This window comes from Scyliorhinus canicula, chromosome 7, assembly GCF_902713615.1.
Source record: "Scyliorhinus canicula chromosome 7, sScyCan1.1, whole genome shotgun sequence".
Lineage (NCBI taxonomy): Eukaryota > Metazoa > Chordata > Chondrichthyes > Carcharhiniformes > Scyliorhinidae > Scyliorhinus > Scyliorhinus canicula.
This window is the reverse complement of record NC_052152.1, coordinates 106,081,827-106,153,915: the sequence shown is the minus strand read 5'-3', so window position 1 is coordinate 106,153,915 and position 72,089 is coordinate 106,081,827. Positions and strand designations below refer to the sequence as shown.

At 46.8% G+C, this 72,089-nt stretch overlaps 2 protein-coding genes across 8 annotated transcripts in view; both read left to right on the top strand.

Moving 5' to 3' along the window:
- The first annotated feature begins 21,165 nt into the window (after window positions 1-21,165).
- Window positions 21,166-53,248, top strand: trim13 (tripartite motif containing 13). Of its 7 annotated transcripts, XM_038802599.1 has the most exons (6): window positions 21,166-21,603; window positions 25,259-25,459; window positions 25,551-25,741; window positions 39,961-40,284; window positions 43,851-43,941; window positions 51,460-53,248. In XM_038802599.1, exon 6 carries the CDS (start codon window positions 51,462-51,464, stop codon window positions 52,641-52,643), a length of 1,182 nt encoding a protein of 393 aa, XP_038658527.1. In that variant the 5' UTR covers window positions 21,166-21,603; window positions 25,259-25,459; window positions 25,551-25,741; window positions 39,961-40,284; window positions 43,851-43,941; window positions 51,460-51,461; the 3' UTR covers window positions 52,644-53,248. The 7 variants fall into 7 exon arrangements, with proteins under 7 accessions (XP_038658527.1, XP_038658524.1, XP_038658525.1 ...); XM_038802596.1 differs by lacking the exon at window positions 43,851-43,941; XM_038802597.1 differs by lacking the exon at window positions 43,851-43,941 and having other exon boundaries at window positions 25,246-25,459.
- Window positions 53,249-65,649: 12,401 nt separating this feature from the next.
- LOC119969113 (putative potassium channel regulatory protein) overlaps window positions 65,650-72,089 on the top strand; it is a 10,003-nt gene continuing 3,563 nt past the window's right edge. Inside the window, exon 1 of the mRNA XM_038802327.1 lies at window positions 65,650-66,221. Coding sequence (XP_038658255.1) covers window positions 65,650-66,221 — 572 coding nt within the window. The remainder of the gene's footprint in view (window positions 66,222-72,089) is intronic.

Sequence of the window (72,089 nt, the reverse complement as noted above, 5' to 3'; positions counted from 1 at the left end):
CCAATCCACCTACTCTGCACATTTTTTGGGTTGCGGGGGCGAAACCAACGCAGACACGGGGAGAATGTACAAACTCCACACGGACATTGACCCAGAGCCGGGATCGAACCTGGGACCTCAGTTCCGTGAGGCAGTTGTGCTAACCACTAGGCCACCGTGCTGCCCCAGAGAAGGAAATAAGATAGTAATTTTAAAATTTCAGCGGTGATAAATCAATTTTTGGAGGCTCACCACACTGCAGAGGCAGTTGTTAGCCCTTTATTCCTTTAACATGGTGTACCCTTTCTGTCTAGAGAAAATGGTCCTTCTCCCCATCCCCCCACACGCATGCGGATGATGTACGTGGTGCAACCATCAAAAGCAACAAGCAGACGTGGCTGTTCGTTCCTGCGTTTCCTCGAGTCATAACTCGTCTTTTCTTCAGCTTTTTGTGCATCTAGATTAGTTCTTTTACCTACTCAGGTCAGTGAATAGCTCTAGAACAGGTGCAACTACGGTTTTTATAGGTTTTTTGGCGCTATTTAATGAAATATTTACGTGGGATGTAGTAAGAGTGAAGCCTGGATGATCAGAGGACTGCTATGGCATTTAATCTCGGAATAGGAGACATTTATTCCTTAACATGCTAATATTCGAATAAAGATACCACTAATTTGCAAGTCTATGATATAAATTGCACAAAATTATCAGTGGAGAATCAGTGTGAAATAATTTGATACGAAGGAACAAGGAAATGAAATATGGTTTATCCGTCTGCAACTGATCGATTGTTTACCATTTTCTTCCCATTTTCTCATGCGTCTTACGGTTTTTGAGATAGAAAATGAAATGTTACGAGTATTTCGTGTACAACCGAGTGGAGCACAGAACAGGAAAAAAAAGAGGGCCAGAGTCGAAGAAGAGTCCCATCAAAGAGGGGCATTAGATGCATGGATAAAACGAAGTAAAGAAGAAGTAGGAGAACCTGGAGAAGTAAAAGATGATATGGGTGCAGAGAAGGATTTTTCTGATACGGATTCAGCTCGGTCAGAACATAATACTCTCTCTCCTCAGTCTCGTTGTCAGGATGATGACCCATGTGAAGAAAATAAAGAAGATATTTGCATATTTTTGCAAAGAAGCGATTTTGGCTGTTTGAAGAAACCGATTCCAGATCATTTGAAGATGACAATATTACAACATGGCCCTGAAAGATATCAGAATAAAAGTGGTCCATTTGCTGAGAAGGATGGGAGATCATTTTCGAAACAGTGGTTTGATAAAGTTTCCACAAACGGAGAAATTGTGGAGAGAAAATGGTTGTTATACTCTCCGTATCGGAAAGCATGCTACTGTTTTGTTTGCTTTTTGTTTTCAAAGGAGCATTTGTCGTCTGTGTCAAACTTTGGAAAGGAAGACGGTTTCTCCACTTGGAGAAAATTAAATCCAACAATACCTGACCATGAGAAAAGCCCTTCTCATAGAGCTCACATGAGGGAATACCTGAACCTTGTAGTTCGACTCCATCATTCAACTACGATAGATGCTGAACTTCAACAGCAAATGTCTGCTGAAAAGAAAAGATGGAAAGCTATAACTGAACGGATTGTCGAGGTTATATCCTTTCTGGCAAAACAGAATCTGGCCTATCGTGGACATCGGGGAGAAGGAATATCTGGGTTATCAGAGCCAGGGGAGACAGTCAGTGAAAATACAGGAAACTTTCTAGCAACAATCAGACTTTTGGCCAAATATGATGACATCTTAGCAAAACACTTGCAGAGAGGGAAAGAGAAACCAAAAAGTGTCACCTACTTGTCCAACAGAATTCAAAACGAAATAATCAATCTTCTTGGTGAAACTGTCAAGAAAAATATAATTTCCGAAATTAAGGACGCAAAATATTTTAGCATAATGCTGGATTCAACTCCAGATATTGCCCATGAAGATCAGGTTTCTGAAATTCTGCGTTATGTTCATATTGATGAAAACAGAAAAGTAGAAATAAAGGAGACATTTCTGGGATTTTTTCAAGTCAACAAGAAAGATGCAGTCAGCCTGGTAAATAAAATTCAGGAAAAATTGGAAGAAGACAAAATTTCCATGAATGACTGTCGTGGTCAAGCATATGATAACGCAGCAGTTATGGCTGGAGTGAGAGGAGGTGTTCAACAAGAAATTCTTGAAGTTAACCCAAAAGCTGTGTTTGTGAACTGCGAGAACCACAGCCTCAATTTGTCCTGTGTCCATGCAAGTGAGGTGCAACCTGTTGTTGTTACATTTTTTGGCATTCTAGAAAAACTCTTTACTTTTTTTTCTTCATCTACTTCTCGTTGGGAAGTGTTAAAATCATTTGTCACTCGGACTGTGAAAAGACAGTGTGACACAAGATGGAGTTCCAGCCATGATGCTTGATGCTGTGCAAGTAATCCACAAAGAGTGTGACAACGTTATTGCAAGCCTTCAACACCTACTGGAAGGAGAATTTTCAAGGGAAACTAAATCTGATGCAGGATCGCTACTGAACTCTATTCAACAGTTCCCGTTTATCCCTGGGCTGGATAGATCGAGTTCCAGGACGAATAGGAGGCCGGCAGCGGCAGAGGTGTTAAGGGGGTTCATGGAGCAGATGGGAGGGGTAGACCCATGGAGATTTGGTAGGCCTAGGGCGAGGGAGTATTCTTTTTTCTCCCACGTCCACAGAGTGTACTCTAGGATCGATTTTTTCGTATTGAACAGGGGGCTGATACCGAGAGTGCAGGACACGGAGTACTCGGCCATTGCGATATCGGACCATGCACCACATTGGGTGGACGTGGACATGGGGGAGGCGCGGGACCAACGCCCGTTGTGGCGCCTGGATGTAGGGCTGTTGGCGGACGAAGAGGTGTGCAGAAGGGTGAGAACGGGCATTGAGAACTATCTGGGTACGAATGACACAGGTGAGGTGCAGGTGGGGACGGTCTGGGAGGCCTTGAAAGCAGTGATTAGAGGAGAGCTGATCTCCATAAGGGCACACAGAGAGAGGAAGGAGAGGCAGGAAAGGGAGAGGCTGGTGGGGGAGCTCCTAGAAGTAGATAGGAAATATGCGGCGGCACCAGAGGAGGGGCTATTAAGGGAGCGGCGTAGCTTGCAGGCCAGGTTCGACCTACTGACCACTAGGAAGGCGGAAATGCAGTGGAGAAGGGCGCAGGGTGCGGCGTATGAGTACGGGGAAAAGGCGAGCAGGATGCTGGCACACCAGCTTCGTAAGCGGGATGCAGCCAGAGAGATTGGGGGAGTGAGAGAGAGGGGTGGGGATGTAGTGCAGAAGGGGCAAGAGGTGAATAGGGTCTTTAGGGACTTCTATAGGGAATTGTATAGGTCTGAACCGCCGAAGAGGAGAGGGGGAATGAAGAACTTTCTCGACAAATTGGGGTTCCCAAAGGTACAGGAGGAGCTGGTGGAAGGGTTGGGGGCGCCGATAGAGCTGCAGGAGCTAATTAAAGGGATAGGCCAGATGCAGGCGGGGAAGGCACCGGGGCCGGATGGGTTCCCGGTGGAGTTTTACAGGAAATTTGTGGACTTGGTGGGTCCAGTGCTGGTGCGAGCCTTCAATGAGGCGCGCGAGGGGGGGGTTCTGCCCCCAACAATGTCGCAGGCCCTGATCTCCTTGATTTTGAAGCGGGACAAGGACCCGGTCCAGTGCGGGTCCTACAGGCCCATCTCCCTCCTGAATGTTGACGCCAAGCTGTTAGCAAAGGTCCTGGCAACCAGGATAGAGGACTGTGTGCCAGGGGTAGTCCATGAAGACCAGACGGGGTTCGTGAAGGGACGCCAACTTAACACAAATGTCCGGAGATTGTTAAATGTGATTATGATGCCAGCAGTGGAAGGGGAGGCGGAGATAGTGGTAGCGCTGGACGCGGAGAAGGCATTTGACAGGGTGGAGTGGGAATACTTGTGGGAGACGTTGGAAAGGTTTGGGTTTGGGGAGGGATTTATCAAGTGGGTAAAACTGCTCTATTCAGCTCCGATGGCAAGTGTGGTAACAAACGGGAGGAGGTCAGAATATTTTGGGCTCCATCGAGGTACTAGGCAGGGATGTCCCCTATCTCCCTTACTCTTTGCATTAGCGATTGAGCCGTTGGCGATGGCACTGAGGGGTTCAGGGGGGTGGAGAGGACTGACAAGGGGAGGGGAGGAACATCGGGTCTCGCTCTATGCGGATGATTTGTTGTTGTATGTGGCAGACCCGGAGGGGGGAATGCCGGAGGTAATGGGGATACTAGCGGAGTTCGGGGACTTTTCGGGATATAAATTAAATCTGGGGAAAAGTGAGGTCTTTGTAATACACCCGGGAGACCAAGGGGAGGGAATTGGGAGGCTCCCCTTCAAAAGAGCAGTTAAAAGTTTTAGGTATTTGGGGGTGCAGGTGGCAAAGAACTGGGGGACCCTCCACAAGTTGAACTTTTCCAGACTGGTGGAACAGATGGAGGAGGAGTTTAAGAGGTGGGACATGGTGCCGCTGTCGCTGGCAGGGAGGGTGCAGTCAGTTAAAATGACGGTCCTCCCGAGGTTCTTGTTTTTGTTCCAGTGTCTGCCCATCTTCCTCCCCAGGGCCTTTTTCAAGAAGGTAACGAGTAGTATCATGGGGTATGTGTGGGCACATGGCACCCCGAGAGTTAGAAGGGTCTTTTTGGAGCGGAGTAGGGATAGTGGAGGGCTGGCGTTACCCAACCTTTCAGGATATTACTGGGCGGCAAATACATCGATGGTACGAAAGTGGATGATGGAAGGGGAGGGGGCAGCCTGGAAGCGCATGGAGAGGGCGTCCTGCGGCAACATAAGCTTAGGGGCACTGGTAACGGCACCATGGCCGCCCCCTCCCACGAGGTATACCACGAGCCCGGTGGTGGCGGCCACCCTCAAGATCTGGGGGCAGTGGAGGCGACACAGGGGGGAAGTGGGAGGTCTGATAGGGGCACCACTAAAAGGGAACCACAGATTTGCGCCGGGAAACACAGGAGGGGGATTCCAGAGCTGGCAGAGGGCGGGTATTAGACAACTGAGGGACTTGTTTATAGAGGGGAGGTTTGCGAGCCTGGGAGAGCTGGAGGAGAAATTTGGGCTCCCCCCGGGAACACGTTCAGGTACCTCCAAGTGAAGGCATTTGCCAGACGACAGGTAGCGGGGTTCCCCGCGCTCCCCGACAGGGGGGTGAGTGATAGGGTGCTATCAGGGGTCTGGGTCGGGGAGGGGAAGATCTCGGACATCTATAAGATTATGCAGGAGGTGGAGGAGGTACCAGTAGAGGAGCTGAAAGATAAGTGGGAGTTAGAGCTGGGGGAACAGATAGAGGACGGGACATGGGCAGACGCCCTGGAGAGGGTCAACTCGTCGTCGTCATGTGCGAGACTAAGTCTCATTCAATTTAAGGTACTGCATAGAGCCCACATGACGGGGACAAGGATGAGTCGGTTTTTCGGGGGTGAAGACAGGTGTATTAGATGTTCGGGAAGCCCTGCGAATCATGCACATATGTTTTGGGCATGTCCGGCACTGGAGGAGTTCTGGAAGGGGGTGGCAGGGACGGTGTCGAGAGTGGTGGGGTCCAGGGTCAAGCCAGGATGGGGACTTGCGATCTTCGGGGTTGGGGTGGAACCGGGGGTACAGGAGGTGAGGGAGGCTGGAATATTAGCCTTTGCGTCCTTGGTGGCTCGGAGGAGGATCCCGATTCAGTGGAGGGACGAAAGGCCTCCGAGTGTTAACACCTGGTTAAACGACATGGCAAACTTCATCCAATTGGAAAGGATCAAATTCGCCCTGAGAGGGTCGGTGCAGGGGTTTTCCAGGCGATGGCAACCCTTCCTAGACCTCTTGGATCAGAGATAGAAACTGAGGCCGTGACAGCAGCAACCCGGGAGGGGAGGGGAGGGCGGGAGGGAGGGGGGAGGAGGGGGGGGGGGGGAGGGGGGACAAAGACGAAGGAAGTACGGTAGCGGTGGTGGCACGGGCAAGGCCTGCCCGAGGACGCTGCTAGAAATGATAAGTTGGTCTGACTGTCGGTTCGCCGGCGGGGGGGACGCGCGGGTAGGGGTGGGGGGGGACTTTTTTCTTTTTCTTGTTAAGTAGGGGGGTTTGACTTTGTTTTGTTATAATTTAAATGTAAATGTAGGGGGGGTTAAAATGTTTGTATTTTGAAAAATTCAATAAAAATTATTTAAAAAAAAAACAGTTCCCGTTTATAGCTTTATTAAATTTTTGGTACTCAGTTTTATCATCAGTGTATAAAGTCTCAAAACGTTTGTAGGATCCGAAAATGGGGTTCCATGAAGCTTCTTGTGATCTGAGAGGACTTATTCATATCTTGAATTTGAAGAATGACGAAATTATCCACAATGCAATAGATTTAGCCAATGAATATTGTCAAAATTGGGGAATACCAATTGCACGAACAAGGAGAAGAAGAATAATGCCTGGAGAGTCAGCAAGAGATAGTGGACTGACGGCACAAGAAGAAATGAATAGAGTAATGGTAGAGATTGTGAACAGATTAAAAACTGAAATTGAAGACCGCAGTGTCCGTCTTCAAAGACTCAGTGACCGATTTTCTTTTCTTCTGAACTTGAATTCAGGAGTGATTGAAGATGAACAAGAAAGAGAGAAATTAAAAAAGGAATGTTCAGACTTTGCAAATTATTATGACAATGATGTGGTTGCAATTCAGTTATATGACAAAATTATTGATTTTGTGATGCTCCTTCGAGCTGGAGGGAATAGAGTTCCCCCTGATCCTAAAGATGCTCTGGAGTCTTTACTGCAGTATGGGAGGGATGTCTTTCCGACGCTGTGTGTTTCATACAGATTACTGCTTACAATCGCATTTTCAGTCGCAAGCTGTGAAAGGTCATTTTCAAAACTGAAATTAATAAAAACATATCTGAGGTCTTCTATGTCACAGGAGCGACTGACCAACCTGGCTTTAATAAGCATTGAAAAAGAATTTCTCACAGCTGATGTAAAAAGTGAAGTAGTTCAGGTGTTTTGTGACAGGAGGTATCATTTGGGGAAAAGAACTTAATAAATTTGATTGATTTATATTAAAATCGAATAAAGTGTTTATTTCATGTTTCATCTGTGTTTATATATTCAAAATGTTTTCCTTTCTCATATTATTTCTCAGTATATTAGGCCTTATACTTGAGTCTTTGGGGCATACAATCAAGATTTGCCCCGGGCATCACCAGACCTCTGCACGCCACTGTTCTGATGCTTGGCATATGGAGCATTGTTGGGCTATATTCTCAATGTCTGCACTGAGGCCCGGCCACCATACGTAACTGCCTGCCAGCATTTTCACTGGGATGACCGTGTGGCGATCTTTTAAGATCATCTCCTCTCCTGGATCAGTGACATGGCGGGATTTATAAAATTGGAAAAGGTCAAATTTGCCCTGAGAGGATCAATACAAGGGTTCTATAAACGATGGCAGCCTTTTTTGGACTTCCTGGCTCAGAGATAGGTAACTGGGTCAATAGCAGCAGCAACCCCGGGGGGGGGGGGGGGGGGGACAGATCATCTCCTCTCCTTCGGAAGGAGCACTAACTGGCGCTCAAAAACTACTGGGGTGACAGTAGTACCTGTGATTCTAACCGTTCTCCCATGTGGGTGGCCAACCTGGCCTGGGTGTCCGTCAAATCCAAGGTCTGAATCCCCAGGTTAACGACTTTTGTCCAACTACAGAGACCGCCACGCCAGTGTCCAATTCCATATCAAGCAGAGGTCCATTCACCCGCACTGTAATTTTAATGGGGGCCACTCGGCGGCGGGGGGGGGGGGGGCGGGGGGGGTTGCCACACGATTCAACTGCATGCAATTGTCTTCCTTGTCTGCTCTCATCTAAATGGAAAGTACGGGACCTGGGATGGCATCTGCCTCTACCCTGCATGCCTGGACCCCTGGTTCACTCGCAGCCTACTTTCATGCCGGGGTTGGCGACCGCAAGCCCCACATTGGCCCAGCTCCCCATCTGCTGATTCCGGGGAAGTCTCCCATCAGGAAGGCTCTTCCCTCGGCCATCAGGTCGGGCTGTTATGGTGTTTGGTCCAGGGTTGGGCGGCTATTCGGGGAGAGGCCCCTTGATTGGAAGGGTGTGCCCTAGTATCCCCTGTATCTCCTGCACCCCTCACTCTACACTGTAACTTGGATGGCCTGTTGCAAGGTCAGGGTTGGCTCGGTTAGCAGTCTTTTCTTGCAGGCTGCATTGTTCATACCGTAAACTAAGCGGTCATGGAGCATTTCAGATAGGGCGGCACCATATTCACAGAATTCTGCAATTTTACATAATGATGACAGGAGTGCGGTGATGGACTCACCTGAGGTCCGTTCGGTGGTATTAAACCAGTACTGTTGTACTATAACAGATGGGGTTGGGTTAAGATCTTGCCCCACTAAAGCCACAAGTTAATTGGAAGTTCTAGTATCTGAGGCCTATGGGAATGTAAGGCTCCATATCACTCTGAATGAATACACAACGCAGGCAATAGGAAGATGACTACCTGGTCGTTCTCGCTGATATTGATGGCCCAGAAAAAAATAACACATCCTCTGTGCGTACTGATTCCAATCTTCCAGTCTGGCATCAATCACGTCTGAAAATCCGGGAAAAGAGATGTAATGAAAACATATTTCCAACGTGTATCCATGAGGGAGGTGGCTGTGCAGTGTCGATAGCTATCAAGTTTTTACCCTCATTGCCAGTTTTGTAAGAGCTACAAAGAATCCACACTGAGTTTGGTCAACACAAAAATTTACTTTATTTTACAATAACTGTTATGTACAGCTCCAGTAGGTCCCTATTGGGTCTTCTCTCTTCGGAGCCATTACTGGCTGACTCTATTTATACAAAGCCAAGTATTGTTAAGGGTCTCCGCCCCCTTATCAGGGGAGCTCGTACTCTGCAAGATCTACGGGGTAGTTAATCATCCCTTCCCTGTAAGGCCCATGTAGGTTATAACACTGGTGAATCAATAGCTCTTTCTAAATTAACATAGCAGCCATTTTTGTGTTTCTTGAACTGCATAAAGTAGTCTGGAAAAAGCCATCTTGTGAGGCAGGGTGTAGAGCCCCCAGGATGAACACTGAGGAATGACAGTGGAGAGGGCTCTTAGCCAAGGGGTGACAAAGAGAAAGGTATTAAGAAATCAACTGCTGTTCTGCTGCAAGAGTCCAGAAAATATGCAAGTAATTAGTGTAGAATAGGAAACCTCTCCCTCCCAAAAAACTGCTGTCCTTCTGAGTCCATCTGGAAAGGCATACTTCTGAACATTGTTATGGATGCCTGGTCAGCTCTCAACAGTTGCTAAGAGACTGAACCAGAGCCATAACTTTTTTAAGTTTTATGACGGTGCAGAAAGATCAATCCGTTCCAGGATTGATAATATAAGAAATAGAGCTTGGTTATTTTATAAACAAACTTTATTAAAACAAAAGAAAACAATATTTAAACTTTTAAACTTCAAGCTTAACAATAACAGATTACATGTAGCTTCTTAACCATAACACATGTGTTCCCATTAAACAGCACTTTGGAACATGCAGCTCTCATGCCACTTTCACTGACAGACAAAGGCAATATTTGCATTTATGAAGCAATTTTTCTTCTGTTAGAGACATTTGTTCTGAACCCTTTTCCAAAGACTGCCTCAGTGACAAATTTCATGACTTTCTCAGTCGATTTCCCAAGCCTTCTCCTCTGTAACTTTCATTACCTCTCTCGGTTGATTTCCAAAGTCTTTTTTGTAACTTTCATGCCCTCTTCCAGTCAATTTCAAAAACCTTCTCCTCTGTAACTTTCATGGTGTCTCTTGGTCAATTTCCAAAGCCTGTGCCTCTGCAACTTTCAGAACAGCATTCTTTCCTCTCTCTAAGCTTCGCCCTGCCCCTAAAACAAAAAATTTCTGCTGGGGTTCCAGGCTTGAACCATCAATGTTATCTTGACTGTTTGGTTTCCCACTCTCATTCATAAAAAAGAACAGAGCCATGCTATTGATATGCAACTAACCTCCCATTGATGGACAAAGAGACCATCAGACTGTGTAAGAGGCTAATAGCTGGTCAGACAGGAGTGTCCCAAAGAATAATGGATCTGGGGCATCCTGTGTATTCCCATTAATGAGTTGAGGTCTGAAGGGCAATGTAATTCGGCTAGGTATGGACATATTCCTCTGACTCATGCGAGCAGGTTTTTTCTCCCCTCAATCGGTTTAACCTTTAAATTGGGGTCTCATTTCTGGACCCAATTTCCTCATATCTCCGCCGCGTAACAACATTCAATTGCAGAAGCTATCATAGCTGCTAAACAGAGCCTTAAGTTTCAACCTCTTCACTTCAGAAAGAAGGAATTCAAGCAACAGGTCCAGAATGATAGCTCACAGAGACTGATTTGAAATCTCGGGCTGGATTCTCCGACTTGGAGACTATGTCCTGACGCCAGGATGGGAACAGTGGCGTTTTCTGACCAAAGAAATGGCGCAAAATGGCCACCGATCCCCCGTCTGGTGGGGGGGCTAGCAGGCATGCAGCATAGAGCACCCGGCTTTAGCTGCTGATACAGCCAGAGAATTGCCGGGTCCGTGGCTGCGCATGCTCATGGCAGCAGCCTGCAGCGGCCACGCCATGCAGCATGGCGCCGGTCGGGCGCGGACCTGGCCTGCCAAATAGTGCCCCCCTTTGGCCAGGCTCGCCACCCCCGGACCACCACCCCACCAGTGCCCCCTGCCAAAGTCCCCCTGCCCGCGGATCGGCTCTCCCCTGACTGTGGCAGCACTGGACTCTGTCCATAGCCGCCACGCCGAGTTCCCCTCAAAAAAAGCATGAGTGACCCACGCTGTTGGGAACTCAGTCCGTCGGGGGGGGGGGGGGGGGGGGGGGCATCAGGGGGAGTGCCTCAGGTAATGTCCTGAGGCCAATCATACGGCGTGCAGTGTACTCCTAGAGCACGCCATTTTGGAATGGGCTGAGCATTGCAAAACTAGCACCGCCTCCGATTTCAGCGCTAACATGGATTCTCCGGCTGATTTTGGCATCGGAGACCGGAGAATCCCACCCCTCATTTTTCAGTATCTTTTTTCCTTTATCTACGTTTGAAGCTTTGTATCTGTATTTTAGTTAATAGCAATATCACTTTTACTTAAGTAACTATCAGCAATTGCTTTGTAATAAAGTAACTGTCATCCTGTTTAAGACCTTGATTCTCCGCTCCCCACGCCGGGTGGGAGAATCGCGGGAGGGCCAGGCGACTCGTTTCATGCCCCCCTTGCGCCCCCCCCCCCCCCCCCCGCGATTCTCCCACCCCCCGCTCGGAAGAATCGGCGCTCGCCATTTTTCACGGCAACCGGCGATTATCCCGCCGAGCAGCCTGCCGTTCATGACCATTTCATGACGGCGGCAACCACACCTGGTCGCTGCTGTCGTGAACATGGGCGCCAAAGGCCCGTTTGAAGCTTGTGGGGGGCGGAGAGGGGAGTGAGCACCACGGCCGTGCTCGGGAGGGGACTGGCCCGCGATCGGTGCTCACTGATCATCGGACCGGCATCTCAAAGCAACGCACTCTTTCCCCTCCGCCACCCCGCAAGATCAAGCCGCCACGTCTTGCGGGGAAGATGGCAACCGCGCATGCGCGGGTTTGAGCCGTCAGCTGGCGTAACGTCAGCCGCGCATGCGCGGGTTGGAGCCGGCCAACCTGCGCATCCGCGGCTGACGTCACTTAGGCACGCTGGCCGCATCATTCTCGGCGCGCCGCTGAGAATAACGGAGCCTCCGAGGCCATTGTGAAAATCAGCCGAGTTCACGACGGCCTTCCCGATTTTTCATGGGAGCGGAGAATTCCGCCCCAAAGCTTTGCTGCTGGTTAATTTTAAATCAAACCATTTGCAAAGTAAAATGGAGCTGCATATGCACACAGGATATTCTTAGTTCACAGACCACTTTGAGGAAACACCTTTAATGTGGTTGATGGAACCATTAATTCAGCGAACACGTGTAGTTGGATCTGAACAGAGGCTTTAATACACTTACAATAGAGCCAGCCTATTTGTCGTTGAACTTCAGGTGAAATGGCAGACTGGCTCTAAGGCACTGATCTTTATACATCGGTCCCAGTGGGAGGAGTCCTGGGCAGAGCCAAGGGAGGAGCCCAGTACAAACTCTCGCGTACTCCCAGAGCGACTCCACCTGGTGGTCGGATAGTGCAACTGCACTTACAATGGGTAGATAACGAACATATATACATGGAGTGATATTGGCAACTATATTTAGTGTGAATCACATTCACCACATTCACCCCCAGTTAAAAAAAATAAAGTCTGGCGGGGGTGATGGCTCAAAGAGTCAGTCTGTTCGGTGGACGAATTGTCCGTTTTGATCTGCGGAGCACCGGGGTTGCAGCCTCTTGCGGTGGCTGGGTGGGCGTCGAGGTCTGGGGTACGGTTGCCGGCTCCGGGGCGAGTCTTGTCCGAGCCTCATACACCTCCTGGTCGAATGGAGACTGGGGGCACGGGGGTCGGGCTGGTGCTGGCGCTCGGGACTGGTGGGGTGAGCTTGCAGAATCAGGGGCGCAAGTGGGCAGCCGCATAGGGAACGGGGAAAGGAGTTCCTCGGTGGGGGTAGATGGAGGGCTGGATCCAGCGGGTGCCAGGTCCTGGAGGAATACTGTGTCCTGGCGACCGTCCGGGAACTCAACAAATGCGTACTGTGGGTTGGAATGAAGCAGGCGCACCTTTTCAACAATGGGGTCGGTCTTGTGCGCCCTGACGTGCTTCCTTAGGAGAACCGGGCCTGGCGTCCTCAGCCACGCCGGAAGTGAGACCCCTGTGGTAGTGCCCCTGGAAAAAATGAAGAGCCACTCGTGAGGGGTTTGGTTGGTAGCTGTACACAGGAGGGATCTAATTGTGTGGAGCGCGTCAGGGAGGACTTCCTGCCATTGGAAAACTTGGAGCTTCCTGGACCTGAGGGTCAGTAGGACGGTCTACCAGACCGTCGCGTTCTCCCTCTCCACCTGTCCGTTCCCCCTGGGGTTGTAACTGGTTGTCCTGCTCGAGGCGATGCCCTTGTCGAGCAGGTACTGACGCAGCTCGTCACTCATAAAGGACGCACTCCGGTCGCTGTGCACGTAGCTGGGGAAACCGAACAAGGTGAAGACACTATGCAGGGCCCTAATGACTGTGTGGGAGGTCATATCGGGGCATGGGATGGCGAAGGGGAATCGGGAGAACTCGTCAATAATGTTAAGGAAGTAAATGTTTTTGTTAGTGGAGGAGTGTGGCCCTTTGAAATCGATCGCAAGGCGTTCAAAGGGCCTAGAAGCCTTGACCAGGTGGGCCCTGTCTGGTCTATAGAAGTGCGGTTTGCACTCCGCACAGATCGGGCAGTCCCTGGTGACTGCTTTTACCTCCATGTTGGAGAAAGGCAGGTTTCGGGCTCTGATGTAGAGGCCGAGCCGGGTGACCCCTGGGTGGCAGAGGTCATCGTGGATGGCTTTTAGGCGGCTGATTTGCGCGCTGGCGCATGTCCCGCGGGATAGGGCATCCGAGAGCTCGTTGAGCTTCCCCGATCGATATTTGATATCGTAATTGTAGGTGGACAGTTCAATCCTCCACCGAAGAATTTTGTCATTTTAAATTTTGCCCCTTTGCGAGTTGTCGAACATGAAGGCGACCGACCGTTGGTCGGTAATGAGGGTGAACCTCCTACCTGCCAGGTAGTGCCTCCAGTGTCGGACAGCCTCCACGATGGCTTGTGCTTCCTTCTCGACTGAGGAGTGTCGGAGTTCTGAAGCGGATAGGGTACGGGAGAAAAATGCAATGGGCCGCCCTGCTTGGTTTAAAGTGGCTGCTAGCGCTACCTCGAGGCGTCGCTCTCAACCTGAAAGGGAGTGGATTCATCCACCGCCCGCATGGCTGCTTTGCCGATGTCGTCCCTGATGCAGCTAAAGGCTTGGCGCGCCTCAGCAGACAGGGGAAATAGTGTGGCCTTGAAGAGTGGGCGGGCTTTGTCCGCATATTGGGGGACCCACTGGGTGTAGTACGAAAAGAGCCCCAAGCACCGTTTGAGGGCCTTGGGGTCATGGGGGAGGGGGAGTTCTAAGCATGCGGTCCGGGTCTGTGCCCAGGACTCCGTTCTCCACGACGTAGCCGAGGATGGCTAGTCTGTTTGTGCGGAACATGCATTTCTCCTTGTTATATGTAAGGTTTAATTTTTGGGCCGTCTGGAGAAAACGGTGGAGGTTGGCGTCGTGGTCCTGCTGGTCATGGCCGCAGGTGGTAACATTATCCAGATACGGAAACGTGGCCCGCAGCCCGTACTGGTCTACCATTCGGTCCATTGCTCGTTGGTACACCGAAACCCCGTTAGTGACGCCGAAGGGAACCCGGAGGAAATGGAAGAGGCGGCCATCGGCCTCGAACGCCGTATAGTGGCGGTCCTCCGGGCGGATTGGGAGCTGGTGGTATGCAGATTTCAGATCCACCGTGGAAAATACCCGATATTGGGTGATCTGGTTTACCATGTCTGCGATTCTGGGGAGGGGATACGCGTCTAGGAGCGTAAAGCGATTGATGGTCTGGCTATAATTGACGACCATGCGGAATTTTTCCCCAGTCTTGACGATCACTACCTGAGCTCTCCAGGGACTGTTACTGGCCTCTATGATCCCCTCACTGAGCAGCCTTCGGACCTCCGTTCTGATAAATACCCTATCCTGCAGGCTGTACCGCCTGCTGCGGGTGGCTACCGGTTTGCAATCCGGGGTGAGGTTGGCGAAGAGAGGAGGGGGGGGCGATGCGCAGCGTGGCGAGGCTGCAGAAAGTGAGTGGGGGCAGGGGCCCGCCGAAGCTGAGGGTGAGACTCTTGAGATTACATTGGAAATCCAAGCCTAAGAGGAGTGGCGCGCAGAGGTCGGGCAAGACATACAGTTTAAATTTGGAATAGCTAGCGCCTCGAATCGTTAGCGTTGCTGTAGTGCGGCCTTGGATTTGGATGGAATGGGAGCCCGAAGCGAGGGCGATAGTTTGGTTGACGGGATAAATAGGGAGGGAACAGTGTCTTACCAGCTCTGGGTGTATGAAGCTCTCTGTGCTCCCGGAGTCGAAGAGGCACGCCACGTTGTACCCGTTGATCTGGACCTCCGTCATCGAATTTCTCAGATGCTTGGGGCGAGATTGGTCAAGGGTGACCGTGTTGAGTTGCGGGCCGCGTGGTGGGTGCCCGGGGGAGTCGAATTCTTCCGATCGGGCGTCCTGTCAAGTAGATGCCACTGCGTTCTGGCGAGCTTGATGCAGGAACACTGCGCTGAGTTGCGGGCCATGTGGTGACTGCCCGGGGAGGTCGTACTCCTCCGATGAGCTGTTTGAGTCTGGGGATGCAGCTAGGGCCCGTGGATCGCACGTGGAGGGTGGTGATGAAGATGGAGTCCAAGATGGCGGCCCCCATGAATCGAACATGGCCGGCCGCATGGTGGACGTTTGCCAAGATGGCGGCCCCCATGGATCGCACGTGGCGGGAGGGGGCGGAGCCTGAGCATAGGCCGCAGCGTTTCGGGCCCCGCGGGCCTGCTGGTGCTGGGGGCGATGTTTTTGGACTGTTGGGGTGTTGAGGGCTGGGGCCCTTCTGCCGAGGCACACTTTAGCATAGTGGCCTTTCTTCCCGCAGCTGCTGCAGGTCGCGGATCGGGCTGAGCAGTGCTGCCGCGGGTGCTGGCTTTGTCCACAGAAGTGGCAGGCTGGAGCAGTTGAATAACTGGTTTGGGGAGCTGAATAGTGGCAGGCTGGAGCAGTTGAATAACTGGTTTGGGGAGCTGAATAGTGGCAGGCTGGAGCAGTTGAATAACTGGTTTGGCGAGCTGAATAGCTGGCTGGAGGAGCTGAGTAATTAGCTGGAGCAGCTGGATAGTTTGAGTAGTTGACTGGGACAGTAGGACCGGCTGTGGCAGCGCGATAGCTGGGGGACCTTGCGGCACAGGCTTGGGGGGGTTCTCAGGTCGGGGGTCCATGCGGGGTTAGCGGGGTCCGCGGGAAACGAGTTGAGGCTGCGGAAGGAAACTTCCATCATGATAGCAGCCTCTACGGTAGTCTCTAAGCCCTGGGCCCCATTTTCTAATAGTCTCTGGCGTACATAGCTAGATTGAAGGCCCGCTACAAAAACATCCCGCACAGCAAGCTCCCTATGTTCGGCCGCGGTTACAGCCTGGTAATTGCAGTCATTTGAGAGATTGTTCAACTCGCGTGCAAATTCAGCTAAAATTTCAGTAGCCCGTTGTCGGCAAGTTGTGAGCACATGGCGGGCAAAGACCTCGTTCATGGGCCTAATATACATTTTGTCCAAAATCGCCAGCGCAGCGGTGTAGGAACCGTCTGGATTTAGTTGTGTAGAAATTCTGTGGCTTACCCCCGCGTGCAGTAGGCTTAGCTTTTGTTCCTCTGTAGTTTCAGCGGTGCTGATTTCGGCCAGGTAGGCCTTAAAACATTTCAGCCAGTGGCAGAAGGTTTCTTTCGCCTCTGCATCCTGCGGATCGAGTTCTAGACGTCCTGGTTTTAGAGCTGATTCCATGCTTTACTTCGGCAGCTTCTTAAGTGTATTAAATTGATGGAACCATCAATTCAGCGAACACGTGTAGTTGGATCTGAACAGAGGCTTTAATACACTTACAATAGAGCCAGCCTATTCGTCGTTGAACGTCAGGTGAAATGGCAGGCTGGCTCTAAGGCACTGATCTTTATACATCGGTCCCAGGGGGAGGAGTCCTGGGCGGAGCCAAGGGAGGAACCCAGTTCAAACTCTCGCGTACTCCCAGAGCGACACCCCCCTGGTGGTCGGATAGTGCAACTGCACTTACAATGGGTACATGGAGTGATATTGGCAACTATATATAGTGTGAATCACATTCACCACAGTGGTCATGATAGGGATGGACAAAAGACTAGAGAAACACAGGTTTGTAAGGCTGGAAGATGCTGCAGTGCTAGGGAGGGGTGAGGCCAAGGAGGATTAGAACACATCCTAGATTAGTAATGCATTTAAGATAAATTTATGAAGGAGAAACAAATGGAAGAATAGCTTTGGAGGGTGAAGTGAAGTAAATTATGTGGAAATTGACTCCTAGACTAGTTAGGCCGAATAGCCTGTTTTTGTATAATGAACTCCATAACTTTTTTTAATTGCCTCATTTAATATTTACTGCTATACACTGGGCAGCATTCAGATGCGTCTTTTGAATTGCATTGCATTTGTAAGACTTTTTAAACTCACATGAAGGTCATTTCACTCCATCCATATTAAGTAGCAGAAAAAATTCCCACATGGGAATTATTTTGAATTCTCTCTATTTTCCCAGGCATTGATCCAAATGGCTTTTTGTTCTGAAAATGTTCTCCCATTTCTTTTGCAATTTAACACAATTCTGACTATAGGGTTGCAACTTTTGGATGCAGTTGATATTTGGGAGTTTGGTGAGTGGGCATGGATTAGTGTTGGCCATTCTCCACATAAGATCCTTAGTTTATTTATGCCAATAGGAGACACTGTAAACAGGCTAAATATTTCCTTTGAGGGTGGGATGAAAAATTTGCAGCATGCAGTTCTTGCACATTTCCTAGCAGCTAGGTATGAAACAGATCTGAAAATGACTTGGTTTGGGAACCTGTTACCTTAAGGTAGTGTTGTTCAAATACTGACAAGCCACAGTTGTGGATACAGTGGTACTGTTTTATCTACATCCGCTAACTAGAAATGCCTTACACACAATACTCCACATGTGTATATTTATGAATAAACATCTACTACTGTTCAGTAACCAAGGCCATGAAGCACTCATGACAATCAAAAAGCACTCAAATATTCTGCTTCTCGTCTTATTTTACACGTTATAAAATTCCGAATGAAGAACTTTAATTGTTTTCGTGTACTGTGATTAGAATGAAATCCTTTCAAAAAATGGGATCTGGGTTTCAATGTAGCTCAGATGTTGGGACGAACGTTTATTTTTTCTGATGGGTGTCAGAATTCTAATTGTAATGAGCTGGAGCAGTTCAATCCAGTTATTGTTGGTTGTAGTTCCAACAGTTCAAAACTGTCCATAAATTGCCATTGAACTGGCAATTTTACTTCTGGGGCAATCTCTACATGGCATCAGGATAGGTTTGAGAACAGCATAGATACCAACAGATAGGGGTGGGGGTAACAGGCCCTCATTGTAAGTTTTGTAGAGCACGAAGGAGTTCACACCGAGTAGTTAGATGAAGCAAAGTTTTATTACAATGAACTATTATTTACACAACACGGATTTTTCCATCCAGGTCACTTCCCGTCGGTACCAAAACTAGCTGACTTTATAAAAGAGATCATAATGGTGGGTTCGCATCATAGACTGGGCTGTGTTCACGACTCTCTGTAGTTCCTTACGGTCTTGGGCCGAGCAGTTGCCATACCAGACTGCAGGCTACAGGGCAGGGGGATGTCACTCAGTGAGCACCCTTTTCCTCACATTGAGTCCATTAATGCAGGTTTTGTCATGATATGCAAACATGGCAGCACGGTGGCGCAGTGGGTTAGCCCTGTTGCTTCACGGCGCCGATGTCCCCGGTTCGATTCTGGGTCACTGTCCGTGTGGAGTTTGCACATTCTCCCCGTGTTTGCGTGGGTTTCACCCCCACAACCCAAAGATGTGTAGGGTAGGTGGATTGGCCATGCTAAATTGCCCCTTAATTGGAAAAAAATTAATTGGATACACTAAATTTATTTAAAAAAAAAAAAAAAAATGATATGCAAACATGCAGCTAATGAACACATAGAATAGGACACGACCAATGAGCAGTCAGGACACTCAGGGGTGGTGTCTCACTATAAAAGGGATGCGGCACTCACACCCTGCCTCTTTCCACAGACCAACATCTACAGAGTGAGACAGGGTGTATCCTCAGTGGCAGCACGGTAGCATTGTGGATAGCACAATCGCTTCACAGCTCCACCCTATTCCCTGGTTCCCAGGTTCGATTCCGGCTTGGGTCATTGTCTGTGCGGAGTCTGCACATCCTCCCCGTGTGTGCGTGGGTTTCCTCTCGGTGCTCTGGTTTCCTCCCACAGTCCAAAGATGTGCAAGTTAAGTGGATTGGACATGGTAAATTGCCCTGAGTGTCCAAAATTGCCCTTAGTGTTGGGTGGGGTTACTGGGTTATGGGGATAGGGTGGAGGTGTTAACCTTGGGTAGTGTGCTCTTTCTAGGAGCCGGTGCAGACTCGATGGGCTGAATGGCCTCCTTCTGCACTGTAAATTCTATGAAATTCACCCCAGCACGTGGCTTAGAGAAAGGCTGGTTCAGTTAGACTGAGTTACTACATTTAGATTAGCAGAGAGTCGAACTCATTGAGAACTGTGCTAATAGTTCAATAAAACACATTGAACTCACTTCAAAGTCTGGAGCATCTTTTACTCAAAACTGCATCAAGTGGCAGCTTGTGTTATTCCAAATTACATAACACAACATGATACCGGGGCGAAATTCTCCCCTACCCGGCGGGGCGGGGGTTCCCGGCGTAGCAGAGTGGCACCAACCACTCCAGCGTCGGGCCTCCCCAAAGGTGCAGAATTCTCCGCACCTTTAGGGGCTAGGCCCGTGCCGGAGTAGCTCCTGCTCCGCCGACTGGCGCCGACGGCCTTTGGTGCCAGGCCGATCTGCGTCAGGACTGGCCGAAAGGCCTTTGCCGGTTGGCATGAGTCCGTGCATGCGCCGGAGAGTCAGCGGCCGCTGACGTCACCACCAGCGCATGCGCGGTGGAGGGGGGGTCTCTTCTGCCGCCATGGTAGAGGCCGTGGCGGCGGCGGAAGAAAAAGGGTGCCCCCACAGTGGCCTGGCCCGCGATCGGGGCCCGCCGAGATGAAGAAGCCCCCCAGCTGCCTGCAAGCTCCTGGATTACAACAGAAGCACGGTAGCACAAGTGGTTAGCACTGTAGCTTCACAGCACCAGGGTCCCAGGTTCAATTCCTCGCTGGGTCACTGTCAAGCACACGCCTGCAAGCAGCGGAACCTCATTCAAAGGGTTTACTCCACGACATCTTCTCATGTGGATCTTCAGGCTGGTATCGACGACATCCTCGCCCAGTATCCAGATGTTTTCGACGGGATGGGCACGCTGCCCTATCGACACAAGATTCTGCTACGGCCTGATGCCAAGCCAGTGGTCCACGCACCACGATGAGTCCCTGAGAGATCTCCTGAAGGCACTGCTCAAGGATCTTCAGCAAAAAGGCATCATATCCAAGGTCACCGAACCGACTGACTGGGTCAGCTCGATGGTGTGCATAAAGAAGCCTTCGGGGGACCTGTGCACCTGCTTTGATCCCAAGGATCTCAAAAAGAATATCATGCGGGAACACTACCCCATCCCGAAGTGGGAGGAACTCCAGAATGAGATGGCACACACGCGCTTCTTCGCCAAATTGGATGTATCACAGGGATTTTGGCAAATCCAGCTGGAAGAGTCCAGCAGAAGGCTCAACACCTTCAATAATAGACAAAGCGAGTTATAGAACTAAATTGTGGCTTTAATGCACTGAGATGTGTGCCTGCGGGCTGCTGATCCCTCACTGGGGGCAGGGCCACAGATCAGCCAACTATATACAAAGCCCGAGCAGCGGAGCCAACAGAAGCAACAACAACAGTAACAATGGAACAAACAATAACAGTGAATATATATATATATATATATACACACACAGCAGTAACAGTGGAATGTGGTTCACCACACAGGGTTTGAGCAAGGGCAACTGACTGGATTGTTGTGGAAAACTGGCATGGACTCGATGGGTCAAAGAGCTTCCCTCTGTGCTATAAAATGGCAGTATGACCTGCTGAATACCCACCATTTCTGTGTTTGTTACTTATTTGACACGTTTGCCATTTCCTTCTTGTCCCTTGTAGTCTTGCCTCTACCTGTCTCTAATGGGCACACATTGTGTTTATAATTCTCTGATATTTATTAAAAACCATTTGCTAGTGCTGCAGCTATCACTTATCACTTCTTTTTTTTCTCTCTCTCTGCTGGTTCCATACTGGCCAGCTCAATTTATGCAGGGCCCTGCTAATGATTCCCCTCATTGGGGAAGCTCATATTCCCATAGGATTGTGGGATTGTCATTAGTCCCCAGCCAATGGTAAGAAGGCAGGTTATAACATAATCTTTGCCTGTTGTTTTTAGTCTCCCAGTTTATTGGAATTTGACTCCCAGCGTGCCGTGCACAGCGGACAAATTAGCATGTCAAGAGTGCTCAGTACAGCCCTCGTACTAAACGGCATACTCCGCCTCACTGTGAGCAACCCCAGAGAGACCGGGTACGATTAAACGGGGAAGAAAATATTCAACAAGAGAGCAGGAAATGCTTCTTTGTGCTGTTTCGTTGGTAGTGTTAGCCTAACGGGTCTCGCCTGCAGATAACAATATCTAAATGTGTGTGTCACATGTTAGTCTTCTCAGGGGAGTGTGCCGGTGAGGGGAGTGTGCCCGCCTCTTCTGTCATCCACATGGGGCCTGCACGGGAACTAGGAAGTTGCTGTTGAGGGGAGCGCCATTGTGACTGGGCGGCTGTTGCCAGGTGAGTGGGTCGGATTCGCTCTGTGAGAAGCGCCCAGCCAGGAATGAAGCGACCACAGCCGCCGAACAGGAAAGGCGTTTGGTCGCTGGTCAGGGCTACTGACTGGATTGCCGTGGAGAACTGGCAAGGGGTGGATAAATAAATATATATCAAAGAAATCTAAACCGTGACCGTTCGTAAAATGGATCGAAATCCTTGAAGGTCGATCCTGGTCCACTGGACTTGACTGGGTGGGGTGGGATTGTGGATGCGGCAATTCTACTCGGCTTTTTGATTTAGTGTGTTAATTATATGTGCTTGCTAAATGTTATAAGGCCAAAAGTATTCTCTAGGTCGGAGACAAACGTGCATTTTTTCGGTTAGAGGAACTATGCCTTGTTCTAAATCATTCAGCTGATCTGATAACTGAAAAATACATTTACCACATCCCTGCAATTTTACCGTACAAGCCATTGCATCATTCCATCCCTCTTTTAAACACAAAATAGACTGAATTATCAGTAGGTAGTATTATCCAAAGTACGAAATGGAAACACACTCTACCTTTTTGTGTTTGCATCCAGAGATAAATGTGTAATTTTAAATTTGGGAAGCGTTGTGGCTTGCATTGTCCTCTTTCAGTGTATTGTTGCCATTTGAGATGGGAAGTTAAACAAACATATTTTTCTCCAAGATTGGCCCAAATTAGGTTCATATTTTGAGATAATCTTGCAGTTTATAAATTGGAATCTTAAAAAATGGATGTGGGGCTGTGTAATAATTTAATCCTCTTCTAGTTGGTTGTTAAGGATAGACTATGTTCTTTTATGGGATGTGGGCTTTGCTTGCTAGGTGAGCATTTGTTGCCCAACCCATTTAAAAAAAAAAAGTTTAGAGTACCCAATTATTTACCACATTTTTTTTCCAATTAAGGGGTAATTTGGTGTGGCCAACCCACCTAACCTGCACATCTTTGGGTTGTGGGGGGTGAAACCCACGCAGACATAGGGAGAATGTGCAAACTCCACACGGTCAGTGACCCAGAGCTGGGGTTCAAACCCAGTCCTCGGTGCTGCAGTTCCGCTGCCATCTTTTTTTTTCTATAAATTTAGAGTACCCAATTATTTTTTCCAATTAAGGGGCAATTTGGTGTGGCCAATCCACCTATTTAGAATTTAGAACAGTACAGCACAGAACAGGCCCTTCGGCCCTCGAAGTTGTGCCGAGCAATGATCACCCCACTCAAACTCACGTATCCACCCTATACCCATAACCCAACAACCCCCCCTCCCCTTAACCGTACTTATTAGAACACTACGGGCAATTTAGCATAGCCAATCCACCTAACCCGCACATCTTTGGACTGTGGGAGGAAACCGGAGCACCCGGAGGAAACCCATGCACACACGGGGAGGACGTGCAGACTCCGCACAGACAGTGACCCAGCCGGGAACCGAACCTGGGACCCTGGAGCTGTGAAGCATTGATGCTAACCACTATGCAGACACTGGGTCCCACTGCCATCTTGAACAGCTGCAGACCATGTGGTGTAGGTACACCCACTGTTATGAGGGAGGCAGTTACAGGATTTTGACACCGCAACATTGAAGGACCGGTGAGATATTTCCAACTCGGGGTGGTGATTGACTTGGAGAGGAGCTTCCAGGTGCTGGTGTTCCTATGTATCTGCTGCTCTTGTCCTTTTAGATCGTAGTGGTCTTGGGTTTGAAAGGTGCTGCCGAAGGAGCCTTAGTGAGTTCCTGCAGTGCATGTTGTAGATGGTACACACAAGTATACAACGGTGGTTGAGGGAGTGAATGTTTGTGGAAGGGGTGCCAATCAAGCAGGCTGCTATGTCCTGGATGGTGTTCAGCTTCTTTGTTGGAGCTGCACTCATTCAGGCAAGTGGAGAGTATTTCATCGTACTCTCGACTTGTGCCATGTAGGTGGTTGACAGGATTTGGGGAGTCAGGAGGTGAGCTACTCACCACAGGATTCCTAACCTCTGGTCTGCTCTTGTAGCTACAGTATTTATATGGCTAGTCCAGTTCAGTTTGTGGTCAATGGTAGAGGAGATTCAGTGATTGTAATGCCATTGAATGTCAAGGGGCAATGTTTTCATTCTCTCTTATTGGAGATGGTCATTGCCTGGCATTTGTGTGGTGCAAATGTTACTTGTGTTCTGAACTACGCCCATAATGTGCTCTCAACATTTAATCTTCATGGTGGCAGGGAATTTCATCTTGTCTCGTTTAAGATCTGTGTAATTCTAATGGGACTTGCGACTAGGTAGCTGTGGCAATCCTTTTTTTAAAAAAAAAATGTTTTTACTGAATTTTCAGATTTTATATCCAACAATTCATAAATTACAAATTACAAAACTGCACCAGATAACCAACATGTACATTTGCAAGCCAGTGTCTTCACTGCAACTGTGGCTGTGACGACCCCCTGGCTAGTCAGTGTCAACATACATATTTTACAATCCCCAATATGGCCAAAGCACATATTTACAAGTGTCTGTTTACAGTTTGGTTTGGGCCTTAGCTTGCCCTCGGACCAGTCTCCAGTGACTGTCCATGTCCCCCCCACCTCCCTTTCCTTTTCCTCTGTCCTATGGTTTGTCCGTCTCCACTCCTCACTCTACCCTCACTCCCTGAACCCTGGACATGTTTCAAAGATGATTGTCCAGTAACCAACAAGTCTGGGGCCTGCCCGGAACATGTGGCTGTGGTTGGCCAGCCTCCCTGCCACAGTTTGCATTTGCCCTCCACCTCCGGCCGCAGCCACAATCGCTCTCCCGTTCCCCCCTGGCCAAATACTCGAAGAGACCAGTGGTCGTAGCCACGCTTCGAACGTGGTACCAAATCAGGCAACACTTCGGCCTAATCGAAATGTCCACCATAGCCCCCATCTGCAACAACCACAGGTTCATGCCCACAATAATGGACACCACCTTTTAAAAAGTGGAGACAGGACGAGGGGTATTTGACGGTTAGGGACATGTACATGGACGATACAGTAGTGACTCTGGGGGAACCACAGGGAGGTTCAAGTCACCAAGAGGAAACAAACTGAGATACATTCAGATCAAAAACCTCCTCTGCAAGGAACAACAAAATACCCCCAGATACCAAGACATTTGTTAGTAGACCTGCTGGACACAGGTGACCTAGGCAAGGGAAACTGTGCCGATCTGTGCAGGTGATTGTTGGAGGAGGTACGACCCCCCCCCCCCCCCCCCCCCCCCCCCCCCCCCCCCCCTGGACGAGATGAGGAAAAAATGGGCTGGAACTAGGCATAGAGATTGGGGTGGGGGGCTCTGGATTGAAGCATTGCACAGGACACCCACATCGAGATGGGGATGGGCACCACCTCTGCAGGACTTTTTTTACTTCCTCCACCAGACCGGTCAGGTTCCATTTGTGGATCCGTGTCCAGTCGTGGGTATTTGGGTCCCCAGGTAGTGGAATTTGGTCTGGGCTGGCTTAAACGGCAGTCCCCCCAGGTCTGTCCCTCCCACACCTGTGGAACTTTGTAACTTGAGAAGGCTCCCAACTCCTTTAGGTGTTTTGTTATCCCTTCTATGCTGTCAGGGAGTTTGAGATATAGAGGAGCAGGTTATCTCTGTAGAGTGAAACTTTATGCTCAAAAAAAGATTAGATGTACTTTTCAGCACCAGGGACATGGAGTGATGATCACTATGGTGTCAATCGAGGAATATTTTCAAACGAGCAGTGGAGGAGACTGGCAAAATTAAACCAAGGTTGTTCCTGACCAAATACTGGACAGAAGATTCGCCTCAATCTTGGTGGAGAGTTGAAACAATGACTCATACGGTCACTCAAAGGATGAAAAACAGTCAAGTGATGTCACCGTAAGTATGCTGCAAAGTCATATTGGGTATTTAAATTTATCTTTTAATGAGGGTTTACAAATTAAAGCTTGCTTTTCATATTTTTTTAAAGGACTGAATAGCTCAACATGGCTTCAGGGAGGGGTGAGCATCCACAGCCTACACTCTATACGAGTCAAGAGGAAGACCCTCAACACTTGTCAAGAGGGAGGTGTTTAACATCTCTTTATTGTTTCCCTTGGGCATGATTCAAGAATATCTGTTCCAAGTGATTGGAAAAGTGGAGAACATTGACCTCATAAGGTAGGTGTATTTGGTTTTTAAAAAAAATATATTTTTTATTCTCCTTTTTCACATTTTCTCCCAAATTTACACCAACAATAAACAATAATCAGTAACTAATGTAATGTCAATCCCCATATCAATAACAATGATCCCATCCTCTCTCCAAATCCCTGACATCAGCCTGCATGTTAACATAAACAAAAGGAATCGGGAATCACCCATAGTCACCATTAACACATACAGTCCCTCTCCCCCAACCCCCCCCTAATGTTCGATGTAATCCAATTCTCGAAAGCGCATAATGTATAACGCTCATGAATTGTAGAACCCCTCCATCCTTCCCCTCAGTTCTAATTTGACCTTTTCAAGCGTCAAGGTTTCCAGCAGGTCCCCCCGCCATGCTAGGGCACGGGGTGCAGAGGTTGATCTCCACCCTAACAGGATCTGCCTTCGGGCGATCAACGAGGCCAACCCCGGCTGGTCCGACACCCCGAATATGGCCTCCTGAGGGCCTGGGTCCAGTTTCACGTGCATCACTTTAGAGATTGCCCTAAATACCTCCTTCCAGTTTAGAACAGGACCAAAACATATGAACGTGGTTTGCGGTGTCCCGTCTCTCTTTTCCCCCCCCCTCCCCCCACACCACCTTCAGCTGCCTTGCACATGAGGTGGAGGCGTTCACCCTCTGGAGCACCTCACACGGTGGCGGGGGGACCTGCTGGAAACCTTGACGCTTGAAAAGGTCAAATTAGAACTGAGGGGAAGGATGGAGGGGTTCTACAATTCATGAGCGTTATACATTATGCGCTTTCGAGAATTGGATTACATCGAACATTAGGGGGGGGTTGGGGGAGAGGGACTGTATGTGTTAATGGTGACTATGGGTGATTCCCGATCCCTCCTCCATGCCCTCTCCCAACTCTTCCTCCCACTTTGCCTTGATTCCTTCTAGCGGTGCCTTCTCCTCCAAAATAGCCCCGCCAACTGCCATACTACCCCCCTTCTCCAGTCCCTGTGTCGTCACCAGCTCCCCCAGCCATGTGGAAACCGGCTCTACTGGGAAGAGGTGTATTTGGTTTAACATAATGTTCCACTTGTGAATTCAAAATAACAATTAATTAATTCCTGAATAAATACAAGCCATATTAAGTGCCAAAGGGTTGCAATCGAGGGGGTATTAATGCCAGGCTAATGATTTTGACTAGACATATATGGGCATAATCTTAATATTTCCTTTTGGCTATAGTTCTATTTTAGTGAACGTGCTACATGTTTTTTCGGCCTTTGTGATGAGCTGTTCCCATATCACCTCTATTTTTAGATTAGCCAATGGGAAGCTTGGTGATTGTGACACAGGGATTATTCTTGCTCTGAGTTTTCTTTCCTTTGTCTTCGGGAAGTGTCTGGATTTTGCTAGGCACTTCCTGCAGCAGCAATCTAATTGACTTGGAGAACTTTGGTGTGGAGTGCCATTGTTCAAATCTGTTTTGTTGTAACTTAATCATTGCATGCAACAATGATCTTCTGTGATTCTGGATTAACATTATTTAATTTCCCTTAAAAAGTCTTAACTTCTTTGTTAATATTGTAAGCTTAAAGGGTTAGATTATGAAAACTAGCTTAAATTTGGCATTTATTACTGTGTATCAGAGAATTACTGATTAGCCATGATTTGATTGAATGGCAGCAGGCTTAAGGGGTTGAATGGCCTCCTCCTGTTCCTAATAGTCCAATGATACATTCTGTTGATCTTTGGATGTAACAACTATGCTATAGTCTTGGAGAAAACAATTCAGTTCACGTTCTACTTATTAATGTGCTTGGGCAATGATGAGCATAGTGATGGATGTGACTCTGATCTATAGTGGGACCAGTCTTACTTTAAAAAAAAATTAGAATATATTTGCCTGAGATGCTTGTCGTGCATCATGCCTATGAGGATGGCTTCCAAGTGCTAGAGCACTGTCTTAGTGTACTGCCTCTGTATTATAGTGTAACAGGGATGGATATTTGTGGTATGTGTGACGGGACAGTGTTATTGGTAAGCAGATTCTTCTTGCTGTGCCCTCATGTACACTTCACAAATTATGTTTTTATATTCATCATCAATACCTTATATCTGTGCTGCAACTATGATGTCGAAGAATCTCAAATGGCATTTCACAGAGAAAAAAAAACAAGAATGGGAGGTTTAAGACAGACTATGGAAGCTTGGTCAAAGAGATAGGTAGATGCACCAAAGGGCAGTGCCAGATGACCAGAACAGATGAACGACTGTCTGAGTTTGCAGACATTTTAAAATGAGTTTGCAGACGTTTTAAAATGAGGACATGTGTATTTGTTTTGTTTCGGGCATAGAAGCGATTTGTAAAATTTAGGATAGGTGACTGGGACTTAGTGCAGAGCAGCATATGAGTAGTACTATTTTAGATTGTTTCTGTCAGAAGGCCAATAATTAAAAAAAAAAAAAAAAAAATGGAGTCTAAGCAACAATGGGGACAAGCGCAGGATGGAAGTTGATGTAATCCGTTTTTTGGTGATGTATAGAATAAGGACTTTGTCAACTCTTAGTTAGCCTGAGCGAGCACCAAAGGAGTGGACAGGAAGGTTTTTTCTTTTGCAAGAGCCAAATCTAATACATGCGGCCTTTCCAATATTAAACTTCCTGTCATAAAGAGGCCCTCCTATCTGTCCATTTCATAAGACATTTAGGAGAACGTGGGAATTTTGTTGAGCTGGTAAACAGAATTTTTTAAAATTTGCTCTCTGCAAATAAATAATAATGAACAAAAGCAAAGCCAGGTTATCCGTGAGCATGATTGGGGGTGCTGTTATTTTCAGATGTGCGCAATATTTCATGCAGTCCTAACAAGACTTCAAAGAGTAATGTGTTGATGTTCAACATGTCAATAGTTATGTTTAGCTGGTACAGCTACCATATGGCAACAGTTTCAAAGGTAACAGTTTTTGCCAGTTCTAACTAAAATAACAATTTGTACCATATTGCTTTTATCTTTATATTTACGTATTTTTACTATCTAAATTACAGCCTGCTGGAAACATTGTCTTCTGATCCTTCTTTCCAGAAATCTAACTCATTCAAGATCACGACCACCATCTGTGACTAGTTAAAGATGGTATCAAATGGGAAGGAAAAAGCGTACAATTCTGCAAAGATGAGGGACAGGTTAGAAGATTGGACGAAATATAACTGACAGCACAGAACGGTTTAAAGATTAATAAGGGGGGAGAAATTAGAGAATGAGAGAAAGCGAGCCACAAATAGTAAGAGTTTATACATATATTGAAAAAGGAAGAGTTAAGTAGAGTGAGCATGGGAATTAATAATCGGAATGACAGACGAACCAATATTTTGCGTCTGACTTCTGTCAAGGATACAAATGCATAGTGGTTAGCACAATTGCTTTACAGCTCCAGGGTCCCAGGTTCGATTCCCGGCTTGGGTCACTGTCTGTGTGGAGTCTGCACGTTCTCCCCGTGTCTGCGTGGGTTTCCGCACGTTCTCCCCGTGTCTGCGTGGGTTTCCTCCTGGTGCTCCAGTTTCCCCTCTCAGTCCAAAGATGTGCAGGTTAGGTGGATTGGCCATGATAAATTGCCCTTGGTGTTGGGTGGGGCTACTGGGTTATGGGGATAGGGTGGAGGTGTGGGCTTGGGTAGGGTGCTCTTTCCAAGAGCCGGTGCAGACTCGATGGACTGAATGGCCTCCTTCTGCACTGTAAATTCTACGAACATCCCAGAAATATTTTTGAACCAGGAGATGAAAGGGAAGGAGGTACTAAAAACCATTGCAATTATCAGGGAAAAGGTAAAGAAAATTATTGCAACTGACCGCAGGTCCTGATTAACTTAATCCTGGCATCTTAAACTGTGTACTGAGGTAGTATATGTATTAGTTTTTAATTTTCAAAAATGTGACTCTATTTGAGAAAGGAAGGTGACTGGAACCTAAATGCCAGTTAGCTCAACATCTGTCATAAGAAAAATGCTGGAATCGAAGAGGTTACAGCAGGACACTTGGAAAATCTTAATGCAATCAGGCAGAGTCAAATGGTTTTTGAAAGGGAAATCATATTTGTCTTAACTTTATCAGAATTCTTTGAGGAATTAATGTGGATAAAGGGGAGCCTGTCAATGTACTGTACTTGGACTTCCAGAAAGCATTTGACAAGGTGCCACACCAAGGGTTATTATTGCATGTGTTCATGGTGTAGGGGGTAACATATTCGTACTCATAAACAACCCCTCTCTCTTCTCTTCTCCTTTCCCCCCCCCCCCCCCCCGCCCTTCTCGACTGACGCACCGCTTTCCCCGTGCACAATAGGCCAAATCTCGCCTGCAACTTCTTCTTTGCCAGGAGACCCGGTTCCAGGTCCCCCGCGTACCTCCGTCCACCTCCAAAATGTCTTCTATCAGTCATTAACGTTCTTCCCTTTCCTCCCTATCCACCTTAGCCTTAAACAAGATCCCCTCCCCCCTTATCACTGCCTTCAGTGTTTACCTGATCGTGAGACCTCCCCGTGCAATTAAACCCCGCAAATTCCTCAATCACTTTGCCTATCTTGTCACTGAAGCTCCGATCCGCCCGTAATGCCACATCCATTCTCCACTATGGCCTCGGGCTACCACCTCCAAAACCACATCCATCCAATGTGGAATCATGAATGAAACAGCTGACTCACCCAACCCTTCATGAGACTCACCTGATCCTTCACCCTCAAATGGGTCTCCTGCAGTGTCACCACATTGGCTTTTAAACTCTTCAAGTGCGTGGAAACTCACTTGCTTCACCGCCGTGCCCCCCCCCCCCCATCTCTCTCCTGTTCCACATCACCATTCTGACCGGAGAGTTTTCCCCCCCCCCCACTACGCTCGCAATCACTAGCCAACCTACGGTTGCTAGTGCGGTGACCACTGCCAAGCACCCCCTCCTCAGTAACCCGGCCCCAACTGCCAAACCCACCTGCCTTAAACAAAGAAACAATACAGAGCTGCACCCAAAAGGAAAAAAGAAAACCACAACCCGGAACACCTAAACAAACACCCCCCCCCCCCCCCCCCCCCCCCCCCAATTCAAGAGTCAAGAGGCAAAAATCTAAACTCCAATTAAATAGAAAATCCTCCATAAGAAAAACACAATCCCTGCCCCCACCAACCAAGTACAAATCCCAACTTTCATCTCCATCCCAGACTTTCAGCCGTAACGGACGGCTCCACCATCTCAAAATAAAAATTACTCTATTTGTGAGTCACTCTCAGCTTCGCAGGGTAGACCACTCCAAATATCACTCGGCTGCCATTCAATGCCACCTTCACCCGTCCAAAAGCTGTCAAATCTTGGTATATTCGTATACCAATGCCTTCCTACTTTACATCTCTCCTTTGCTTCGCCCAGCACAAAACCTTCTCCTTCATGTAGTAGCTGTAGAAGCAGACTATGACCGCCCTTGATGGCTCATTCGCTTTAGGCTTCGGCCTGAGTGACCAATTTGCTCTGTCCAACTTGTAGTAGGAAGGATATTTCCCCCCCTACATCATCAAATCCGCAAACATTTTTGCAAAGTACTTGGTCGGCCTTGGGTCCTCCACCCACCTCGGGCAGGCTCACGATTCTCAAATTTTGCCGCCTCGACCTGTTCTCCAGGTTCTCCACCTTGGCTCTGAGCGACAGTGCCTTCTCCACCCCCTTCAACTTCTCTCCTTGCACCCGTACCTCGACTGACGTCATCATCACTGCTGCCTTTACCAGGCAATTGCCTCCTCCACCATTGAAGCCATCATCTCCCTCCGAAGCACCTCCATATGCATGCCAAACAGCCTTTCAAAATCCCCTGAAGCCATCATCTCCCTCCGAAGCACCTCCATATGCATGCCAAACAGCCTTTCAAAATCCACCGACATCACCTCGGTCAGAGTTTCCACCGTGAGAGGAGTGGCCCCACCCGATGGGCCCTGTCATCTTTAGAACATAGAACACTACAGCGCAGTACGGGCCCTTCGGCCCTTGATGTTGCGCCGACCTGTGAAACCATCTGAAGCCTATCTGACCTACACTATTCCATTTTCATCCATATGTCTATCCAGTGACCACTTAAATGCCCTTAAAGTTGGCGAGTCTACTACTGTTGCAGGCAGGGCGTTCCACACCCCTACTACTCTCTGAGTAAAGAAACTGCCTCTGACATCTGTCCTATATCTATCACCCCTCAATTTAAAGCTATGTCCCCTCATGTTGGTCATCACCATCCGAGGAAAGAGACTCTCACTGTCCACCCTATCTAACCCTCTGATTATCTTGTATGTCTCTATTAAGTCACCTCTCAGCCTTCTCCTCTAACGAAAACAACCTCAATTCCCTGAGCCTTTCCTCGTAAGACCTTACCTCCATACCAGGCAACATCCTAGTAAATCTCCTCTGAACCCTTTCCAAAGCTTCCACATCCTTCCTATAATGTGGTGACCAGAACTGCACGCAGTACTCCAGGTGCGGCCGCACCAGAGTTATGTACAGCTGCAGCATGACCTTGTGGTTCCGAAACTCAATCCCCCTGCTTATAAAGGCTAGCACACCATATGCCTTCTTAACAGCCCTATTAACCTGGGTGGCAACTTTCAGGGATTTATGTACCTGGATGCCGAGATCTCTCTGTTCATCTACACTACCAAGAATCTTGCCATTAGCCCAGTACTCTGCATTCCTGTTACTCCTTCCAAAGTGAACCACCTCACATTTTTCCGCATTAAACTCCATCTGCCACCTCTCAGCCCAGCTCTGCAGCTTATCTATGTCCCTCTGTATCCTATAACATCCTTCAGCACTATCCACAACTCCACTGACCTTTGTGTCATCTGCAAATTTACTAACCTATCCTTCTACACCCTCTTCCAGGTCATTTATATCTTCCTGCAGGACTCGCAGCCTCCGTGCCAGTGGACTTTTGTTTGCCCCTTCTTTCCACCACATGGGGCTTCAACATTTCCTGTCTTCTTCCTTATGACTTCCCACACCAACCAGGGCAAAAGTCCAAAATCCAGAGACTCTAGCAGGAGCACCTAACATGTGACCTCCATCTACATGCTGTCACGGGAAGCCTGGTTTATTTTTAAGGATGTAAATACATTAGAAGCAGTTGAGAGAAGGGACACTCGACTGATAACCTGGGTTTGGGGGGGACTAGAGGGCATTATCTCGTGATAACTGGGACTGCATCCATTGGAGTTTAGATTTTTAAATGATTATTTGATTGGAACACATACAATCCTGAGGGGATTTGACAGGGTGGATGCGGGAAGGATGTTTTTCCTTTGTGGAAGAAACTGGGGACAGTTTAAAAATAAGTGCCCTCCCATTTAAGATTGAAATGAGACGACGTTTTTTTCTCTGGTGGGTCATTCCGGGTGCCGGGTGGGACGGGTCTTTGATAATGCTGCCCGCTTTCCCAAGGCAGAGGAGGTGTAGACAGTCAATGGATGGGAGGCAGGTTCGCATGGTGACTGGGCTGTGTTTAAAACACTCTGTAGTTTCTTATGGTTTCGGGCTGAGCAGTTGCCATACCAGGTTGTGATGCAGCCAGATAGGTACTTTCTATGGTGCATCTGTAAAAGTTGGTAAGAGTTGATGTGGACATGCTGAATTTCCTGAGGAAGTATAGGTGCTGTTGTGCTTTATTGGTTGTAGCTCAACATGGGTGGACCAGGACAGATTGTTGGTGATGTACAGTGAAGCAGTGTGGATTCACTGGAACGATACCAAGTGTTAAAATGTCTAGTCTTGAGGACGGGCAGCATAATGTTGTCTTGCATTTCCTTGTGTATTAAAGGAATACCCCCCCCCCCCCCCCCAAGTGCAATTGAGGTTTCCTTAGGGGGAGAGTTTGGGAAGCACTGGATAAGATAATTCAAATATTGAATTGACTACATAAATAGAAAAAAAAATTCTGGTGGGGGATACAAATCTTATTAGAGCCTTGTCATTTTAGAGTGAAACTAGGAAGTATTTATTTGTACAAAGGGTAGTAGAACTCTGGGGCACTCATTACACCTAGCTAAATTGCAGCATTCAAAATTGAGAAAATAGATTTTAATTGGCGAAGGATACCCAGAGATTAGAGTTGAGGTACAGGTCAGCCATGAGACAATTGAACATGAGTAACCTACTCCTGCCCCTATCACACTATTGGAACGTCTCAAAACTCTTCACAATAAGTGTCAATATTAGGGGCCTCACGGTAGCATGGTGGTTAGCATCAATGCTTCACAGCTCCAGGGTCCCAGGTTCGATTCCCGGCTGGGTCACTGTCTGTGTGGAGTCTGCACGTCCTCCCCGTGTGTGCGTGGGTTTCCTCCGGGTGCTCCGGTTTCCTCCCACAGTCCAAAGATGTGCGGGTTAGGTGGATTGGCCATGCTAAATTGCCCATAGTGTAAGGTTAATGGGGGGATTGTTGGGCTATGGGTATACGGGTTACGTGGGTTTAAGTAGGGTGATCATTGTTCGGCACAACATCGAGGGCCGAAGGGCCTGTTCTGTGCTGTACTGTTCTATGTTCTATCATTATTTCTGAAGTGCAGTTTAGACAGATATGGGAGCCAGTTTACACGGAGATCAACAAATGAGGAGAAGAAGAACCAATTATGCTAGGTTGTTTTTGCTTTGGTTACGAAAAGAATATTGACTGGGATCCAGGAGAACCTTTCGTTCTGTGAGTAGTGCCATGGGATCCTTTTTTTTAAACAGGCACCTGAATTGACAGTCCAGATGTAATGCTCTTTATTCAATTCAAGGAGACTGATTCCAAGTTTAAAGGGAATGAGCTGAGAGGAAAGACTACAGAATAATAATAACAATCGCATATTGTCACAAGTAGGCTTCAATTAAGTTATGTGAAAAGCTCCTAGTCGCCACATTCCTGTTCGGGGAGAACGATACGGGAATTGAACCCGCGCTGCTTGCATTGTTCTGCATTGCAAGCCTGCTGTTTAGCCCACTGTGCTAAACCATAAAACCGAGTCCCTTAAGGGGAAACCTGAAGTGTCAATATTAGAATTATTCCAGAATCTTGTATAAAAGTAAAACTGGAAAATACCAGCTTCATTTGTTGAAAAGAGCCAACACCTTTTTAAAATAAACATAAATAGTGTGGTGTGGTAGCACAGTAGTTAGCACTGTTGCTTCACAGCACCAAGGTCCCAGGTTCAATTCCCGGCTTGGGTGGGAGTCTGCATGTCTGTGGAGTCTGCACGTTCTCCCTGTGTCTGCGTGGGTTTCCTCCGGGTGCTCGGGTTTCCTCCGGGTGCTCGGGTTTCCTCCCACAAGTCCCGAAAGACTTGCTGTTAGGTGAATTGGACATTCTGAATTCTCCCTCTGTGACGGGTGCTGGAGTTTGGTGACTCGGGGCTTTTCACAGTAACTTAATTGCAGTGTTCATGTAAGCCTACTTGGAACAAGAAAGATTATTATTATTTAAATCATTATTGCGTGACTAGGACCATATTGGCTGCTGCATTTCCTGCATTACATTTCTTCAGTTGTAAAATGTCCTAAATTTAAGAAAGTTGCTATATAAATTCAAGTTTTACTTTAAATGTAATATAATAAAACGAGCTGGTTACAATGGCAGAAGAGTGGCAAATGACATTTAACCATGAAAAGTGTTAGGTAGTGCATTTAGGGACGACTAACAAGACGAGGGAATATACAACGAATGGTCAGACCCTAGGAATCATAAAACAGTACAGCACAGAACAGGCCCTTTGGCCCTCGATGTTCTGCTGAGCAATGATCACCCTACTCAAACCCACGTATCCACCCTATACCCGTAACCCAACAACCCCCCCTTAACCTTACTTTTTAGAACACTACGGGCAATTTATCATGGCCAATCCACCTAACCCGCACATCTTTGGACTGTGGGAGGAAACCGGAGCACCCGGAGGAAACCCACGCACACACGGGGAGGACGTGCAGACTCCGCACAGACAGTGACCCAGCCGGGAATCGAACCTGGGACCCTGGAGCTGTGAAGCATTTATGCTAACCACCATGCTACCGTGCTGCCCCTGCAGTTCAGAGGATCAAAGGCACCTTGGTGTGCATGTTCACAGTTGTCTGAAGTCAGCAGGGCAGGTAGATAAGGTGGTTAAGAAGACTTTTGGAATTTTTACATTTATATATAAAAAAAATGTTTTTATTCTCCATTTTCACATTTTCCTTCAAAATTTACACCCCACCCACAGACACGAAACGGTAACAAATACAAAATCAATCCCCTTAACAATAACAACGATCCCATCCTCCTACCACCCCAAACAACGGCCCACCTGTCAATATATGCATCCAATAAAACAAACCCTCCCATGGTGGAAACAAAAAACAAAGGAAAGGAGTCCAGGACCGCCCATGGTCACCATAGAGTCCACTCTTTCCCCCCCACACACCCCCACACACCCACGACGCCATCCAACCTCTGAAAGAGTACTGTACATGATACCCAAGAGTTGTAAACGCCCCCCCCCCACCAACTCCTCCCGTCCACTGCCTCTTGTAAAACTCCTACCCCCAACCTGGGTTCGTTCCCCCAAACTTTCCACCCCGGCTAGACCACTCTGACCCTGTTCTGCCAGGCTCTGATGGCCGCAGCCCCTCCCCCCACCTCACTCCCATTCACTGGCCGGTTTAAAGCAACCAGTGTGGCGGCCCCCGCCCGGGTCCCTTTCCCCCTTGCCTAGCCCTAGGAAAGCCCAGAAATCCCCTTTTAGCACACAAACCCCGCATATCCACCGACACCCCAAAGAGCCCTCACTTCGAGTGAAAGCCCCATCACTTCCCTTGTCCAAATATATACAACATTGGCTCCTTTAGCCCATACACCCGCACGCAGTGAAACAAAAAAAGAAGAAAATACAGTCATGAGGTTACATCGACACATGGCCATTTCTCAATTTCTCAGTTCTACCACAGTCCTGCCTTCGCAAACTCCTCCGCTGCTTCTGCCGTTCCAAAATAAAAGTCCTTGAGATTGTAAGTCACCCTCAGCTTCGCTGGATATACAATGAAATGAAATGAAAATCGCTTATTGTCACTAGTAGGCTTCAATGAAGTTACTGTGAAAAGCCCCTAGTCGCCAGATTCCGAATGCCACACTGCACCTTGCTAATGTACAATGCCCTCTTCACCCGGTTGAAAGCAGCCCGCCTCCTTGCCAGCTCCACCGTAAAGTCCTGGTATACCAACTCCAGCCCACTGCACCACCCGCTTCTGGCTCAGCACAGGACCTTCTCCTTCACACTACCTACAGAAGCAGAGTCACTACCCTTGGCGGCTCACTCGCCTTTGGTACAGGCCTCCACGACTGATGAGCCCGATCCAGTTCATATCGGGAGGGATCCTCCCCCTCCCCCAATAGGTTCACCAGCATCGTGGCAAAATACTCAGTCGGCCTCTGCCCTTCAACTCCTTCGGGCAGCCTCACAATCCTCAAATTCTGTCGCCTGGATCTGTTTTCCAGGTCTTCCATTTTTCCTCGCAGATCCTTGTTAATCTCCATCACCTTCCGCATCTCCTTCCCCATCGAAGTAAAGTTGATCACTGTGCTGCAATAATGTCTCCTCCACTTCCTTCAGCACCTCCCCTTGCTCCCGCACATCCGCCACTGCGCTCGCCACCGGGGAAATCGCCTCCTCCACCAGCACACTCATCTCCTTCCTCATTGTCTCCATGCATTTTGTAAACTGCCTTTCGAATTCCGCAGCCAACACCTTCGTTATTTCTTCAGCCGTAAGCAATGCGTCCTCCCCGATGCTCCAGCCTCCGTTTTCTTTGGTGACCCCGCGGTGACCTTTCCACTCCCCGACGGACCTTCAGCTGTTTTTGTTTTGCTCACCCTTGACATTTTCCTTTACTAAACCTTCACTGTGCCTCCTCTGTGCCTTCTCCCTGCTTTTGCCGCCTCCGTGGACCCTGGGACTGGGCTTAAAGCCCCGAAAATGCCGTTCCTGAACGGGAGCCCGCCATTGCGCGGCTGCCTCCCACCCGCCGTCACCAAGTCCGGGATTTTTACATTTAGTGCCTTGGTTAATAAAGGTAAGAGCAGGGAGGTTATGCTGGAGCTATGTAAAATGCTGGTTAGGCCCCAGCTGGACTACTCTGTGCAGTTCTGGTCACCACACTATAAAAAGGAAGTCATTGCATTGGAGTGCGCGCAGAGGAGATTTCACCAGGATTTTGCCTGGCTTGGATTGTTTCAGCTATCAAGAGAGACTGGATAGGCTGGGGTTGATTTGCCCAGAGCAGAGAAGGCTGAGGCAGGGGAACCTGATTTAGGTGTATAAAATCATGAGTAACATGGTTAAGGTAGACAGGAAGGTACCTTTCCCCTTGGTGGAGGGGTCAATAACCAGGGGACATAGATTTACGGTAATGGGAAGGAGGTTTAGAGGCGATGTGATGAAAAACCTTTTCACCCAGAGGGTGCTTTGAATCTGATACTCATTGCCTAAAAGGGTGGTAGAGGCGGGAACCCTCACAACATTTAAAAAATATTTGGATGAGTACTTGAAATACCATAACATACAAAGCAAGTGCTGGAAAATGGGATTAGAATAGCTAGGTCCTTGATGGTGGTGCGGACGCAAGGCCAAAGGGATCTCTTTCTGTGCTGTAAAACTCTATGACTATGACTCTATCAATATTAAAATGAAATGGCTCATTGGAATAACTACCAGACCATTTCATAGAAGTAAAGTTAAAGGTTTTAAAATGCAGTTGAATGCTTTAATAGGAAGTTGAGTTACTGGAGTCGGAAGTTTCATACTAATTTGTGTATTGTCATTATTTGTTTTCGGACAACTAAATCCACGGATGTAGCATTCTGCTGAAATGGCTGTCTTGATAATTTTGATAAAAGGAACTTTTTTTATAGGAAAAACTGATTAGACATTAGAATTGTTGCCATAATTGGTCTTTGTTCAGTGTTGCATTTAGAAATTAGATGTTTAATATTCTCTCAAACTCTACAGTGAAATAGTATGTTGATGGGAAATAATGTGAACCAAATCTCCGTGTTTCTTCTTTAAAAGGCTAAATAGATATTTTGGATGTGCAGTGAATGTTATCACAGCTGTAAAGAGATGAAGTGCTAAACTCAAAATTGTTAGTGTCCAGTGCCATAGTTATTTTGGTTCATGAGGCCTAGGAGTTTTAGGCATACGGGCAAATCATTAGGCCCAACATTCTTGCAGGTCAATTTTATATTTTGCGCCCCAAAATCCTCCTTTCTCAAGAAACGTGTGCCTCATGTTGCCTGCTTCAATGACCTTCCTAGATATCTCATTCCAAATTCTTGGTTCTTCTTTAGGTGAAGTAGTTGCACCCACCTTCTCTTTTTTTTTCTTCCCTTGGAATCATAGAATCAGGCAGCACAGAAGGAATCCGTTTCTGTTTAGCCCATCACTTTGGGAAAAAAAAAACTTGCCTAATTAGTTCCACTCCCTTGGTCATTCCTGTAGTCTTGCAGAGGTTTACTTCGTTCTCTTTGAATTTGCATCCAATATTCTTAATTCTGCCAAAACCTTTCATTTTTATTAAATCTTGCCATAACCTTCTCTGCTGTGTGGAGTACAATGTCTGCTTCTCTATTTTGTGCACATAACTGAGTCTGTTACAAAGTTTCTGTTAAAGTTTGATCCCTGATGATTGATACAAATATTTTTCCAGATCAGTTTTCAGCAAATTCCCTCATGATCTTGACTTGTTGATTACATCCCAATGACTGCTCTGTTCAACTTGCTTGAACTTTTTCTGCTTGCCTCCTGTACATGAGTAACCTTCTAAACATGTCATTTAGATAACCAGATCTGCACACTACTGCAGATGGAGTTTGAATAATACTACTTGTAGCATCTGTACTCTATTTCACTGCTAATACCTCATTTTCAGTTTTTTTAAAATTGTAGCTGAGCACTGTCCTTATCCAGTATAAACATTGATCTCTTGCCTGTTCCATTTAACAGTCATTCACAGAACAGGATTAAGCCTTGTTTTTGAAGGTTCCTTTATAGTCATGTATATGTTTTTGACACAATTTATGCGTAAGAACATTTCTTGTAATATATGTTGTAATCTGTTAGAACATAATTCCTTACTTTGGTTGGGATGAATGGTTTATTGTGTTGAGATTTTCAGATTTAAGACAACATGATCACTGTTCTTTCTTCATACATAGTGTCTTCCAACCGACCAAAAAGGCTCCAGCTGGCAATCAGAACTGTATTGAGCCTTGGAGTGGAGTTTGCTTGTGTCATGAAAATACTACTCGAGAGTACAGGGAACTAGGTTCTCTGCTGTTGTGCATTCGCCAAAGCCAAATCAAATATGTTTATAAAGGTGAAGGAGGAACATCCAACTCTGGCTTCATGTCTGTATGCACAAGCTACATGTGACTGCTGCTAACGCGCAGACATGTAGGAAGATCTGATGCATCAACATCAACTTGTGGAATCTACCAGCACCTGCAGAACACATTCCGTTGCCAAGGATGCTGGTCCAGGTATATTATGTGAGACTCGCGTGATGAATGCCTGGTTTCCTGGACTGTTGTCTCCTGCAGTTAATGTGGCAAAGCATGATTTTGGTGAAACTAAAAATAAATGGTTCAAAAAAATTTACTTGGCATCCATTTTGATTTTTGTTGAGTTATCTTCGATTTAAATTTAGAAATATGTATACATGTTTGATTTTTCCCTTCAGATAAAAATATATTATTTTGCAAAAATGAATTCCTTACATTTGAAAACATGCAGATGTTAGCGGGTTTTTTAATTCAGTAAAAAATTAATACTTGGAAATTGTTTTTCAAATGTTCTTCAAACCATGGTGGTTAGAATGACCTTTTGGCAGCTAATGTGTATTTAAGTACGTTAAATCAAATCATTTAAGAAACATTTAACTGAGGAGCAGCCTGCAGCCCTCTTCTGTAGTGTTGAGCTGCATTCAAAATGTCCTTGCACGAAGAGTTTTAAAAATAGAGCAAAAGTAATTTGCTAAGCACATTCACTACAACAAAATGCATTTGTAGAGCACTTTTTAATGTAGCAAATCATCACTATACTTCAAATAGAAGGCATTCTTATCTGCCATTCGAGATGCTTGTGTCTGAAGAAAATACATGCATTTGGAATTCCACAGCTACTGTTATTTTCAGGTTCTTGTTGAGCAATGGGACATGACCATTTGTTAACTGCATTATATTCCATTATTGACAATATACACCATTCTGCAGGCATCTTTGATATGAAGGATGAATAATGGGGCAGCTTGATATTATACGTGTTTTCACTTTAAGAAAGGTGACCCTGAACACAGAATGGGAGGACTGTCACCCCAAAAAATCATGAGGAATAAGAACTACTGTACAATCCAGATTGCCTGCAAAATAAAATGTTGCAACCATATGTCTATAAACAGACCGCCTTGGTTCAGTGGTAGTGCCTCTCAGCAAAAAGGTTGAAGTTTTAAGACTCATTCCAGAGTTAGCACATAACCCAGGCTGCCACTTTAAAAAGAAAATTCCAATTAAGGGGCAATTTTAGCATGGTCAATCCAGCTACCCTGCACATCTTTGGGTTGTGGGGGTTAGACCCAGACATGGGGAGAATGTGCAAACGCTAGGTAGATAGTGACCCTGGGCCTGGACTGTACCCGTCCTTGCTGTCATGAGGCACTGTGCTGCCCCTCGGGCTGCCACTTCACTTAGTACACTGAACTACTGTAATGTCAGAGGTAACATCTTTTGGATGAGAACCCCCTCAGTTGGGTGTAGGGTTCCTTGTGCATGATTCGAGAATTTTTGGATGTTCTCCCCGGATGTTCTGGCAAGGTTTGTTTTTATTCAGTCTTGTAGGCTTTGCCAGCATCTGTTGTCCTGCCTATTGTAGACTGAACATAACTGGACAATTTGTCATATTGCTAGGTAGATGCCAGACTTTGAACGGCTTGGCTAGGGGCAGAGCTATAACTTGGCGCACAAGTATTCAGTACTCTTGCCAGAATGTTGTCAGGGTCCATGGCCCATGACATCACATGGAGTTAATTGAATTTGCTGAACCCTGGTATTTGTGATGCTGGGGACCTCTGGAGAAGCCTGAGATGGATCATCCACTCAGCACTCCTGGCAGAAGATGCTTGCAAATGTTTCAACCTTGTTTGTTGCATTGACATTCTTGGCTCCTCCATCATTGAGGATAGGAATATTTGTGGATCCTCCTTCAGTTAGTTGTTTAATTGTTCACCGCCATTCATGACTGGATGTGGCAGGTTTACAGAGCTTTGTCCATTCTGATCTGTTAGTTCTGTCACTTAGCTTTGTCTGTCTCTTAATACTTCTGCTTAATAAAAGCTTCTGCTTTTTGCCATGCAAGTAGTCCTGTTCTGTGGCATCACCAGGTTGACACCTTATTTTTTAGGTGTGTCTGGTGCTGCTCCTGGCATGCCCTCCTGAACTCTATTGAACTAGAATTGTTTGCGCGACTTGATAATGGTAGAGTGGGGCTATTTGGGCCTGAGATTACATGCAGGTGGTGGTTACCCAATAATTCTGCTGCTGCTGATGACCCCCACAAACTGAATTGATTTTTAACAAACCTATTTCTATACCTTAACAAGAAAAGCTCCAAAATAGATGCCATGTAACCTTGTGCTTATTGTATAATATGTTTCTTAAAATGCAGTCTTGGCATTTTGATGGGAATTAATGCCCTTTTACGACCCCCAGAAGTAAGAGTAGGCCATTCAGTCCTTTGACCCAATTCAATTAGAGAGTTCCAGGATTTTGACTAGTGTATAGTGGCAGCTGCAGCAATTCACCAAAGCCCCTTCAGCAATACCATTCCAAACTCCTGACTTCTTCACCAAAATGACAAAAAAACAGATGTAAGGGAACACCACTACCTGCAATTCCCCTGCAATGACACACCATCCCAACTTGGACCTATATCTGCATTCCTTTACTGTCACTGGGCCACAAAAATGGAATTTCAAGCCAAAGAGCAATGGTGTACCTACACTTCATAGATTACAGCTGTACAAACAGGTGTCTCACCACCACCTTTAGCTGCGATTGGACGAGTAGCAAATAATGGCCTTACCAGGGCGGCTCGGTGGCTCAGTGGTTAGCACTGCTACCTCACTACGCTGAGGATCTGTTTGATTCCAGGTTACTGTCTGTGTGGAGTTTGCACATTCTCCCCATGTCTGTGTGGGTCTCACCCCTACGACCCCCCCCCCCCCCCCCCCCCCCCCAAAATGTGCAGGGTAGATGAATTAGCCATGCTAAATTGCCCCTTAATTGGAAAGAAAAAGAATTGGGTACTCTAAATTTATTTTGAAAGAATAATGGCCGTACCACTCTCCTCGGGAACAAATAAAACATTTGTACCCTCATTAGTTCCATATCCCTTGATAACCTGACCCAACAAAATCTCTGTCTTCCAGATTTCCACTGCGCTCTGTATGAAGGGCTGCCTGATTTTACTATTGAATTTCCTGGCTCCAATTTTTAATATTATGCTCCCTTATTTTGGATTTCCATAATTGTTTAACTCTAGATGGGATTCTCCAGCCGCATCCGCCCGGCGACCAGAGAATCCTATCCGAGGTCAATGGACTTCTTGACTGCATCTCGCCATGGTGAGAATCCAGCCCTATCTCTGTATATCCGTTTTAACATCTTAAAACACCTCTATTAGGTCATCTCTCAATTTTCTAGATTCAAGGGAATACAAGGTTATTTAATCAGTGCGCCATGATTTAACCCCTTTGTGCCTCTGTTTCATACTGGTGAATCTGTGCTGTACACCGCCTACCCAGAACTGAATGCAGTACTTTAGATGAGGTCTGAACAAAGGTCTCTAACTTGCCTGCAATTTCACTTCATTTTGTTCTTCCACTAAATCTTAATGTACCTGGTTATTGTTTACAGATTGGCAGAAAATATGCAAGATTTTTAAAAATATGCTATCATACGAGTAATTAGAAACACAAAGGAACTGTATCATGTTACTGTGTTTGACATCTGACCACTATGTAGTTTAACAAACTTCAAATCTCTTCTTCAAGAGTACAACCCTGGGTTAGAGCTGCATTCCAACTTGTTTTTGTGCCGACCTGACCAGTCAGCTTTCACGTGCTCAGAATATCTGGAAGAGGGGCAAGTGGACCATTACTAAAGTGCAGTTTAATGCTGCATCTTATTGTTTGCGTTTGAATTATGCATCAGTATGTTTGATCTTATTTATGGGGCAGACATTGATTTCATAGATTCATAGAATTTACAGTGCAGAAGGAGGCCATTCAGCCCATCGAGTCTGCACCAGCTCTTGGAAAGAGCACTCTACCCCATAACCCAGTAACCCCATCCAACACTAAGGGCAATTTTGGACACTAAGGGCAATTTAGCATGGCTAATCCACCTAACCTGCACATCTTTGGACTGTGGGAGGAAACCCACGCACACACTGGGAGAACGTGCAGACTCGGCACAGACAGTGACCCAAGCCGGAAATCAAACCTGGAGTCCAATCTCCTAACCTGCACCTCATCTTTGCCGAATTGTATGCTTTTTCCTTCCCAATTGATACCATCTTTAACTTCTTTAACTAGTCACAGATGGTGGTCATGATCACCACAAAGAACAAAGAAAAGTACAGCAGAGGAACAGGCCCTTCGGCCCTCCAAGCCCGTGCCGACCATGCTGCCTGTCTAAACTAAAATCGTCTACACTTCCTGGGTCCGTATCCCTCTATTCCTAACCTACTCATGTATTTGTCAAGATGCCCCTTAAAGTCACCATTGTCCCTGCTTCCACCACCACCTCCGGCAGCGAGTTCCAGGCACCCGCTACTGTGTTTTTAAAACATTTTTTAAAAAACTTGCCTTGTACAGTTCCTCTCAACCTTGCCCCTCGCACCTTAGAGCTATGCCCCCTAATAATTGACCCCTCTACTCTTTTGGGGGGGGGGGGGGGGGGGGGGGGGGGGGAAGCCTCTGACTATCCACTCTGTCTATGCCCCTCATAATTTTGTAGACCTCTATCAGGTCGACCCTCGACCTCCGTCATTCCACAAGCTTATTCAACCGCTCCTCATAGCTAATGCTCTCCATACCAGGCAACATCCTGGTAAATCTCTTCTGCACCCTCTCTAAAGCCTCCACGACCTTCTGGTAGTGTGGTGACTCTACATAATCTTTAATCTGACTGCACTTTATCACCCTCTATCTGCCAACAACCCTGAATCGGGCCTCCATCCCAGCCTCTGCTCCCGTCCCGATCTGAGCCGAATCTCCAGCTAGTGGGCTGGCTTGATCCAAATTACTATCTCTGCGTACTCTGCCCCCTCCACCCCAACCAAAACCCCCGGCTCACCACAAAAAATGTTGATTCTTGAATACACCCTATAAAAAGGTGAGAAAAAGGAGTACTCCATTCCCCTTGGGTTCTTAAAGCACCACGGATCCACCATCTTTTCCATGAACCCTCCCAACTCTGTTGCCATTCGTATCCCTACCCATTGACCTGGGAATTGACCTATCTACTCTTGGCTCTAGGGCACAGTTAAAATCTCCTCCCATGATCAGCTGGGGCTTGGGCAAATCCAGGATCACTGCCTGCAACACCCTCATAAAACATACATCATCCCAATTCAGTGCATATGCATTCACCAATACCACTGGCGACTCCTCCAATACCCTACTCGCCATCACATATCTCCCACCCGGATCCCGCACTTCCTTCACGCTCGCGAACCCCTTTTTCTTGCTCATCAGGATGGCCATCCTCTGCAACTTTGAGTTGAATCCTGAGTGGAATACCTGACCCACTCGCCCATTTCTCAGCCTAACCTGGTCCTTCATGTGGAGGTGTGTCTCTTGCAGAAAGACCACCTCCGCCTTTAAACTCCTGAGATGCGCAAAGACCTGAGATAATTTCACCGGTCCATTGAGCCCTCACACGTTCCATGTTATAAGCCCAACCTAGGGCTTACGCTTCCATTCCCCTATACTGTCTGCTATCCTCCCCTTTCAGCCCTACCCCCTTTGATTTCACCCTGTACCTGGCCCATCCATCTTCTCCAACCCTACCACGTCGCGTCCCACTCCTTTCCCGCCATCCTCTTCTCTGTCATCTCTCGTGGCGTTCTCTGCCACCTCACTTGTGTTCACCAGCATTACAAGCCTGCCTGGCAACACCTGCCCAAAGGCTCCTCCCCCACCCTCCTCTTTGGTCTATGAAGTAGGCTCCCCGTGGACCTCTCCCTCCTCCACTCAAACAAAGACACATCTCAAACTACAGGTTCCCCCCCCCCCCCCCCCCCAAAACAAACAAACAAGAAAGTTCCAGCCATAAGCAGGAGGAGGAGGGAGGGGGGGGGGGGGGGGGGGGGGGGGGGGGTGTGCCCTCCTGACAAATGTTTCATCCCGCTACCCATTGTCGACTCAACAAAAAGCCCCTCATCCCACCAACCCCTACTCTATCTGCATCTTCCTTTGTTCTAGAGTGCCGGCACCTCCGCCTCCGACCTTCAGCTACACTTTTCTGCCGATGTTACATCCGTTTTTGGTTAAAAGAGCTCTTTTCTACACCTTCAAGCAGGAGCTGCTGTGTGTGTGACCACTCACCACCATGGCCACCATCAGAAGTTCTAATCTATGCTATCATGAAGACTACTTTTTTCCACCTCTCAAACATCACTGATCCTGCCCTTCTCTGCTATCTTCTGCTGAAATCTTCCTCCATAACTTGGTTATTCCAACGCACTCCTGGCTGGTCTCCCACATCCTACTCTCCAAACGTTTGAGCTCATCCAAAACTTAGCATCGGCTCTAACTCTCGAGTCTCACCCATGTCCAACACTTTCACTAATTTCTGTTTGTTGGACTGCAATATCTATTAAGATTACCACCTGGCTGAGTTCTGGTGGTGACTTGTAGGTGGAGGTTGCATATCAGGTGTCTCCTGTGAGAGAATTTGATTTTTGGACTTTTAGGCCTGGTCTCGGGTGTAGTTTCTGGAAGAGCTGGTGTGGAAAGTCGTAAGGAGCTGGGCAGGATGGTAGCACAAGTGGTTAGCACTGGCTTCACAGCGCCAAGGTCCCAGGTTTGACTCCCCGCTGGGTCACTCTACGGAGTCTGCATGTTTTCATGTCTGTGTGGGTTTCCGCTGGGTGCTCTGGTTTCCTCCCACAGTCCAAAGACGTGCAGGTTAGGTGGATTGGCCATGATATATTGCCCTTGGTGACCAAAAAGGTTAGGAGGGGTTATTGGGTTACAGGGATAGGGTGGAAGTGAGGGCTCAAGTGGGTCAGTGCAGACTCAATGGGCCGAATGGCCGCCTTCTGCATGAATGTTGAAGTCTCAGAAGAAAGGTGTTGCAAAGAAGGGGACGACTAAAGTCTGCTGGCAAGTGTTGCTGTGAGTCCAGTAGGAGGACTCTGGGCGGGGACTGGGTCATCGGGTGGGGCCACTCCCATTACGGTTGAAACCTCTGACTGAGGTGGTGTCGGTGGAATTTGAAAGGCTATTTGAAAAACATTTGGAGGCACTTTGGAGGGAGGTAAAGTCTTCGCTTATAGAGTGGATGGAGGAGGCGATAACCCCGATAAGGTGGCATTGACAAAGACGTTGGTTGAGGTGTGTGAGCAAGGAGAGAAGATTAAGGGGTGGAGGAGACATTGTTGCAACACAGTGACAGTTCACCTCGATGGTTGAGGAGTGTGGCAGAGGTCAATAACTGGCTCAGAATCGGGGTGGAAAACAGGTCGAGGAGGCAAAATCTGAGGATTGTGGGTCTGCCTGAGGGGGTGGAGGGCCAGAGGCTGACTTAGTACTTTGCAAAGATGTTAGTCAAGTTGATGGGAGTGGAAAGCGCCCTCCCTCTGAGTTGGACAGGGTGCATCGATTGCTCAGGCTGAAGCCTAAAGTGAGTGAGCCACCAACGGCGGTCATAGTCGGCTTCCACAGCTGCCATGTGAAAAAGGTTTGGCTAAAGCAGAGATGAGATGTGAAATGGGAAGGCGTTGGCATGCGCACATAACTGATCTGTTGGCATGAAAGTGGGTGGTCTTTGGACGGGTGAAGGTGGCACTATACGGCAGTGGAGTGAGGTTTGGAGTGGTCTACCCAGCAAAGCTGTGAGTGGCTTACAATTTGAAGGACTTTTATTTTGAGACAGTGAAGGCGGAGATGAGAGTTGGGATTTGGATTTGGTGGGGATTGGGAATGGTTTTCTTTGAATTGGGGTTTTGTTTCTGTCTCTTAATGGGAAGGGGTTTATTTGCATGTGTTCTTATGAGTGTGGTTCTTTTCTTGGTTTTTGGGAGGTGGGGTTTTGGGCATGAGGGGCTGGGTTATGGAGGATGGGGGGGCGGGGCTCTGGCAGGTGTCACCGTGCCAGCAAACAAAGCTTGGTTAGTGAACGGGAGTGTGGTGGGGGGAGGGGCCACTGTCGTTAGTTTGGATCAGAAATTGGCTAGCTGGAAGAAGACAAAGGGTGGTGGGTGATGGGAAATGTTCTGACTGGTGTCCAGTTACTAGTGGTGTACCACAAGGATCTGTTTTGGGGCCACTGCTGTTTGTCATTTTTATAAATGACCTGGAGGAGGGCGTAGAAGGATGGGTGAGTAAATTTGCAGATGACACTAAAGTCGGTGGAGTTGTGGACAGTGCAGAAGGATGTTACAAGTTACAGAGGGACATAGATAAGCTGCAGGGCTGGTGGCAAATGGAGTTTAATGCATAAAAGTGTGAGGTGATTCATTTTGGAAGGAATAACAGGAATACAGAGTACTGGGCTAATGGTAAGATTCTTGGTAGTGTGGATGAGCAGAGTGATCTCGGTGTCCATGTCCATAGATCCCTGAAAGTTGCCACTCAGGTTGTTACCCTGTTAGCTTTTATTGGTAGAGGAATTGAGTTTCGGAGCCATTAGGTCATGTTATAGTTGTACAAAACTCTTGTGCGGCCGCATTTGGAGTATTGCGTGCAGTTCTGGTCGCCGCATTATAGGAAGGATGTGGAAGCATTGGAAAGGGTACAGAGGAGATTTACCAGGATGTTGCCTGGCATGGATGGAAGATCTTGTGAGGAAAGGCTGAGGGACTTGAGGCTGTTTTCGTTAGAGAGAAGAAGGTTTAGAGGTGACTTAAAGTGAAATTTTGCTAAGTTGGGGTTTTTTTTTTGGGGGGGGGGGGGGGACTGGTTCCCCACGGTGCAGAGCAAAATATCCCAAATTTATGTTATTCGTGCAGACACTCTCCCTCAGCTCCCTGCACAGCAGCCTTACACAATCTACAAATCGTGCCCCAATCACAAACCGCTCCAGAACCGCCATCAAATTCCCTCACTCTACTTGGTCAAACACCTTCTTGGTGTCCAATGCCTCCATCGCCTCTGCCTTCCTCCCCTCTGCCGGTGCCAGAACCACATTCAATACCTGTAATGTTCGAAAAGAGCTGTCTCCCCATCACAAACCCCGCCTGATCTTCGCTTATCACCTTTTGTGATGCACTTCTCCAACCTACCCCGCCAAAGACCTTCTCCAACACCTTTGCGTCCACATTCAAAAGTGATGTGGGCCTATACGACCCACGTTCTGACGGATCTTTATCCTTCTTGACCAACAGGGTGATCGATGCCCGCCACAAAGTCTGTGGCAACTCCCCCTTCCCTATCACCTCAATGTCCCCACCATCAGCGGCAGCAACTTATCTTCAAATTTCTTGTAATAGTCCACCGCAAACCCATCTGGCCCTGCTACCTTCCCTGACTACATCCTCCCAATCACATCTTTTATCTCTGCTCTGTTATCGCTCCCTCCAATATGGCCCTGTCCCCCTCCCAACCTCTGGTATTCCAAACCATCCAGGAATTCCTGCATCTCCCGATTCTTCCCAGGTGGCTCCGACCTATACAATCTCTTGTAAAACTCCCCAAACACCCTATTAATCTGATCTGGAGCCAACACCAACTTCTCTGCTCTATCCCACACCTGAGCCATTTCTTTCGCCGCTGCCTCCCTCCGAAGTTAACCTGCCAGACTGAGTCCCGCCTTCTCTCCATACTGGTAGACCGCTCCCCTCGCTATCCTCAATTCCTTCCTTGTGGACAGCCGATCAAAACTCGCCTGCACGTCCTTTCTCTTTTCGTACAGTGTTGGATCCACATCCTCTGCATATCTACTGTCCACTTCCAACATCTCATCTATTAACTTTTGCCATTCCACTGTCTCCTCCTTATCCCCCTTTGCCTTAAATTATATCACCTTACCCCCCCCCCTCCCCCCATCGCCTTCAAAGCTTCCCGTACCACCACCTGCGAGAACTCACCCATCCGATTAAACCGCACATATTCCTCAATCACTGCCAATCTTATCACAAAACCCTTGGTCCCCCAACAGCCCCACATCCAATCTCCACCCCCGCTTCTGCACTATTCCCTTCTCCAACACCATATTAGCCCAGTATGGCGCATGGTCTGATATCGCAATTGCCGAATATTCCGACCCCTTGACCCCAGCCAACAGCGACTTCCCCATCACAAAAAAAATCTATCCGCGAATAGGCCTTATGAACTGAAGAGAAGAAAGAATATTCCTGCTCCCCCGGGTGCATGAACCTCCAAGGGCCCACTCCTCCCATTTCCACCATTAACCCAGCCAACGCCTTCGCTCCCCCTGACTGGGTAAGCGATCGCGGTTGTGACCTGTCCAATTTTAGCTCCTGCACCATATTCTAGTGTCCACCCACTATCATTTCATGTGAATCCAAGTCGTGGATGGCCCCACACTCCTTTACAAACCCTGCATCATCCCAGTTTGGACCATACACGCTTAACGACACCAACCTCCCTTCCAATGCCCCTGTCGCTATTACATATCTACCTCCATGATCTGCCACAATGTTCTCCATTTGGAATCTCCTTCTTTTATTCACTAGAACCGCATCACCCTGTCCCCTACTATCGAAGCCTGAGTAAAACACCTGGCTAACCCAGCCCTTTCTAAGCCTCCCCTGATCCTTCACCTTCGAGTGAGTCTCCTGCTGCATAGCCACATCTGCTCCCACACTTGCTAGTCGTCTTCCAGAATCTGATTTCTCTCCCCAGGTTAGTGATGTGATTTTAATTATTCTCCCACCAGAAGCAACTCCTTTTTTTTAACCTCCATGGGGTAAATTCTGCCTCTGTCTATTTTAGCAAATTTATTTAAACCTTTCCGAATTTAAAAATCCTCTGTTAGGTCACCCCTCAGCCTTCCTGCTCATCCTTACCATGTGGATTGCAGTTCTGGAATTGCCTCCTTTCCATCTTCTCCAATGCCTCCTATATCCTTTTTTGTAATATATACATTATTGATGAGTAACGGTCTATTCTTATTCCCAACTGTGGCGTATTCCATTCTAACTAAATTTAGGCCAGTCTTTTTCTGTTGCTACTTCTCTATAATGTGCTTTAAAAATATGCCATTGTTTGACCTGTCCATTAATTTTTCTCTCTGCTTGTCCATTGTTTCTATTCATTACATAACAGCCTGACTAAAAACAGGCACTTAGCATTGAGTATATATCAACAATTGATTATTTAAAAAATTCCATAATGTGGGTTCAATACCAACCAGCTAATAGCTTGATAGATTAAAGATATTTATGATGTCTTTTCTACTTTTCTTAAATAGAAATGGAATTGTTTGAAGAAGAATTGACCTGTCCCATCTGTTGCTGTTTATTTGAAGACCCACGAGTTCTCCCTTGTTCACACAATTTCTGCAAACAATGTCTCGAAGGCATCTTGGAAGGAAGTGGGAGAAGTATGCAATACAAAGTTCCTTTCAAATGTCCAACTTGTCGCAAAGAAACCTCTGTCATGGGAATTAGCAATTTACAAGTGAATTATTCGCTAAGGGGAATAATAGAGAAGTACAACAGGATTCGAATCATACCTAAAATTCCGATCTGCAGGAAGCATAGTGGGCAACCACTGAACATCTTTTGCTCAACGGATCTTCAATTAATCTGTGGGTTTTGTGCTACTATGGGAGATCATGAGGGACATTCCTTCTGTGCCATCAATGATGCCTATAGAGAGGAGAGAGAGGCTTTTGATGGACTTTTCCAAGGACTAGAAACCTGGTGTTCTGCTGATGTGCAGTCATGTCTGGAGAAATTCGAAAGTGACAAGAAAAAATCCCTGCAGCTAATAAGCAAGGATGCAAAAAAGGTGATGGAATATTTTACCAAGTTGCAGCACACACTGGAGCAGAAAAAGAATGAGATTCTTTCAGATTTTGAAACCATGAAGCTGGTGGTGATGCAGGCCTATGATCCAGAGATAAATAAATTGAAGATGATCCTAGAAGAACAGAAAAGGGCTTTTACTATGGCAGAGACATTTAAGGATGTTACTGACCCAGTCTTATTTCTACAGCAGATGCAAGAGTTTCGTGATAAAATTAAAGTCGTTAAGGAAACCCCATTGCCTTCCTGCACAGATGTTGAGGTGCATCCTGTAATGAAAAATTTTAACACGAGCCGTTGGGATAGGGTGAGGCTGAAGGATGTTGATAAAGTTACTTTGCCTACAGAGAATTATACCTTCAGATTCAAGGACCCTGCTAAGAAGACTGGCAGAATGTTTACAGTTTCAATTATCTGTCTCCTGCTTTTAATCATGGCATTTTGTCATTGTGAGGTAATACTGGAGAGCATTGAGGCTTTGAAAAGTCAAATGACCACACTCACTGGCTTAGTCCACTATAGTGAAATTGTGGATATACTTTCACTTGGGTGTCAAGGGTGTAAAAGTATTATTCATGAGCTGTGGCAGAATGTAGCAGAATTTGTGCAAATTCTGAAATTGTAACTGCAACATCCATTGTGGAGTTGCATCTCTGAGAATAGGACCAAGATATCTGGGACCTATCTTTCTCCCTACTGAATATGCAAGAAATTGTGAAGGAATCATGATTTTTAAAAAAATATTTCGTATTTTAGTGAATTGGGGATTTTATTTTTAGGTTCAAGTTTCAAATTTATGGCAGTTGATTCATGCCATCAGATGGATACACTTTGGCTGTTTAATATATCTGCTGACATTGGGGACTGTTGTAACTGAATAATAGTCTCCCTTAGATTTATTTTATCTTGTAACATGGTGATATGCGAAGGATCTAATTAAATTAAATGTCTGAGTAATTGGTAGTCTTCCTACTTGCAACTTGCATTGTATAATCCAGGCACACATGCACACGCAGTTTTGCACATCTGCTTTCTGCTTCTGCAAAACCTGCAGCTTTTTCATGAAGACTACTTGTTTTACCAAAATGAATATACTTTCATTTTTGTGCATTTTTATGGATGAATACAGTGTGTGCACATCATTGCAGATGTACTTGTATCATTAAGTTATACATAGCCTACAACTGATTCTGGATGCTTATACTTAATAAACCTTTTAATCATTTACAACTGCCTATTTTCAAATTAATTCAGAAATATGTGTTCTAACACTACATGTTGCAAATAAGATTGACACTATTGTCCTGTTCAGATGCAGCTTGCGTTCTATAAAATAAATAGTGACTCATGCATAGCGCAATTCATAGATGTTATGCTTTGTAATTTCTTCTGGTAGATGAAATACATTTCATGGGTTCTGTTAAAATACACCTCAAACCTTTTCTCCAAGTTTTAAACATTTCTATCACAATGGCTAATGAGCAGCAATCAACAATGATGCACTGCATTGACAAATATTGATATTTGTGTAAAAATGCATAATTTTGGCACAGCCTGATTTAAGCTTTTAGTTGGGTATTGGGAGCTTTGGGGCCAAACTGGATGGCTGTTTCATATGTGCGCCCCCATCTAGAATGAGGCCTTACCAGTCCTGACAGAAACTTCTGCCATTATGTCACTGCCAGCAGATGGGAGTGGTTCCCATGGAACTTGGGGAATTTAAGTGAAGGAGTGGGGAATTGTCAAAGCTCACAACTGAGGCATGAGGAAAAGCTTATGAAGGGGCATGGGGCGAGGAGTACTGCACCATATATTCGGTGTTTGAGTACCAGAGGAATCTTGCATCATCAAACTTGCTGGTCCCTGACCAGTTGAATGTGTGGACTCTCCAGAAGATAATTTTTTTTAAAAATGCAGACGGGTAAATCTATCCAGACTGAGAAAGCGCTATGCAGTTACAAGGCAAGTATGCAAACCAAGGTTACAAATGTTCAGTTATTACAGATGTGTTAAAGCTACAGAATTAGAATGCATGGTTCAATTATTTAACAAAGCATAATTGTAAGGCATGCCATTCAGTCTCCAAAGTCTGTTATGTCATTCAATTCGATCATGATTGATTTGTATCTCCATTTACCTACCCGTTGCTCCATATTTCTTAACACCATTAGGAAAACGTATTACCTCAATCCACCCAGAATCCAAAGCCTTTTAGGGGAGAGAGAATTGGGTATCTCTACTGTCCTGTGGAAAAATATTACTCCCTTATTTCACACTTAAATGGGCTGGCTGTAATTTTAAGGGATTTGTAATGTAATTAGCCAAAGTCCACAAATGTATGGTTTCCTAAACATAATAGGATCTGGCCACGGCTCTGTACAGCTGAAACATAACTTTTTTTTTATTACCACGCCTTAAGACCAGCTTTTTATTTGCCTTGGTTACTGATTTCTAACATAAAATAATCAACATTTCTGAAAACAAAACCATGACCGGACAGCATGGTAGCACAGTGGTTAACACAATTGCTTCACAGTTCCAGGGTCCCAGGTTCGATTCCAGACTTGGGTCACTGTCTCGGAGTCTGCACGCTCTTCCCCCATGTGTGTGGGTTTTCTCCCGGGTGCTCCGGTTTCCTCCCACAGATGTGCAGGTTAGGTGAATTGGCCATGCTAAGTTGCCCTTTAGTGTTGAGTGGGGGTTACTGGGTTCTGGGAATGGGTGGAGGTATGGGCTTGGGTAGGGTGCTCCTTCCAAGACCCTGGGCAGACTCAATGGGCTGAATGTCCTCCTGCACTGTAAATTCTATGATAAAACTTGATGTTATACCCCCTTCTGTGCAGCTTTGATGTTGCAACCCGAGAGCTTTGTGGATGGAGTAAGTATACTTGCGTTAGCACTGGAAATAGGCTCCAAGATGCCAGATTCCTCACTGCTTCAGTAAATAATAATAATAATCTTTATTGTTGTCACAAGTAGGCTTACATTAACACTGCAATGAAGTTACTGTGACAAGCCCCTAGTGGCCACCTTTTGACACCTGTTCGGGTACAGATGGAGAATTCAGAATGTCCAATTCACCTAGCAAGCATGTCTTTCAGGACTTGTGGGAGGAAACTGGAGCACCTGGAGGAAACCCACGCAGACACAGGAAGAACGTGCAGACTCTACACAGACAGAGTGCAGACACTGTGAAGCCAGTGCTAACCACGTGCTACGGCAAGGTGCTATCCAAACTGTTTGGCTTCTTTGCCCAGGGTCCACTACAAATGGGATGAGTACCTATCCTCTTTAAGCAAACCTCTTGTAGGTCTTGCTGGCAGGATTAAAGCTGGGCAAATTGATAACCTGAGATCCAATCTCTGAACTTGGGCTTTAGGAATTTCAGGCCCTGAATCTTTCTATGGCCATCCATATATATTTAAAAGAAAACCATTTGGAGCTGTCTGTTTCTGCATTGCCTCTTTGTACAGATGGAGCTATCTCTCGATCTTTTTTGGTTATCATATATCCTGAGTTTACTTGATCCTTCTCTCTCTGCCCTGCAACTAAATATGGTTTATATTTAGTTATTCCCTTCTAGTGCTTCCAGTTTAATCCTCCGCCAGAAGTTGAACCACTACAATCCTGTGAAAGGAAATTAAGACAGTTGCTCGAAAAGCAGGAATATTAATTCACGGACATGAGAAGTGAACAATTATGCAAAATTGGATGGATGAGAAATTATGTAAGCAAAAATATTTTGGGCTGAATGCGTCTTTCCTGTGACATTCTAGAAAAGCCACTGAGCAGGATTATTGCAAATTAGGGTAATTGTTCATCCTCAGTAATTTATTTGCAGTGTTAATGTAAGCCTACTTGTGACAACAATAAAGATTATTATAAGATGTGCAGGGTAGGTGAATTGGCAATGTTAAATTGACCTTTAATTGGGTAAAAGTAGTAATTTAATTGGGTAAAGCTAATAATTGTGTAATCTAAAGTTATTTTTAAAATTAAAATACTGCTTGGAAATGATATCCCAAAAGCCCCTCTTGTCCTCCACAAAAACTGCTGGGAAGTTGTAGAGAGACAAAATCTCACGTTGAAATATACACAACACCTAATTATACAACTGCTTCCAGTAAGAGAGAGATTGTGACAATACAGATATAGGCCTGGGGGTGGGTTAGCACTGCTACCTCATGTGTCGAAGACCTGGGTCCGATCCTGGCCCCGGGTCACTGTCTGTGTGGAGTTTGAAAATTCTTCCGGTCTCTGCATGAATCTCACTCCCATAACCCAAAGATGTGCAAGGTGGTTGCGCTAAATTATTCTTTTAATTGGAAAAAATTAATTGAATACTCAATTGTTTTTTTAAAAAAGTTGGGCCTTAATTTTACATGTGATGTGCGTGCATGGTGGGTGGGACTAGAAGCAGCCAGGTTTACTGATCCTGCCTGAGATCAATTAATGATCACTATATTATGCTGGCTGGCTATATAACTGATTCCCAGTATTAATTGAGTCCACACTGGGTCAGTGGGGTTGGTGACCTGTCTAATGGCGCAAAGTTTGAAGGTGGCTACCAAAGGCTGCTGAAGACAACTGGAGGGGGTGAATGGTGGTGGCAGGAAGGCACACCATGCAGGAGGAATGTTCAGGTGGGCAGCAAGCGCCTCCCACCTCCCTGTTTCACTCAAGTGTCTGCATGCCCTTGTGGACGTAGTGACAGTCAGGAGGAACATTCTCAAACCGAGACATGGCAGGAGAAGGCCATTCTACCTCACCAAGGTGGCCTCATCAGAGGTGGCAGCTGAGGTCAGTGGGCATAACCTTGACTGGCGCATATGGATAAAGTGCCGGAAAAGGTTCAATGACTCTGCATTTGGCAAGGGCGAGCTCTGAGTGAGCATTGTCCAGTGTGGGGACTGGGGATGGGTCCCACCCATAGTGGGAATTGCAGGCTCCGCACACACCTCTTCCTATGTGTCTCAAAGCTGGAAAGAAGATTTGAAGCCTTGGGCCCATTAAAGGGCCAGGGGTGGCACAGTAGCACAGTGGTTAGCACTGTTGCTTCACAGTGCCAAGGTCCCAGGTTTGTTCACCAGCTTGGGTCACTGTGTGGAGTCTGCACATTCTCATTGTGTTTGCGTGGGTTTCCTCTGGGTGCTCTGGTTTCCTCCTACAAGGGGCAGCAGGGTAGCATGGTGGTTAGCATAAATGCTTCACAGCTCCAGGGTCCCAGGTTCGATTCCCGGCTGGGTCACTGTCTGTGTGGAGTCTGCACGTCCTCCCCCTGTGTGCATGGGTTTGCTCCGGTTTCCTCCCACAGTCCAAAGATGTGCGGGTTAGGTGGATTGGCCATGCTAAATTGCCCGTAATGTCCTAATAAAAGTAAGGTTAAGGGGGGGGGGGGGGGGGGGTTGTTGGGTTACGGTATAGGGTGGATACGTGGGTTTGAGTAGGGTGATCATGGCTCGGCACAACATTGAGGGCCGAAGGGCCTGTTCTGTGCTGTACTGTTCTATGTTCTATTAAGTCCTTAAAGACGTCCTATTAGGCAATTTGGGCATTCTGAATTCTCCCTCCATGTACCGAACAGGTGCCGGAATGTGGCGACTAGGGGCTTTTCACAGTAACTTCATTGCAGTGTTAATGTAAGCTTACTTGTGACAATAAAAAGATTATGTTCACAAGTCTTGTGGGTGTGATCTGGTGTGGGGGACAGTATGGTATGTTGCTTGAGGTGAAGGGCTGAGTCAATGGAACTTGCATGCGAAGCAGAGCCACTAGAACAAGGAAAGATCTGCTACTGGTAGTGGGGTCTTTGGTGCCTCTCATGGCAGCCGGATAGTGCGGTAACTGGCAGCTCCTCTGCATCTCTGCCAGTTACCGCACTATCCTGAGAGTCCATGGCGACTGAGAAATGTCCAAGCATGTCATGGAGTACAGCCTCCCAGAAGGTTCCTGCTCCAGCCCTACCGGCCAGAGGGCGACAGCCAAGGTCATCTGCAACAACAGGGCACCACAGTCAACAACCTGCCTCTGATGCTGCTATCAGCAAGATGAGGGGCACCTCGACATAGCACCTGCAACGTAAGCCAAAGGCACTGAACACAGCAAAGCACAGTAGGCTTATGTTTTCTTTTCATATCAGTTGAGTTTGGAAATGATCCAACTGGATGGTTTTGCTTTGTTTCACGTTAATGTTATCACGATAAATTACTGCTTGCCCACAAGTGTTATTTCTCAACTGCAATATGTTTTAACCCGTATATGGTGGACAAATAACTACAAGTCTGTTTCATGAAACAATTCAATATTTATTCACTTGCACACAATGTTAAAGTTACTCAATCACACATACACCTGTAAGTCAAACTGAAAAGCTATGAAGTAGGACATTTTTTAAGGCTATATTGGATTCGTATTAATATTTACATCATCAAAGCATTCTTCATTTATTGGACTGATTGGCACCATTTATGATGTAAAGGGATGGGCATTTGTTTGAATACCATTTTTGCACAGCTGAGAAACCTTTTTCGAACAAAATGGAGTCTATAATCTGCCTAGCAACAGCACGAAGCTGCATCTTAAAACGGCACCATGGCCAGAAGATCGGGATATCTACGATTCAAGACCCTGACAGTGGGGCAAATATATATATATATATTTTGATTAAAACTAAGACTTATAAAATGAAATGTTATAAAATGAAATGTTGTAAAACCAAAATAACCCAGGCAGGCAAAAGAAACCTAAGGATTAAATATATTGATTAGATTAGTTTTACACACAGACACAAATCCTATCAAACAGGAGGCTGACACAATAGATTCCCAGGTTAACCCAAGAACCACACTCAACACCTAATCAAGATACTGCATAGAGATAATGGGACCCCATTGTAAGTCAAGGGAACACCTATTAAAACCAAGCAGATAACGAGACATTGACGTCAGAGTCAGGAAGCCCGGGAAATCATGTATCTGTACTATATATCTGTACTATTCAAATGTAAAATGGCAAAAGCCCGCCAAAATCTTGCAAATGCTTGTACTCTCTATAAATATTGAACCTCGTCTGCATATCGGAGAGATCACCGTGGTCAAGCCATTGTTAGGAGCTGGCTGCGTGGGTCTCCCTGAAGGACTTCAGAACTTGCACAATACAGTAAAAACGCTTTGAACCTTGCCTTGAGACTCGACCTCTTGAATGCACTGGCACAAGGGATTTTTCCCTACAACAAATGGCGCTGCAGCAGTAGGGTTTGATATCTGACTTCTTGACTGGTGGCCACGGTCTGGAAGCCGGGATCAAATTTAAACGAATCTGATAAAAATCCAGTGCAGCCAAGAACGGGTACAAGTCTCCGTTCAAAGTGAGGTACCTTTAAAGGGTTAGGGTTTGTCTGTTTTAAATATTGTCCTGGAGAATTGTATAATCTTGCCTAAGTTTAAAAAAAAAAAAATAGTACAGAGAATTTCTTGAGTAAAAGAGGACGCCGGACAGAGATACCGTGCGCTAAAGAGGTGTAGGTCAAAGACGACCGCGTGGAAAAAGGTAAGTAAAACCTTAAGTGAAACTTTTAATAGGAGAAATAGAGAACCAGAGGTAAAGATAACAGTTTTTAGGGTATTTGATAACGGGTAACAGGATAAGAACCGCATGCAGAACTAATTGGTGTGACTAACCCAGGACTGTAAATGAAACCGCTGTCTGTGCCAAAGCTATAGGACAAGGGCGTGCTTGACTCAAGGTGCCCTACCTGACGTTAAGAGGAGGAATCTCCCACGCTAGGGTTAGGTGTTGAAACGGGCACTGAGAGATACAGGCACTCAGGGAGCAAGGCACGGACAGTGTATAATTGGGTAGCAACACCGACTCTGTAGAGACGAACAACGCAGAGTCGACACAGTTACTAATTTTAACAGGGGCGTTGATAACAAATACACATGTGTAAGTGTTGAGGAAAAGGGGACCCGATCCATCCTGACCAAGAGACACGATGACGGAGAGTTCATTTGGGGCCCGGCCGGAGTTTGATAGCCTTGTTCGTCTGTAGGGAACACCACAGCCCATAGCAGGGTACCAGGGAGCTGAGACTCCCTCTTTGGGGTGACGGATCAGCCTTGCTAGTGGGGGTGGTGGCCAAGCGGGAGGCACCACCAGCACCACTAATTCCTCCACATGGCCAGTTATAAAACCTGATGGGAGCTACTGACTCACCATCGATTACACAGGTTTGAACAAAGTGACACCTAAATTACACCCCATTGTGGCAAACCCCTCGACTAATTTAAACGGATTGGCACAAGACCACAAAATTTTCACGGTATTGGACATAGCAAATGGGTTCTGGTCCCTTCCACTGGACACAGAATCCCAAGATAAAGTCGCTTTCACTGTGGGAGAAAAACAGTATACATGGACTCGCCTCCCACAGGGGTTTCACAACAGCCCGCGATATTTCACAGAACAATGAGCGATATCCTGAGTAGGGTGAAATTGCATGAGGACAATACGGTCCTCCAGTATGTGGACGATGTGTTAATAGCGTCCAAAACAGAAGAAGGGCACAAAGCAGCCCTGTATTCTGTATTAAAAGGATTGGTGGATGCCGGGCTGAGAGTCAGCCCACATAAGGCACAAATTGCAAAACCTCAGGTCCTGTACTTAGGACACCTAATTTCCCAGGGAATTAAAGAAATGCCCGTAGATCGCAAAATCACAATTAAAGAGATGCCGCGACCAGTTTTAGGATTATTCAATTATAGTAGGAGTTTTATCCCTGACTTCGCAAAGATCGCGGAACCAATCCAGAGACTAGTGAAGGGAGGGAAGCCAGCCTTAGAATGTATAGAGTGGGGACAGGAGTAAGAGGCAGCATATACAGAATTGAAAGCTAGGTTAGTTTCAGCCCCAGGGCTAGGACTGCCAGATGGAAGCAAGGAGTTCCACATATTTTGTGATAACCAGGACGGCTTCTATTCTGCCGTAGTGGCACAGACACATGGGGATAGGAAGAGACCCATAGGGTATTTTTCAACGGCTGAGGGACCAGTAGTCACCGGGATGCCCAGGTGCATAGCCGCCCTAGATTGTGCAGCATGGGCTGTGAGGGTAATCGAGCCCATTGTCATGACAGGAGAGATCGTGTTACACACAAGACACACACTGGTAGAAATGCTAAACACGGGCAAACTTAAAACCGTCTCAAATATTAGAAGGGCAAGGTTGGAGGCCACACTCCTACCACCTAACAAGTCAGTCACCATCATTAGGGACACGGGAGAAAACCCCGCGGCAGGGATTTTAAATATTGGGGAAGCGCACAGCTGCGGAGAAATTGACAACGATAGCGAGGGAGGGAAGATTAGGGACGAACCCCTTCCAACAGCAGATGAGACCCTCTATGTGGATGGGTCCCGCAAATATGTATCCGGAGCACCAAGGACAGGGTGGGCAGTAGTAGACCAGAACCTGAAAACCCTAGAATCTGGACAGATCGACGGGGGTCAGTCCGCTCAGGTAGCAGAATTAGTTGCCCACACCCAAGCCTCGAGGTTAGCAGCAGGGAAAACCGTAAACGTATACACGGACAGCCAATACGCGTTCGGGGTGGTCCATGACTACCTGTCAGCCTGGGGGAGAAGGGGGTTCATTACCACAGGAGGTACCCCCATTAAACATCAGCAGCGAATAAGGGCTCTGCTGGCAGCTAGTGAACAGCCCAAAGAGGCTGCAGTAATCAAAATAAAAGCCCACCAGCGGGAACCAGGGAAGGACACCCCGGGGTGGATTCATTTCAAAGGAAACCAAGCCGCAAACACAGCGGCACAACAAGCATTGGAGAATAGCGATATTAAAAGCCTGCCCCTTGCAGCGATAGTGGTAGAACAGGAGGAAATTGACATACAGAAATTACACAGCGACATTCCCCAACAAGAACGAGATAGATGGGAGGAGTTGGGCGCAGTTAAAGGGACAGATGGGGTTTGGAGAAAAGATAACCGGGTATTGGCACCAGGATGCATCCAGACCACATTATTAGAACTACACCACGGACTCTCCCACACAGGCAGGGATGCAATGATACATAGCCTGGGGAGAGAGTGGTGGTGGAGAGGACTAGGATGAGATGTGGCTACATACTGCCGCAGATGCACTATATGTGCACAGCACAACCCAGGGAAACCCATAAAAGTAAAGATGGGATATCAACCTAGACCAAAGGGACCCTGGGAACAGATACAAATGGACTTTATAGGACCATTGCCTCCCTCTCACGGAAAAACATACTGCCTAGTAATAGTTGACCAATTCACCAGGTGGGTGGAAGCATTCCCCACAACCAATTGTACAGCTCCAACGGTAGTCAGGATCTTGGCAACCAAAATTATTCCCCGATGGAGGATGCCAACTCAGGTTGATTCGGACCAGGGAACACATTTTACAGGAAAAATTATGAAGAATATTTGCCAATTATTGGGAATAAAACAGAAATTTCACATCCCCTACCACCCACAAAGTTCTGGGATGGTGGAGAGGATGAATCGGACTCTAAAAGTAACTGTAGCAAAAGCAATGCAATCCTCAGGTAGAAATTGGACAGAAGTCCTACCTGCGGTTCTGATGAGGCTTAGAGCGACCACAAATCGAACTACTGGCTTGACTCCATACGAGCTGATGACCGGGCGAGCAATTCACTTACCCGAAAACATTATCACAGGTGGGACAGACGTGGTTAGTTTTACACACAGACGCAAATCCTATCAAACAGGAGGCTGACACAATAGATTCCCAGGTTAACCTAGGAACCACACTCAACACCTAATCAAGGTACAGCATAGAGATAATGGGACCCCATTGTAAGTCAAGGGAACACCTATTAAAACCAAGCAGATAACGAGACATTGACGTCAGAGTTAGGAAGCCCGGGAAATCATGTATCTGTACTATTTATCTGTACTATTCAAATGTAAAATGGCAAAAGCCCGCCAAAATCTTGCAAATGCTTGTACTCTCTATAAATATTGAACCTCGCCTGCATATCGGAGAGATCACCGTGGTCAAGCCATTGTTAGGAGCTGGCTGCGTGGGTCTCCCTGAAGGACTTCAGAACTTGTACAATACAGTAAAAACGCTTTGAACCTTGCCTTGAGACTCGACCTCTTGAATGCACTGGCACAAGGGATTTTTCCCTACAACAGCTAATACACACAAGACCTTAACTTAAACTTTCAAGTGACTGACGAGAACCGGACAGATTACGGCCTTTATCTGTGACCCACAGTCTTGCATTTCACGATGGTCGGCTGTTGATCTTCCTTGTCCTTTGCTCTGGTCTTCCTTCTATCGGTGGCCTGGGTGGTCTTCCTCTGTGTCCGGTGATGGGTCACCATTGTTGGGTGCTTTGTGCAGAACGATTCTGGTGGTGCAGCACCATTTAACCTGAAGCATGTCCGGTAGCACAATGGTTAACACTGTTGCTTCACAGCTCCAGGGTCCCAGGCTGAATTACCAGCTTGGGTCACTGTCTGTATGGAGTCTGCACGTTCTCCCTGTGCCTGCATGGGTTTCTTCTGAGTGCTCCGGTTTCTTCCCACAAGTCCTAAAATACGTGCTGTTAGGAGAATTGAGCATTCTGAATTCTCCCTCTGTACCTGAGCAGGCGCCAGATATGGTGACTAGGGGCTTTTCATGGTAACTTCATTGCAATTTTAATGTAAGCCTACTTGTGACAATAATAAAGGTTATTATAGGCGACACGGTAATGCTGTGGTTAGCACTGTTGCTTCACAGCACCAGGGCCCCAGGTTCGATTCCCGGCTCGGATCACTGTGCAGAGTCTGCGCGTTTTCCCTGTGTCTGGGTGGGTTTCCTCCGGGTGCTCCGGTTTCCTCCCACCAGTCCTGAAAGACGTGCTTGTTAGTTGAATTGGACATTCTGAATTCTCCCTCCATGTACTCGAACAGGTGCCGGAGTGTGGTGAGTAGGGGCTTTTCACAGTAACTTCATTGCAGTGTTAATGTAAGCCTACTTGTGACAATAAAGATTATAATTATATTAACCTGCTTGGATTTTGTGCTCTTTTGTTGGTGGTTTCTGAGTCCTTGTCAATCAATTGATCAGGGCTCGATCACCCTGATCAATCAAATCCAATCAGGGGCTGCCACATCAATTTTGGGGTGGGTACTCAGTGGCCATGCCTGCAAGTGTTGGGGGAAGGTCGGCCCTTGCAAATAAGGAGTTTATGTGCCACTGTCTGGTAAACGTGTGTGATTGACAGGACAGTTCTATTGTGCCTAGAGATGGCCTTTTTCCTGTGTATTTGCAAAGTCTGGGCTGCAGCTTTTAATGTTTATTCTGAGCTGCAGCCTGCTTGTCCTTGATGTTGTCCACTTTTCGCAGCATCCCTCGGCTGGACACCATTTTAGGTGGCCACACAAGCCATGAGTGACCTGCATCTTGCCTCTGCTCTGGGGTGATGCATGCCTTTTGGTCTCCTCTCTCTTTGTCCCCCGTCCTCCTCAGAGAAGATGCTCCCTGCTGAATAAATTATGCCCATCTGCAGAGATGAAAATTGGGCTGACCCATGCACGGAGAGTGCCAGCGGAAAGCAATGTCCTGAAAGCTTCAGATCATATGCTGAACCCTCCAAAGACTGCAGATAAGATGCTCAAATGCTCCAAACCGAACTCTCAAATTCCTAACTCCTCAGTCTGCCTTTGCACCAACTCCCTTTATTCCCGTTCTTAGAGGAGAAAGCCACTGCCGTGTTGATCGTGCGCCAATCTATAAATCGCACTGGCAACGTCAATTGGAGAATGATTCCTGTCACGTGGTTCCCTCATTGTTGGCGGGCGCGGCCCTCCTGATTCGCACCTGCCGCCGCCAACTGAGATATCACGCAAATGCGGCCACCCCTAGCGTGTAAAATCCTCCCCTTAGTGACAATACAGAGTTAAAAGGAAAGTAACAGTGGAATAAAAACAGAAAATGCTGGGACTATCAGCAGGTCTAGAAGCATTCTGTGGAGAAAGAAACAATTAGCAGTTGGTGTCCCTTCTTCAAAACTAGATAAATTGTCACTGACCTGAAACTTTATTTCTACTTGTCTCTCTCTCTCCATAGAATACTGCCAGACTTGCTGTGTCGGTTCAGTATCTGAAACACTTTGCACTGCATTCGTCTTTTAGTAAAAGTGGAACTTGAGTTTCTATTTTGAATGAGGATGTCTATCTAACAGTGTACAAAAAAACAGCAGACTTGTCAGGTTATCAAACTCAGCCTGAGTTGATATCTTAACCTTTACAAAATGTTGGTGCTATTATTCTTGCTATAAAGTATACTTTTGAAGGACGCCACTTTTTCTTTGTAGGGGAAGAGGTATTAGATTTCACTTCCAAATGTAAATGCATCAACCATGAAAGACTGGAGGATTTCAGAGGCAGTATTCATTGTTCCCATTTGTTGGGGATTCCTCGCAGTAACATTTCCTGGACACCACTGCCAGCTAGTGTGTACAGCTGAGTTGCTTGGAAACAAGTCAGCCTTCAGTCGCTGGGGTAACAAAACGGTGCACTCACAGTGGAAGAACCATAGCCATTGTGAATAGGACATAAATATCTAACCTTGCAAAAATGAGTAAAGGAGAGGTAGTAATTCTGAACGTTGGTGGGATGAAGTTCACCACCTTTGCTGCCACGCTCAAGAGATATCAAGACTCCAAGTTGGCACGAATGTTGGAAGGGGGTGACCCTGATTTCCGTGTGGTCAATGGGCAGCTGTTTGTAGACAGGGATGGCAGTTTATTTCGTTATGTGCTGGACTTCCTGAGGACCCGCCAGATCACCCTTCCTCCAGAATTCTCAGATTATGACAGGCTGATGAGGGAGGCGGATTTCTATGACCTGCCGTCTTTGGTTGATCTCCTCATCCAGGATCGACTCAAGCAGAGACTCGAGATTCTGGAGGTGAGGTTCTCCCTCCAGGAAACCTATTCCTTTTTCCGAATTTTCTGCTCATGCAACAGCACCATTGAGTCCTTAGCCGGTCGCATTACAGTCTCTGCGGAGCAGCCTGGCCAAAACTGGAACCATTCTTTCTCAGCTCACAGACCATTGGTTCCAATTCCAATGCAGAGGCCTTCTCATCACGATCTGGTCTTCCAGTGTGGAACCGACTATTCAGCTGGGGATGAGTTCTCAACAAGGTAAATGCCCAATTCCTCAATACCCCCAAAGATCCTTTTCTAATATTTCTGAAACACTGGAGAGAACGTGTTTATATAGTGTCTAACCATCTTAAGCTTTTCCCAAAGCATGTTAGAAACCAATTAAATAACATTTGAAGCGTCACAGTTGTAGGAAACACCACAGCAAATTTATGGACAAAAAATCTCACAAAAACCCATGTGGCGATGACCTTATAATGTTTTTTTCAAACTGTTGTTAACTGAGGGTTAAATATTGATTAGGGCACCCATGAACGCTCCCCTACTTTCCTTAAAAAGTACCTTTTGGATCTTTTACAGGTACCTGAGGAGGCAGACAGGGCCTCGGTTTAACATTTCACTGATGAATACAATTTAATTATTGTTCCTCAGAAATCATAGTAAGAAGTCTTACAACACCAGGTTAAAGTCCAACAGGTTTGTTTCAAACACGAGCTTTCGGAGCACGGCTCCTTCTTCAGGTGATGGCCCTCAGAAATCATGTTTACACCAAACTTGTAAATGTTAAATGTTTAACTTTTATGCCTTTGAGGGCTCCTGACAAAATCCAGTGCAGTTACCCAACCGTGTAGAATTGTTTACAGGGAGAATGATACATCCAAGTCTATTAATGAAAGCTTAGAATCAACTAATACCCCAAACTATTCCCAATTGGTTTCAATATAAATTAGGTCTGTTGGTTTTTTATGTGAACAAATTCAGAGGCAACGTAATATAAATGTACAATGGATTTCCTGACTATTTATTTGCCCATCTCCTCCAACTACCTACTCCTAACTGCCTCTTGAGCTCAGTGGTATGAAACATCCCACCAGTTTGAATTCAGATTGACTTCTGGAGTCAGGGAAGTGGCCTCCCCTTATATAGGCTTACTTGTAAGTTAGCAACACAAAGTGTGTTGCACAAGTAACTATTTGGCTGCACAGTGTTTTGGGATGTTATAAATAAACAATTCTTTCTCAACAAACTCCTGGCCCCATCCTTGTGATGAGTGGGTGCTCCGAGATGATGAGAACAGGATTATAATTTTGATTATTTTAAATGAGTACTTTTTACTTGGAATGAGCAATCTCATTATACTTTATTAATAGCCCTTATTTTGAGACCGGTACTTGCAGTGATGTTTGTCACTTTATTAATCTGATAATTCCAGTCACTATTATGCGAAGTTCAATATATACTACAGTCAAAACATGTGAGCCAATGGAAAGGTGCTGTTTTACTCCATTTTGGCATGGCTATGAAATAGTTTCTGCGATGCAGTGACACAAAAGAGGCAGTCATTCTGCAGTTAGCTCAATGATCTGATTCCGCTGTGCATAAACTTGGAAAGTGAAACCCTTGGCAATTGGAGAATTTGAAATTGTTTTCCAGTCTGAAGGCAGCTGTATAAATCCAGCCTCTGGCAGGCCATGTTTTAGAGAAGGCTGTGTTTATTTGTGCCACAACACTAGGGGGTGCACTTCCTGCTCACTTGAATTTCTCCCATTAACCAGCGCAGATACGATGGGCCAAAGGGCCTTTAATATGCTGTAGACCTCTATGATCCTTGCTTCCCCTTCTTGCCTCCCCAGTGCTCCCTCCCGCAGAACCTTGTTGCTTACTCACTGCTGGCTCACTAGCAGAATGAAAGGCAGGCAGTTAAGGCAGAAAGGAAGGGCAAGTTGCCATGGGAGGGAGCTGGAGGCAGAAACAGTTAAGTGGAGCAGGAGAGAAGTGGAGGGGAATGAGCCAACGATAAAGGGGTGTAGGCGAAGTGGGAAGGGCGGGCAATGTGAGGGCAGGGGGAGAATGTTTGTGAGGGGCAAAGGGCAGGAAGGAGTGAGCAATGGGCAGGAGCTGAAGTTTCATACAGCACAACTAATGGATCGCAACTTCCTCCTTGCGGCGGGAAGCCATGGGCCGCCGATTTTGAAAAAGAAATGTGCACACTTACCTGTGCTCCGGTGTTACAACAAACCTTCTTTTCCCTTTGGCAGCCTGGGGCGTCTAATTCCCGGTCTGTGCAGGCTCCAGCACGGCGCACAGTGATGTGGACGGCTTGGGAACACACATTGAGGGCAGGCATTTAAACAATAGATTTAGATAGAAAGCAACAGGCAACTATGTTAACAAGTGTTTTAAAAGGTATGTAGACTTTTTAACCAGTTGTTTTTCTCTTCCTTTTAAACAGGCATTGTTGTTGATTCTTTTAAAATAATTTTTACATTTTTTATGATTAAAGGTGATTATTTAGAAGTGAACATAGGTTTGGTTATTTGTTTTAAATATGTGATACTATTTAAGTTGCATTATATTATATAATTTTACATGTGCATGCTTAAAAATGAGTGTTTTAATTTAGATTATGATCATAAGATTTTAAGGGAAGACAGAGGAAGGGGAGGGAAGAGGGGGAAAGGGGAGGGTTTCAAAAATTGTTAATTGACAAGCTCGAGGTCTGAAAGCAGCAGCTGCTGAAGCACAGTGTCCTGGTAAGCATCTCCTCTGACATCATTTTGGAATGTCCTTTGGCAGTATACTCTTAGGGGTGGGTGATTGGTTCGCTGCAATACCTGCCAGACAGATGGTTCACATTAACTTACAAGAGGCTTACATATATCATTAGGCATTAAAGTTTCTTAAAGCATTTTAAGTAATCACTGAGGCTTCTAAGGATGAACATTACTCAGGGAGACTTGTAAACAACTCAGTTTAAAATACATTGCAAAATCGAAATGTACTTTAGCTCTGAATCAGCTGGTGGGCAGGTGTGCTAACATTAGTGTCCTTGAAGGAGTCAATAGCACCAGTATCAAGACCATGATCATCTGAAACCAACTCCGCTGGATCTCCCATATGCTTAGGATGTCAGTCCTGACTGCCAAAGCAAATCTTCACTCAGCTCGAGGGAGGATCCCAAACAAGAGGACAAAGGAAGCTCTTCAAAGATACCTTGTAAGCTTACCTCAAGAAATGGAACATAGACATCAATGCCTGGGAGACCTTTGCTGAAAAGAGACTTACTTGGGGGAACTTCCTGATTGAAGGGTCACAATTCTTCGAGAACACCTGATCGCAAGAGGAGATCTGGAAACGGAGCCTGAGAAAGGAATACCCGCGACTTAGCATCCAAGGACCGATCCCATCATTTGTAATCTCCTGCCAGGTAAGTAATTGAAGGTGTGCTTCTAGGATAGGACTCATAGCCACGCAAGGACCTACAGAACCCGTGGCCAGCAACACGCAGTATCTTAGGTGGACAATCTTACCCGTCAGTGAGTGATCACTGCATTCTATCCATTATAGTTCCTTTAATAAAATTAACATCTGCATGACAAACCAAAGTTTAAAAAAATAAAAATATATCTTCCTTTCATTTTATTTTATTTGCATTTTAAAATTATTTTTAAATGCTAAGCACTAATAATATAAAACTTTAACCTGCCAAAAAATGTCTCCTGATGTCTCCTGCCTCTGCTGGACTGAAAAGGTGTAAAAACTCACTAAATATCGGGGTGAGTGGTCCACGTTAGCCCAGGATTTTCTATTCGTCAGTGCAAGGGAAAAAAAAACTGGCTGGGAGTTTGAACGGCGCATGCTTTCAGCACATATGCCCGAAAGGCCGCTCTTCGGGGTGGTCACGCAGCGCATGTGCGGTGCACCAGCAATTTAAGTCGCAAATCCTGCGGGAAGGTATGGGCCAATGACATAAGCGTTCGGAAAAACTGCGCATATACCGGGACTAGAGTCAGAGCTGACTTCCTGATTTCCCTTTTCTGATGGCAGCAGCAAGATTTAGTGTTTTGAGAAATCCAAGATTTCAGATTGAAAACCACATACTCAATCAGTGTATAGGGTTCATATTGCCTTCGGCCATTCTCATTTAACTTCAGCCTGGCATATAAATGCAAGTTGTTGTTAACCAGGATGGTAGATGAAATTAGTTAAGGCTATATTTATACTGCGTTGCTCATATCGGGGTAAACCGATCTAGAGTACACAGCCACACAAAAGTGTTTAATTTGAGCATCTGATCCTGATATGACTCTTGAGACCCTTAAGTCAATTGATGGGGAAAACCTCTGCAGTAGTGCGAACCCTCCTACTATCTTGAATTCAGAGCACAAGCAGCCTAGGGCTGGCCAGATTTCAGGGGTGGGATTCTCCTGTACCTGGCGGGGCGGGGGGTCCCGGCGGGACGGAGTGGCGTGATCCACTCCGGCATCGGGCCGTCCCAAAGGTGCGGAATGGTTGGCGCCCTGCCAGCTGGCGTGGAAGGCTTTTGGCGCCACGCTAGCCGGGGCCGAAGGCACTCCGTCGGCCGGCGCAGGTCTGCGCATGTGCGGGAGCATCAGCGGCTGCTGACGTCATCCCTGCGCATGCGTGGGGGGGGGGGGGGGTTCACCTACACATCGGCCATGGCGGAGGCTTTCATGGCTGACACGTAGGAAAAGAATGCCCCCATGGCACAGGCCCGCCCGTGGATCGGTGGGCCCTGATCGCGGGCCAGGCCACCGTGGGGGCATCCCTTGAGGCCAGATCGGCCCGTGTCCCCCCCCCCAAGGACCCCGGAGCCCGCCTGCCCGTGCTGCCAGGTCCCGCCGGTAAGGGACCTAGTCCAATTCAACGCCGGTGGGACTGGCATAGAACCAGCGGGACTTCGGCCCATCACAGGCCGGAGAATCGCTGGGGGGGGGGGGGGGGGCCGACCGGCATGGCGCGATTCCCGCCCCCGCCGAACGTCCGGTGCCGGAGCATTCGGTGGCCAGCGGGGGCGGGATTCACGCCACCCCCCCCCCCCCCCCCCCCCCGGCGATTCTCTGACCCGGTGGGGGGTCGGAGAATCCCGCCCCAGATTTGTGAGTAATCAATCTGTTTGTCACTAAACTTTCAATACTTCGAATAGAATATCTTTAATGGCATGAGCAAATGGAGAAACAGTCAATTTCCGCATAGTAAAGTCCCATAAACAAAGAGAATATAGATAATTTTTGAAGCAGTGACTTCTTGGGGATTAATATTTTCTATGAACTCCCCCGTTCTTCTTTAAACTGGTGCAATCGAAATTTTTACATTTACATCAGGTTCCACTAGTAGGAAAAATTAGAACCCGAGGGCACATTGTCAGACTGAAGGAACAATCCTTTAAAACAGAGATGATGAGGAATTCCTTCAGCCAGAGGGTGGTGAATCTGTGGAACTCATTGCAGCAGAAGGCTGTGGAGGCCAAATCACTGAGTGTCTTTAAGAAAGAGATCTATAGGTTTTTGATTAATAATAGGGTCAGGGGTTATAGGGAGAAGGCAGGAGAATGGGGATGAGAAACATATCAGTCATGATTGAATGGCAGAGCAGACTCAGTGGGTTAAATGGCCTAATTCTGCTCCTATGTCTTATGTCAGAGGGCCTCAGTTTAACCTCACCAGAAGGATGGCACTGCCAGCGGTGCAGCATGTCCTTTGTTCTGCAAGTGAATGTTGGCTTGGATTATGTGCATTAAGTCTCTGGGGTCAGTTAACATTGTACATTCAAAATATTTTCAGCTTAAGTGTCGGAGTACTTTAGGTTGTACCGAGGGACCAGGCAGGGCTGCCCGCTCTCCCCGCTGCTGTTTGCGCTGGCCATAGAGCCGCTGGCGATTGCGCTGAGAGCCGCAGAGGGTTGGAAGGGGATGGTGAGGGGCGGGGTTGAACATAGGGTTTCTCTTTATGCAGACGACCTGCTCCTGTACGTGTCGGACCCAGTGGCTGGGATGGGAACTATACTGGGAATGCTGAGGGAGTTCGGCCAGTTCTCAGGATACAAATTAAATACGGTCAAGAGTGAAATGTTTGTGGTACAGGCAAGGGGCCAGGAGAACAGATT

Coding starts and splice junctions, on each gene's coding strand:
- trim13 (XM_038802598.1), top strand. CDS start 40,212: ATGCATCAACATCAACTTGTGGAATCTACCAGCACCTGCAGAACACAT. Junction 40,285..51,459: donor TGCCAAGGATGCTGGTCCAG/GTATATTATGTG, acceptor TTTCTTAAATAG/AAATGGAATTGTTTGAAGAA.